Source organism: Gossypium hirsutum, chromosome A02, assembly GCF_007990345.1.
Source record: "Gossypium hirsutum isolate 1008001.06 chromosome A02, Gossypium_hirsutum_v2.1, whole genome shotgun sequence".
NCBI classification, from domain to species: domain Eukaryota; kingdom Viridiplantae; phylum Streptophyta; class Magnoliopsida; order Malvales; family Malvaceae; genus Gossypium; species Gossypium hirsutum.
In genome coordinates, this window is record NC_053425.1 from 20,808,612 (window position 1) to 20,880,700 (window position 72,089).

Here is a 72,089-nt window from a genome sequence, read left to right on the forward strand (position 1 = left end):
AAGGAGAGGAATCCGTCAAAGGTGCCCTCTTTCCCCGTATTTGTTTGTTCTTTTCATGAAGAGATTGAGCCAACTTATCCATAATAAATTAAAGGATAAATTTTGGAGGCATATTTTGATTATAAAAATGGCCCGCCTTTGTTGCATCTATTCTTTGATGATGACCTTTTCTTATTTGCGGAAGCATATGTGAATCAGGCTCGGATGGTGAGAAAAGTTCTTAATGTGTTTGGGGCTTCTTCGGGGCGCAAAATTAAGGCTAGTAAGTTAAACGTTTTCTTCTCTAGTAATATTCAACCTCTTGTAAAAGATGAAATTTGCAGAACTCTTGGTTTTGCTGAGAAGAATGACTTGGGATCTTACTTGGGCATGCCATTATTACATCAAAGGGTTACAACCAGCACTTTTAAGTTTATAGTTGATAAAATCAAGAGAAAGATAGTTGGAATTCGACAATGTTGTCCATGACAAGGAAAGTCACTCTGGAAATGTCGGTTGTAACACCCCTAACCTATATTCGTTGCCGGAACAAGGTTACTGAGCATTACCAGACATTTCGGATCAAATATGAACATTACATAATTATCTAACAAACATATTATTTTTCATATAATATCTCAATCAATTCAATTACTTCATTCAAATCAAATCTAATTTTCATACCAAAACATACTATTTATAATATTAATATAGTACATAAGCTTATATATATATATATGTATCTAATAACATTTTATAGCATATTTTGCAACACTTTTCAAAATGACAAACACAAATTTCCTAGGTACGTGCCATTATCAAAAAGTTATGTACTTTACCACAATGAGTTTGGGATTGGCCTTGGATGCTGATTTGATAATTTGACTTTAATCTAACCTGCGCACGGAAAACAAACCGTACGTTGAGTATAAACTCAGTGGTATTTCTATAATCCAAATATTTATTAAACAACAAGAATTTATAATATTTATTTATATAATCACACATAAATAAAATCATTCAACAAATAATCAATTTCATAAATGCATCATTCATAACACTTTCAATTCTCATATCATACTATTTCAATTTCATAATTGCTATTCAATAGCTTTTCTCAAAAAGATACCCCACTCAATTTCAAACCAATATCCATTTCATGAATCCCTAATTCATGCAATTCCATGCATTTCAATTGCATATTTCATTTCATTTCCATTCCAATCCATATTCAATATTATTCATTGTCAACCAATTTGCCAAATCATTTGTTTACCCCTATTAACAAAACTCGGACTTTGGCGGATACATGGATCCAACCAAAACACACCAATATGGCACTTAGTGCCTCATCGAATAGTTCGAAGCAATAGTTGACACACAGTGTCTCATCGACAAAGCCGAAGAAAATTGGTATCTAGTACCTCATTGAATCTATTCGAAGAAATATAGTGGCACCTAGTGTCTCATCGACTCGTGGTCGAAGTAATCCCTGAACGCTTCCAATCCTATGGCATGCCAACTATATCCGACCCAGTCCGATATAGTTAATAGGGCTTCACATCACTTTTCAATTTCCAATCGATACACATTTCAAATAATCATATATATTCGTAATTCAATTCATTTCAATTCATTTTTTTTCAAATATAATAATAAATATCAAATGTTCAAATTCTACAATAATCAATATTCACATCAATTTCATCACATTCCAAATCAATCCATTTCATTAGTATAACACAATACAAATAATTCTCACCTTATTCACTTACCATAATATTTAATCAAAATTCAAGAGTTAATAACTAAATTCACTTTTCAATTCCAAACAATAATCATTCCAATTCAAATATTCACATATGTACATGAAATCAATCCCATTTAATTCAATTCAATATCACAAAATCAATATCAATACTCACTTCAATGCACTTACCATACATATTAAGTAATAATTCAACAATTAATTATTAAATTCGGATTATAGAAATACAAACCGTATTTTCCGAGCTAATCTTCGTTGAATATTTTCTTTCCTTTCTTTGCCGATGTCTCCAGCTCAATGTTAGCTACGGAATTAAAACAATTAAAATTTATCAATACACTACAATTTCATATTGAACATTTCAATTTATACACAATTTTTGCCTAAATTCCAATTAAATCCCTATTCAAACCTAACATTATTTTATTCATAATTTTACTCTTTATTTTTCATTCAACTATCACTTAAAACTAATTTCAATTCTCTAATTTTAAATTTCTTTCAATTTAGTCCTTACTACATAAAACTTATGATTTAACTTACAATTCAATCCTTTTCTCAATTCTAACTTAAAATTCTATCAATTTTAACCCAAATTCTTCAATTAATTCAACATAAACCACATCTAAAAATCAACTAACTTTCAAATTTTCCACTTATATCAAGTAGTATTTTGTTCTAGGATTTCAAAAACATTAAAAATTACAAGAAAATAGATTAAATTAACTTACCACTTGAACTTGGAACCTTTAAAACCCTAATTTTCCTTTTCTTTCTTTTCTTTCTTTCTTTTCCTCCTTTCTTTCCCCTGTTTTCGTTTTGCTATACTGTTTCCTTTTTCATTCTTTTATTTCTTTATTTTAATTATAATAATAATTTAATATTTTCTTAAATAATAAGTAATATATACATGAATTATAAATGTATGTATATAAAATTTAGCACATTTACATTATTATTACCACACAATTGTCATAATTTAATTTAATTTATTTACTTTATTTAATTAATATAATATAATAATATAATATATACTTAAATTATAAGTAAATATATAATAATTATTAATATATGTATATTATTTATACACATGGAAATTATTTTTACCACACATGTCAATTTATGGTTTAATTGCTTATTTAGTCCCTTGAATTTTCTCTATTCTATAATTCAACTTTTACCTTATATTCAATCTAGTCTTTATACCTAATTACTTTTAATTCAAGTAAATTCACTTAATTGAAACCTAATTAGCTACACAACTAGCTTCCTAAATATTTTTAATATATATTTACGAATTTGATTTACGAGAACTGAGTCTCAGGAATGCATTTTTTTATCTTTTTTAATTAATTAACTATCAAAACGTTAAAATTTCCACACTCCGTAAATATTTATAAAAATATTTACGGCTCTGCTTATGAAATCGAGGTCTCGATACCTCAGTTTCAAAACTAATTAATTTGATAAATATTTCTAAAGCACAAATCATTAATTCATAAGCCTTTCTAAATTCACGATTGGCTCATAAATACTAAATAATAGTTTATAAGCTCACTTGTCAAATTTTAGTGGTCTCAAACCACTTTTTCTAACATCACTAAAAATTGAGTTGCCGGTCCTCATGACGACTCCCAAATATTTTATGCAAACTATTAGAATCCCTATTAGTATTTGTGCTGAGATTGAAAGAATTGCAAGGGGTTTTATTTAGGGAAAAGATCCAGGAAGGCATGGGATGTCTTTAGTTAAATGGTTAGATTGTTGTCAACCCCACAATAATGGAGGCCTCAAACTTCGGAATCTTAAGGAGAAAAAAGAATCATTTTTGCTTAAGTTGGGTTTTAATCTGCTCACTAATAAGCAAGCAGTGTGGGTTAAGATCCTTAGAGCCAAATATATGGTTACAGAGGTTTGTCTTGATGATATATCGAGAAGATCATGTTCCTTTGTTTGGAGATCCTTATCCAAAGTCTGGCAAATCCTTCACCAGAACCTTACTTGGTTAGTGGGAGATGGTAGTCTTATAAAGGCTTGGACCGATAATTGGGTTCCAGATATAGGTCCTTTAATTAATTTCTGTCACAACATTGAAAACATGGATTTGAATACAAAGTTAAAAGAGATCTCTTTAATTGATTGTAGCTGGGATTGGAATTTTCTAAGCCTATTTATGGATAATAGCATCTTGTTTTATATTACGGCTATTCCACTACCAAATCTTTTAGTTGGTAATGGTGAGTTGATATCTACATTGTCTGACCATGGTAAGCTCACTGTTAAATCTGCTTATAGTTTTCTCACTCAGAATTCTCTCAATTCAGAAGATAGCAAATGGAAGCTCACTTGATCTTTTAATTGACCTTAAAGAGTAAGACATTTTCTATGGTTGATTCTTAAGGAGCGGCTGATGACCAATGTCAAACGATACAGGAGAGGGCTTGCAGGTGATCCTTCATGTACAAGTTGTAGTAATGTTGAAAAATCTAGTACTCATGTTTTACAGGATTGTGACATTGCACAAGAAGTGTGGAAGCAGGTAGTCCCTCAAGATTTTAAGGGCAATTTTTTTCTGCTCCTTTGGTGGAATGGATTTCAATGAACTTGAAAAAATGATTTGGGATCGGTGTTTACGAAAGCTAACTGGCAGTCCTTTTATGGAATTATTTGCTAGAATCTTCGGAAGCAGAGGAATCTATGGGTTTTTCAAGGGGAAAGTTTTAATAACATTCATATTCTTCATGCGACTTGGCATTGGGCAAGCTCTATCAAACATAACTCTGTAACCTTCGTGAGTGGTTCTAAAACACAGAGACGAGATCAAGGTTGGAACCCCCTCCAAGGGACTTCATAAAGTTAAACACAGATGGAGCAAGGGATCTTGGTTCGAGGGATGGTTCGGCAGCTACCGTGGCTAGAGATAATCAGGGTTCATGGCGTGGAGGTGTTGGGAGGAATATTAGTAAATGTAGTGTTGTGCAGGCTGAACTTTGGGCAACCTATGGTGGATTAGGTATGGCATGGGAGAATAATTGGGTGAATATTAAGGTCAAAACTGGTTGTGCACAAGCTGTGGAAGCCATTTTAGATAGGTCGTGTGGGCAATTGTAGGGATCTCACTTCAAGAACTCCTGAACTTTGTAGAAGGTAGTGGAGGGTGATCATTGAGAAGATTCCAAGAGAAGTCAATATAGCTGCATATATGTTGACAGGGAGGATGAAGGCATACCCTTACAGCCCGATAGTTTTTTAAGAACTCTCGGAAGAGATTCTTGATCAATTAAGGATAGATAATCGTTTTATACATGATGATTCTGAAATAATGCTGTAATAATTTTAAAAGTTCTCATAAAAAAAACTTTAAAATATCACTTATTTTTTACTCAACTTCAATTATTTTTATTCCAATTTTATCTTCACCCAACAACCGCATAGTATAAATAGAATTGTTCATTGATTGGGTGGCCTTATTATAAGATATATATAAATATTAATATAAAAATATATTATTAGTTAAAAAACAATATTTTAAAAAATATTAATATAAAAAATATATAATTTGTTATTTTTAAACAAATTTTTTTATTATTTTATATATTTTAATATTAGATTATAAAATATATAAAATATAAATAGTAAAATAATATTTTATTAACTTATAAAAAGAAAACCAAAGATATTAAGGATGGGACAATCACAAGTTATACCAAATACATCGTAAGTTGAATAGTATATATCACTAATCAAAGACCTTGATATAGTTGATTGTTAAATAACACATTGTTGGAAGACAGGAAGGTGATTGTTTTAATTTGAATAAGAATTTGGATATTACCATAAAAACAAATGAAATCTACAAATTAGGAATTACTGTACATTTTAATAGAACATCAATGTTGAATTATAGGAATGACTGGAAGATTGACTTTTATAGATAGATAAATGGAGGGATTATATAAAATAAAAAAGGTTATTTCTAGATAAATGCCTACAAAGTGCCTAGTTAATCAAATCCCACCATCATTTAAACGCTTCAACAGGAGCTGACATCTTCAACTCATAGGCTGCTTGAAAAAAGTCTGCTGCTTGTTGTAATGACCCTTCCAATTTGGCAATCAACCCAAGGTTCATCCAAGCTTCGTGATTCGTCGGATCTAACCGAAGTGCATTCATTAGAAAGCTTCTTGCAATCGGAAGCGACGATTGACTGCCGAGATGTAGAAGCACTGCTGCGGTTGAAACAATACTTGGCACGTAATCCGGTTCTATTGACAACGCAATCGAGAAGGATACCAGTGCCTCCTTATGAAGTGATTGAGCTTCAAACAACAAGCCTGTAAAAGAACCTAGGAAATTAGAAGGGAAGTGCAAGCATTGTTGGCTTTTATAACTTAATAACAAGCAATGTTGTGATTGATGGGATTTGTAGTACCACTTGTATGCCAACTTTTGGGTGAATAAAGTTCAATTGACTTGGCCTTGTTTACACAAATTTCTGCATCAAGCCATGAACCAAATTTCGTATAAATAGTAGCTAGATCCTGCCAGGCAGCCAATTCAAGAACTCTTTCCGTGACACCCTGCAAAAGACAAAAAGATATGAACTGAAGCAGATTCATGCTACTGTTCAAGGCCAAAGAACTCGTACCTCAGAATCAGAACTCTTTGCACTCTCGAAGTTATTTGACCGAGATTCTCTTTGTGTTTTAATCAGAGATAGCAAGATTCGGTAAGTTTCAATTGCTTGCTTGGGTCTTTCCTCAGCAATCTGAAGCACAGCTCTTAATCTCAGAAGTTCTAACTGATCTAAACTACCAGCTTCATCCAAAGCAACTTCAAGTATGGTTTCGGCGTCTTTGAACCGCCGGTCTGCAGAAAGTATTAGTGCCAATAGCCTCCAGCCCCTACCTGAATCTTCAGTCACCATGTTAGAGTACACCATTGCATTTTCAAAGGCCACATCCAAATTCCTCTGAACTGCATTTTCCAAACTGAGGTTAAAGATCAATTCAGGATCTTCCTTCATGTTGAGAGCAGCGGAGTTAAGTGAGGCCAAAGATTCTTTCTGAAAGACAGATCTTTCAGCATCTGATATGGAAATTCTAGCAGCATTCCCGTAGCAAACACCAAGGAACTTATGAGCTTGACTCTTAAAATGTTCATTCACTTGATCATCTGCTGCTGAATCGATCACGTTACAAGCAAAAGTAATTCCATAATGAGCATGCTTTGGATCTTGAGAAGATAACTTTGCACCAAATAGTAAAGCTGGGATATGAGGTTTGTGTTTTGCTTCTGATTGGCCAGAAACCTTCTTCAATAAGTTCAATGCTACCTCATTCTGACCAGCAGCAGCATAACAAAGAGCAAGAAGATACCACCTATTCGCTCTTTCATATATACCGGGAAGGGCCTGCTCCACATAACTTCCCAACAATTCAAACTGCCCAGTGACGGTAAGAGCAAAAGTCAGATGATCCATAATATCTGAATCCCACTTTATTTCTCCATAAGCCACTTTCTGCATAAGTACTAGGAGGAGAAGAATTGCTTCCTCCATGTTACCATTAGGGGTGGCTGAACCCCATACCTGTAAGTGAGGGGGGAGGCTTGTTTCGACGCCACCATAAAGTAAATTGGCAGCTAAGTCTTTCTGTAAACTAGCTACCCTTAGGGGATCCAAATTCCATGGCTTGACTAACACCCGACGATACACAGTTATGGCTTCACCAAGAAAGCCCGCCTTTTTCCATAGTCTAGGGAGCAACTCCAATGCCTTGTGAAACATCTCCTGTAACTTGCAGTCTTCAGCAATTCCCTCATGCATTCCATTAGGGAATGCTGCCTCAACTACATCCAAAATTATATTGCACTCCTTCGCTGCGTCTGATAAATGAGAAAGCATCAGAACCATTCAAACCTTACACTCTTTAACAACAGAATTTATAGCAATCTAAGCAAACAACAAGTATGATGACATTCAATGCTTAAAAGTTTCATCATTACAAACGATACTAAAAGGTTCCCTCATCTGGATCAATACATATCATCCCCAAGAAACCATAGATTTATTATAAGACCAGTTACCTCTAAAATGTCCAAGTTCATCCAATGATTTTGCTTTCAACAAAATTGCTTCCAGAAGTAGGCTGACCGAATGCAGTGACATCACACTAGGAGGGATAATGTCACCTTTGGACCGCAGTTTTCGTTGCCGGGTCCTCTCAACAATAGCCCTAGTCATGCTTGGTTTCAAACCTTTGATGTCAATGCCCTGAAAAACCTGAAGCGCCGCATCGAAGTTTCCTCTTTGATACTCTAACCTCCCCAACAATGCCCTTGCTTCCTGCAAACTCATTTAAAAAAAAAAAACTAATTAACTTGTAAATGATCAATAAATGAATATAGATTGGTTTAGCAAACAACCCACTTCATAGTTTAAGGAAAGAGCTTCTTTGACAGTTGATTCAGCTTCGTCCACTTGAACATCGTCAAGTTTCGATTCCCAGTCTCCGGTACGAGATGAGAGTCCACTGGCCGAGAAATCTCTGGTCGCCAGTGATTCCGGCGACTGCGGTGCGTCTTCGAACTTGAATTGTTCACCTGAGCAAGCACACAACATCTTCTCCAAAGAAATAACAGCCTAGAATTTGAATGTCGAAACATGGAAAATATGAAATTGAAACATCACAATTTTATTGTTTGCAAGTTAATAAAACAGAAACGGAAATCTACAAACAAGTAACGATTACACCAACAATCCCTCATAAATATGAACGACCTCAAAAGGATAAAAAATTATAAAGAGAAAATCTTGTTTTGGGGGGGGGGGACAAAGAGTAAGTTACAGAAAACACCAATAACAAGAAGACAAAGCCATATTTAAAGAGAGAGCAAGAACAAAGTTCACATTAAATGAAAATGGCGAGACAAACAAAGAGAACAGAGCTTTGGACTTACCAAAAAAAAAACCAGAAAAAAACAGTGACCCTGGCAGAAATCGTTTACACCATGAAAGCTACTTATCAGAAAATAAAACAAAATCCTCTTTCACCGTTTTTGGGGTTTGCTTCATTTCATCACATTTTCTCTTAAAAAAAATGGTGAGTTGGTGACAACTAAAACCAAATACTTCAAAAGAAAAAATGGCTTTAGAGATCTAATTAAGATATGGGTATTTATGTTTTACTTAATTCAAATAATAATTTTTCTTTCTTTAATGCGTGTGTGAAGTGGGAGTGGGGGGCTGGGTGCTTACCAGATATGTACACAGAGATTCTCTGAGTGGCAGTTTTTGGCCATTTTCGGTTCTTATAAAGCTCTGGTTAGTTAATTCAAGAACCAACCGGTTGTGGGAATTTTATATCAATGCTTTTTTTATGAAATTGAATCCCTATATTTGATGCTAACATTTAGGAATAAACAAACATAGATTCTAGGTCAAAAGAATAATTGATTGAATCAATCCAGCTGGGAGTTTTTAGAAATTAAAAAAAAAAAACGTTGTTTGTTTTGATCTTCAATTTTCCTTCACTATATATCCAATTTATTATAGCAATGAAAAAGTTTGAGAGAAAAATTTTCCTACTAAATTCAAAAGATAAAGTATTGAGTCCCCATTTGGATTAAAATTTTAGTAACAAAAACAAAGAATTGGATTAAAACTATTTCACAAAAAGAAATATTAAAACAATTATGGTCATTTAAGATAGATATTTGCTTAGAGAGATAACAACGTTTGAGAGATAAAAACTACCCAAATTCATATTCATCACTTCCCATCCATACACGTACTAATACAAGGAATTTTGTAGAAGAATTTATTTTAATTTTCTTGGCAAGATATATTCAAATTCTAATATTTTAACATTTCCTCCTCAAATTACACCTATCATAAATTGAGCCAATGTAAAATTTGAGATTTATTTTTAAGACTTAGGTTGGATCTAAAAAATGAGTTTAAAATTTTATTTAAATTTGATTTAAATTAAAATGTTAGTTTGAGTTCGACTTGACTCGCTTATATATTTTTTTATAAATACATTAAAAATATTAGAATAAATCTTTTCCAACAAGTTAAAAATATATTAAAAAAATTTTTATACTTAAATAATATTAAGATAATTGTAACGTAACAATCAAATGTTTTTAAAATAATAGCAAAATTAACAATAAAATAAGAGTTATATAATATCTAGATAATAACAACAAAATAGTAGTAATATAATAATGAAATGATAGTGAAACAACAACAAAACAATTTATTCGAACCAGCTTGAGTAAAAAAAATCCTACTCGAGACCGTCCCGTTTAAAAACCGGTCCTTATTTTTTATTCAAGCTTATGTTTTTTTGTCCAAACTCTCTCACTTTTTGAACGGGCTTTTAGACCTGAACAGATAATTTGACCCATAATTAGGTTTAGTTGTTTTATAATATTTAAGAAATAGTAAAATATAGAAGGTTAAAAATGGAAAAGAAAAATGAAGGGTGTATAGCATGATGAAATGAGGAAAGGTGTTTGAGAAAAGAAAGAAAAGGAAAAGTGCATATTTTAAAAATAGGAAAAGGCAACTTTAAAAATTCAAAATAAATGCAAATCAGAGTTTGCATTTCACATTTTAAAAGGAAATTGCCATCACACTTTTTCACTTTAATTTCATATTTATTGCAACATTAATTGAGTGTTTGGTTATGGATGAAGAAGAAATAGCATTTTCATATATAATTATATCCCTGCCATACATAAATGTCTATTAATTTAATCTTTGTGTTTTGATTATTTCAAATTGGTATAAATGTTGATTTACTGAAATTTAATTTCATAAGGATATAAATCAATTATACTGCAAAATGAAATATTTAAGATTTAATAAAATATTGACCAGTTACAATATATGATATTAATTTGATGATTTTAATGTGAAATATGTATTAAATTTGATTTATTATTATTAATGGTAAAAAAAACACTTTAAATATAATTAAAAAAATATATTTTGGAACTCAAAAAGCTATATTAAAATTCAAATTTTTGACATATACTCTTGTAACTTTTTTATTTTTCCAACTTGGTGCTTTAGATCTTTCTAAAGTGGTTTTTGATTACATTGCTTTGGTCAAATCTTCTATTTTCTTTGATATGACTATGAGAATTTCATGTCTTGTAAGTCGAATCAGAGATTTAAGTGTTTGAAGCACTAATTGTTTAGTGTCAAATTTAAAATATCTAATATATGAAATAAATGTTTATGTATCTTTTGAGTTAGTCATGTATTGAAATTGAGGGAGTAATAATATTATAAATGACCAAATAAATTATGTGAGTTATACTGACCTTATTAATGATAATTTTTTATTCATTTATGCTCCCCAATGGACTTGACAAATTATAATCATAAAATAGAAAAAGGAAACGTGAGATTATGGGCAACATCATTAAAGAGAAGCTTTTGTTGACTTGTTCAAAGACATTTTTGTGAAGGTGAGAACGTGCACAGTGCCCAACAAGAATCCAACCGCACCCGAAACATCCATACATTATGCTACATAATTATCGGATTTATATGCTCACTTCAGCTTTTTCATTCTTCAGTGCCACCACAATTTCACCCTCCAATGTCTCCTCCAACTCAATGATTTCCCCTTCTCTTCTCTATACTTCTAACTAATTAAACTCCATTTAACTTCCCAATCAAACTCTATTATTATTCAACCAATGTGAGGTTTATGCTTCTTCTTTTTTTTTTTTTTTTGTCTAGCTTACTTTTAAGAGGATTAATTGTCTTCAACGACAAATTATAAGTACCTCCATAGCCTCGTTTGATATTGAATAAAACCATTTATATCTAGTAAAGAATTAAATCTCATCTTTTTAAAAAAATTTAAAACCCTTGTTTATAATTATCGTGAGGTGTATCTTATATTTATCGAGCAGTTTATAGACATTTAACAAAAACAAAGGCAAAATAGGCACGACGTCACGACGAGATACATCAGAACAACGCGACAAGTTTTTCAATTGACAGAGAAGGCGACTTCGTGGCAAGTATGCATGGATCATTACGACGATGCGACATATTCCTCAAGTAATATAGTCGCTTTTTGATAGCCAAGCATAACTTCTTCTCTCAGTCAAACTCTGATTACTTCAGGGATATTTTAGTCGTTTTAGTCCTTTAAACTTAACCTATTTAACAAGGTCTTGTATCCCTGTTTAGATAAGGCAGTTAAAGATGTAGTACTACAGGGGTTTTCTTTTAAGGGCGACAAAATGTAGTCGCAAATGAGTTTTGGTGAGAGTTTTCGTAGTAACTATAGAGATAAATTGGGTTTTTTACTACTATAGTTTAAAAAAAATACTGAAATGGTATAGGGCAAAAAGTAATGATGAAAATGGTATGGACCAGGGTGGTGCCGCCTATGGCAGTGGCGTGACCACCCTGGGTCCTACACATTCTACCATTTTCTGTTAAAAAGAAAAAAAAAAGCTTAAAAACGAAAAAAAATGAAGTAGAAAAAAAAAAGCTGAGCGGCACTACTAGTGGTGCCAGTGCTAGAGACGGCACCGTGAAAAGGCCTGTCATACACGGGCGTTTTGGTTTTTCTGTGAAAAGACCTCATTTTGGGAAGAAAGAAGGAGAAGAAGAAAAGAAAGAAGAGAAGGAGAAGCAGGGGGCATTGGTGAGGGAAGAAAAAGAAAAAGAGAATGAGAAGAAGAGGGAGGGAAGGAAAAAGAAGGAAAAAAAGGGTAATTTTTTTTAAGTAAGTGTTATTATTATTATTATTGTTGATTGATTTTGATTTAATTTAGATTTAATTTATAAATTTATTTTTTTGCAATGTGTTATTTGGTTAAAAAGAGATATTAAGGTATGTTTGTATTTATTTTATATATGTTTGTATTTATTTTATATTTTCATTCATTCCTAATTTATTTTTAATTTTTATTGAAGTAAAAAAGCCTATGTATGTTATGTGTAAAGAACATTTTATTATTTTATTTAATTTATTTGTTAAGTGTATTTTAGGTTGATTATTTTAATTATTTTTATTTTTTATGTGATGAAGTTTTATACTATTTTACGAAAATAGTATAAAAATAAAATATTAAAAAATATCTTACTAAAAAAATAAAATATGAAAAAAATAAATTTTGGGGGCAAAATGGTGCTGGTTGGTTTTTTTAAAAAAAATATATAAAAATAAAGCACGAAAATAGTATATTTTAAAAAATAAAATCCAAAAATTTTAAAAATATAAAAAAGAGACAAAATTAGGGTTATTTACTAAATTAATATAAAAACACTAAAATAATACATTTGAAACATTATATACTAAAATAATATAAAAAATAAAATACGAAAATAGTATATTTTAAAAAATAAAATCCAAAAATTTTAAAAATACAAACAAAGGGCCAAAATCAAGGTTATTTACTAAATTAATATAAAAACACTAAAATAATACATTTGAACCATTATGTACTAAAATAATATAAAAAAATGAAATACGAAAATAGTATATTTTAAAAAATAAAATCTGAAAATTTTAAAAATACAAACAAAGGGCTAAAATCAGGGTTATTTACTAAATTAATATAAAAAACACTAAAATAATACATTTGAAACATTATGTACTAAAATAATATAAAAAATAAAATACAAAAATAGTATATTTTAAAAAATAAAATTCGAAAATTTTAAAAATACAAACAAAGGGACAAAATTAGGGTTATTTACTAAATTAATATAAAAAACTAAAATAATACATTTGAAACATTATGTACTAAAATAATATAAAAAATAAAATACGAAAATAGTATATTTTAAAAAATAGAATCCGAAAATTTTAAAAATTTTAAAAATATGAATTTTTTTTATTTCCTAATGAATTTAATTAATTACATATTATAATATATTTTAAAATAATATTGAACAACTTATCATGTGTTTTTTAATTATTATTGCATCACTGAAATTATTATTAAATAAAAATTAAATTAAATTAAAATATATTGAACTACATGCCGGGTGTATTAAATATATTATATTTTAACCTAAAATATTTTACTTATTACATATTTTAAATTATAATAAAAATATTTGTATTTGAGTTGGATATATTTATTTTTTTAATATAGTATAGCAAAAAATATGTTGTCGAAAAAATTGTTTGCTATTTTTTTGTAATTAAAAGTAATATATAAAATTTAGTTATTCTAATAAATATTTAACATCTATCAAACATTAAAATTAATAACCGAAATTTATTTTGAAATTACAGGCATCGCAATGGCTTCATTGATCAATAAGGATCTTGCTCACATATGTGACACAGTTAATAATATGGTAAAGTATTGTTATTTGTTAATCAAGGGTTCCATTAAAAAAAGATCTACGTAATTTAAGGAAATAAATTATGTTATTATAACTATTTTTTGTAATTTAATACTGTCAGGACTCGTACCACGTATTAAAAGGTTGGGTGAATGGTTTAGGATATTCCCCGGATGCACGACTGATGCCCTACTTAGAGCTAGCTGGATTCGGGTCAGCAGCATTGACCCGGACGTTTGATTTGCGGTACGATTTAATATCCGTATTGGTCGAGCATTCGCACCCCGAGACCTACACTTTTCATTTGTCGTGTGGGGAGTGCACTGTCACTCTGGAGGATGTTGCATTGCAGTTTGGGCTCCCAATCGACGGGAATACCATCACGGGTGTAAGTGCAATAGCTGAGCCGGCTGCACTTTGTTATAGCCTACTAGGAGCCTCGCCCGGTGATGATGAGTCCAATCTTTTAGAGTTGAAATTTACATGGCTGAAAGCAAATTTTGAGCATTTATCATTAATGCCACTGAAGAAGAGTTGATGTACGCAGCTCGAGCGTACATTATGCACATTATAGAGGGTGTACTAATGCCTAATTTGAACAACAACAAGGTTCATCTTCAGTATTTACCTCTATTAGCTAATTTGCGTAATGTTCATTCGTATAGTTGGGGTTCTACAGTTCTGGCTATGTTGTATTGTGAGCTTTGTTGGACGACAAAGCCTGATGCAGCAGACATAGGCGAATGCCTTGTATTGTTGCAGTCATGAGCTCTTTATCGGATGCCATTCTTAGCATCGGTTAGTCACCAATCATACGTATTTCCACTAGTTAACAGGTGATAAAATTTAACTTGTTATTAATTGAAATTTCTTTATAATGATACTATTCTAACGATACTATATTTACTTGAAAATTGTTTTCGTAGATGGAGTATTTATCCGGGTATCGGGAGGTCGTACACTGTCCCGATATATCGTCTGGTGATTGAACAACATACCGGGGAAGGGGTAAGCTATTCAAATATTTGTGATATGTAATTACTTTGTATATCTTACGCAAACCGTGTTAAAATTTTAGCCATAGTATTAATTCTGCAATTTATATGGATGTCATATTGTAGACCAGAAATTGCGGCTATTATACCCTCGCTTGCCTACGTTCATTCTCAATTGTTGTGCACTAACGCACCAATTATCAGTTTCAATATAGTCGAGTGGTACCACGGGGATCGAGTACTACGACAGTTTGGCTGCATCCAGTATATCCCGGATCCACCAATGCAGGTGGGGAAGGTTCACGGCATCAACAAGAGAGGGAAACATGGAATGCATTGGGGGTTGTGTATCGAAAATTTGTTGCGGTGTGAGATAATCGGATGGGTCGAAGACTTCAGATGGATATATCTTCCGATTCGCAACCATCGTTAGAGTACATACAATGGTACTCTAGTATGGGGAAGCCATATTTACTTAGTGGGTAGTCGACTATAGTCCTCCCGCACGTGTAGCGACATGAGGCACAGCAGCCAGTGGCCGATATAGAGCCCGATTCACAGCCAGATCCCAAGTCCGAGTTCGAGCGATCTCATTCACATTCGGTTGATACTTCTTATCATCCGAATTTTCGGCTCATGACTATTTCCCGGGCTCGTCAAGGGGCAGATATCATTACGGGTTTAATATCTTTGGGTCGTATCCACCATAGCACAGCACTTCTCTCGGTCTATATCTACTGCAGTATAGTACTACCCCCGGCCCGTATCCACCGCAGTATTCCACTCCCCTTGGGTTGTATCCACCGCAGGATGACACTCCTCCCGACTCAAGTTCATCGATGTCGTTCGAGCCATATGATTTTTCTTCCATGTATCAGACACCCTCACCCGCGACTAAAGAAGAAGTTGGTGGTCACAATCACCCACAACGTGAACGTCGACCTCTGCAGAAATATACTCCGAGGACCACACCATCGAACCGTCAATTTTAGCGGTTTGTTGGGTTTTGATATTAAAAAGTTTGTATTTTTTAGTATATATTTAATTAGATTAATTGGAACTTTGAAAAGTGGATCAAAATTTGACCATAACGTAAATTAGATTAATTTGGACATTTTGAGCATTAAAACACTAAAATTTGTAACAAACTTAGTCTTGTAATATAAATTAAATACATTACAACATTAATCTAATTGGAACAAACTTTGCAATATAATTTCTTTATATAAATTAAATACATTACAGCATAAGTTCAATTCCTACCCGATCGTGACGATTGGCCAACATGATAGTTTCATTGCGGGCATTTACTCCGATTATGACCAGTTAACCTGCATAATCCATAACGCAACCTCTCGAATTTCTCCCTAATGTCCATTTTATTACGGATTCTAGATGATTGCAGACGACCTTTCTGATTCTTGCGTAGCCCTTTGTCTGGGACAAGCCCGAAAGTCATTGGAGGCACCTCCCATGTAGACAGGTCAGGTAGGACGGGGAACTCATTTTCCTACACACGTAACGTGCGCTCGAGTGTGTACACATCATCAAATATTTGTTCAACATTAAGGTTCACTTTAGCACACGCTGCCATGACATGCGCACAAGGATAATGAAGTGTTTAGAACCTCCTGCAATCGCACTGTCTATTCCGAAGATTAACTCCATAGGACTTAGGTGGTATGCCGGGTCGACGACCAATGCTCTCTGTAACACAAAACATTTCAAGACATCGTGAATATATTTCTACATTTATCGACCTCGCTATCCGACGATTTACAACCATTGCATCCCTGAAATCTTCGACAAACATGTGTCCTGCCTCCGTCTGGTTGACTTGTTGCTGACCCATTCTTGGCATCAAGGTAGCCAACCTGTAGAATGTATCCGAGAAGACAGATGAAATCGGAAGATGTCTTGTTTTCAACAACACAACGTTGACCCCCTTTACTAAGTTTGTGGTCATCTGACCATAACGAAAGCCCTCGTCAAAACTTTGAGCCCATTGCCACGGCTCCATACTACCCAACCACTATCCGAAAGATGTATTTGTTTGACCCTCCATGTCACTATCAAGTCGAGCCATTCTTTGACGAAAAATATGTGGCTCTAGCTCATGCGCTGTATATATATTAGGAAAATATAGGTTACAATACTGCCCTAAAACATTAAAACTTATATTTAGAAGATAAGGTAATCATTTACCTATTTTCACAACTTGTCTCTTCCAGTCCGCATTCTTATAATCTCGATGGAAGTTAGCTGCGATATATCGGATGCAGTAAACGGATCTCCATGATACACCGGAACACCTAATGACAGTAATTAATCCTTTCCCTTTATCGAAAATGATGCAAATATTATCGTTACTAACAACACACCTTCGCAGATTGGTAATGAAGAATTCCCACGATTCCATGTTCTCCTTCTCTACGATGGCAAATGCTATCGGGAGCATGTTCTTGTTGCCGTCTTGAGCAACAGCAAGAAGTAAGATCTGTGTATATTTTCTATATAGCCAAGTCCCATCCACTTTCACAAACGGCTTGCAATGGGGAAATGCGCGCACACATGGATCAAACGTCCAGAACATTCGATGGAAAATTATTTTTCCCGGTTGTAGTTGGTCATTTGGGCTGTAATAAGGTCTTGTCTGTAACTCAATAATAGTCCCCGGTACGTACTCCCACATAGCGGCTATCCATCGCTGTAGCTCGTTATATGCCGCATCGAAATCCCCATAAAATTGCCCCATTGCCATCTGTTTAGCTATCCGCTCCTTTCAATATGATACTCGATACTGAAATCGTGCTTGCATTTCAGCTATCAGTACCGAAACTTTAATGGTCGGCATATCCTTCACCATTGGCATTATATACGTACAGATAGTTTTGGAATCAAGTTTTCGATGATCATCTGTCATACGTATTGATGTGATGTGTGATGCCCAACAAATTTGTGTATCTCCCACATCTGTGAATTTTGAATAAATGCAGCTCATACCCGCCAATTATAGCCTTCCGCCGACTTCCAACATTCCCCAATATATAATGTCAGTTTAGACACTGCAACTTTGTAATCTACTGGTATATTCATGCTATATCGCTTAATAGCAAATACACATTTTTGTTTACTTTCGAATCTCTGGCTTACGAACAACTCTTCAGGATAGGAATTTATGACCAGCCGATAAGCAAGAAGTATTTCAGGGTACTCGGAGAACTCAGCTGCATGCGCCGCATCGGGGTCTATGAGCGACATGTGTGGCCAAAGATTATTGTGTATCACAATCGTCGCATCTGGTTCCTGACCAAAGACACATTAATGTTTCCATCGTCATTCACGTCTTCATCGTTAATATCATCAGGGACATCGTCCATATCGGGATCACTATCACTATCGACCTCTTGATAACAAGGATCACTACTATCGTAACCATCATTACCAACCACATCCATATCGGGTGTAACATTAAGATTGATATCGATCCCACGTATAGTCGATTCACTATCAACGCACGATATTGGAGCCATCATGCACGGTAATTGAGCTTTGTGTTCTTCACCATATGCAGTGAGATCTTCATTTTCCTCTATACCGGCTAACTCAGCAAATAAGTGAATCGGTGCATTTTTGTCACTCCCATTCCCACAGTAAAGAGCGATCATCGTCTCCACGTCTTCGTCGTCTACAAGTTCCATTTCGGTGAATTTGATGGGATCTGTCGAAACTAGAAACTTGTAGAAAAGTTTCGAGATCCTTCTCCTACAACGTCTAACAATTTTTGCGTTAATCATTCCCTTCATATCATCCAACGAGACATTTCTATTAAATATCATTGCTATTTGTTGCCGACATTCAAATATGCATCCAAAGGTTGTTGTCAAGATGATTCCATCGAAATAAATGCATACGAAAAATTGATTATCCATCTTCAATGCTCAATCTGTTAAAAAATAAACAAAATTTCTCAATATAATTTCAAACAGCAAATAAATTACTTAAATAAAAAAAATTAATTAATCAATATGAAATTTTTTTCATTCATAAGCTCATACTTTTTTAGTTCTCATTTTTTACATGAACAAGATTTATGTTTACATTTAACCATTTAAATTCAATTCTACGTTTTCTTCTATCTCCGACCTTGTATCTTCCTCTGGGAAATACTATACAATCCAATTTAAATATTCTTGATTCTCTTCATATTCATCTTCTACAATCCAATTTGATAATTCCTCGGGATTTTCTTCTTCTTCTTCAATCTTTATAACGGGTATTGAAATTAGAAATTTTCTTGGTAATTTTCTAACATCTAATTTATCCATCCATGGTATGTCAATCACATTTTGCTTCCTAGTCAACTTTCGTGATCCTATACTTTGTCTCGCTATTTTCCTTGCTCATAAGAGATTATAAACTTTACGAAGCATATAACTAGATTCCAATAGGTTCGCGGTACAAATGTCTTCCAAAGTTGGTCTAAAATAATTTGATGGTCCCGTTCTATTAATGTCCCGTTCTATTAATGCCCCTCTAAGGGTTAAGTATTACACTTTATTCTTCCTAATCATTTCATGACCTTTCCACAACACTTCTTGCATCTTTTTATTTATTTTGATAACGTGTTGAACAATATCTTCTTCTGGTTTCATTCTGTAATCTTGCACTTCTCTCATCATCTTATCAACTTTCTCCCTTTGTGCTGAACTTATTACCTTATCAGGCAATACCAAATATGTTGCCATTTCTAACAATATCTATAACATGTCAAATAAATTTTACAAATATTATCTAATCAACCTAAAACGGGTTTTTTACCCTAATAATATAAAAAATAGAATAAAATATCAAAATAGGTTGTTTGAAAGATTAAGTACCAATAAAAAACCCACCTAAAACACATATAACAAATAAATTACATAAAAAAATAAAACATTTTTTACATAACATAAATAAGCTTTTTTAGGGTTTTTTTATTACAAAATTAATATAAATCAACAATAATAATAACTAACAATAATTAAGGTTTTTTACTAACAATAATAACCAACAATCCTAATAATAGTTTTTTTACTAACAATAATAATAACTAACAATAATAATAAGGGTTTTTTTACTAACAATAATAATATCTAACAAAAAAAAATCAACAACAATAATGACAGCAAAAATGCAATAACAATATAAAAATTCATTATTTAAAAAAAATATACTTTCTCTTTTCTATTTTTTTTCCTTCTCCTTTCTTTCTTTTTCTTTTCTTCTCCTTGCTGCTGCTTCTTGCTTCCCGAGTTGCTGCTTCTTCTTGCTTCCAGAAGTTGTTTTTATAATGGGGCGGTGCCGCCTCTGCCAGAGGCACAACCGTTGCCACCTCTGGCACCCACACAACCCTTTTTTTTTCAACTTTTTGTTTTTTTTTCTGCTTCAGTTTTGTTTTTTTTTTCGTTTTTAAGCTTTTTTTTTCTTTTTAACAGAAAATGGCAGAATGTGTGGGACCCAGGGTGGTCACGCCACTACCATAGGTGGTACCACTCTGGTCCATATCATTTTCGTCATTACTTTTTGCCCTATACCGTTTTAGTATTTTTTTAAAAAAACTATATTAGTAAAAAATCCAGATAAATTTGTATCCCTTTTGAGAGAACTCTATAAGAGTTAGGGCTTTGTTTTTGGGGTTTCAGTTTGTACGTTTAGTACATTTAAGTTTATTTTCTTCATATTGTACTCTCGTTTGTTTACTCATTTAGTAAAAAGTTGAAACTTCCTTTTCTCGTGGTTTTTATTCTCTTCGGAAAAATTTTCCAAGTAAAATTTGTGTTCGATCTTCTCTACCTTTTCTAGTTCGTTGTTTATACGAATCGATCCCTAACAATTTCATTTTTACGGTAAAGTATGATAGCTGCCCTTATATTAAGAGACAAATTACATTTTATTCTCTCTACTCAAAAAATAGGTAAATTAGTCTATGTATGTTAGTTCAAAGAGCATATTGGTCATTTTTATTAAAAATTTTGTCTATTTGTATTATTGAAAATTGGCGTAGCTAACAGAATAATCAGACAAGTGATATGTTGCATTCCATGTGTACATCATGCCGGTGTATAAAGACTAACTTTTAACCGTAGAAATATATAAAATTTTTAATAAAAGGATTAATTTATCTTTTGATTTGACATACATGAACTAATTTACTTATTTTTTAGTAAAATGACAAAATACAATCCAACTTACGGTATAAGAACCTGCATTATTTTTTTAGTCAGTTTTTCTCAACTTCTATCCTTCTCTTGCTTGTCCTTTCCATCATTGTTAATTTTTGTCCCATTTTATAAGGGAAAATTATGTACTTTATCTCGAATTAATCCAAAAGAACATAAATTGAAAATAATATGAGCAGTTATATCTCCTATTAGACTCTTACCTACACAAATAATTGAGAATTTAATGCTCTTTTATAAACTTGTCCCTAAGAACCTGTTTCTCGTCAATTTCGTAAGACTAGGTGATCCTAATTATTGCTGTCATCTTTGAAATTTGATGTAAAGTAGTTGCATGTGATTATCAATTAAATAGATAAGAGTTTAGCAGTTGAAAAACAAGTTTCAAAACCAGGAAAAGGGACTTACACCACATTTTAAACCTACTTAAAATTTCATCTATCTCGAAATATTACATTATATTAATTTTTACAAAATTAAATAAAAAATAAAAATCTTTAATTTAAATATATAAAAATTGTCACAAGTGTTATAAATTCTTTTAAGAGTTTAAGAAAATTAATTATGGTTAAATTTTAACTTGTCAACACAGGAGAATGTAAATTCGAACATATTTATCCTCTTATTAAGGTTCAAGAAAAATTATAAATAATTAGATCTAATCAAAACCAATTCGAGTAATTTGAGTTATTTTACATACTTTGTGAAAAAGGCAAAGTGATAAAAAGGAATAATTTGAATTTTAAACAAAACCCATGAACTGGAAGTGCATCTTTTACTGCGCATGTGAAAGTTAAGGCTAATAAGGCAAATGGTCTAAAGGCCATCTATAGCCATACCATCTCTTCACTCATTCATATATTCTCCCATTTATAATGGTTGCTGCTACAAAGTTAATTTCCACTGAAATATTATATCAACTTAAGGTGCGCTTAGCTCCATTTCCAATATTGAATCATTACCAATCAATATAATTAAAAGCATGACCTATTTTTATTTTCCTCCATATCTTTCATAATTTATGTAAAGGATCTGATTAAATGTAGTACCAGTAGTAGTAGTCGTCATTTGATGAATAATGCTCTAAATTTCAGTTTCATTGATACACCAAATACCTTGGCATGGAAGGTATTATCGATGGTGAATAATGTTATTTTTCCGTATCCTTCTCGTTGACATTCTGTCAAAACTTTTGCTTGACTCGAGCAGTTGCCGGTCGCCATATGGACGACTTTAAGGCTTTGGGAAGATGAAACATAAGGAAGCTATAATAGTTACAAATTAGGGGAATGGACATGGGATGCAGAAAGAAAGGGCCAAAGGGAGCATTACTATTTTAATGTAGAAAAGAGAAAAAGACATAACTTGGTAAGCAGGACCCTTTTTTTGTTTCTCAGTGTCATTGGGTTCTGTAATAAAAATGTTGAGAATCAGAGGAAAGGGAAAGCATGCAGTGGCTGGTGTGATTGTGTCTTGCTTTGCTTCCTTTATTGTCGTTTATACATAGGCATGTGCTTGTTTATGTGTTATGTTGATTCTTTTTGATGAAAGGCGAAAGCCAAAATTTAAAACTATGGGTCCATAGACCCACCCAATAAGCCCATCAAACAATGAATGTTGGCTAGTTCTTTCAACTCATTCAAACGAGACAAATATGCTCCAAGTCTAATGTATAGTTGCTGACGAATAAACTTATAAATGCACATGTAAGCTATACCAGTTAACATCTGATAATACAATAACAAGAACAAACATTAATATTTCATGTACCTGGAACGATACTTGCACCTTATGATATATCAGTCTATCACAACTCAGTTTTCAAGGGTTTTTGGCACATTATGCTTCCCTGAAAGTCTAGTAAAGCATATTGCAGAAGCTTCGATCTCTCGTCGCCTGTCATGTGAGAAAACCCGAAACCGTTAACCCATGTGTCGACTGCAGCAGGCACGGCGGGTAAAATTAGCTTCTGCACCCCCAGTTTGGCTAGATTCTTTTCAAGTTCATCCACCAAAGCTCGACACATGCCGCGGCGGCGGTGGCTGAACCTGGTAGCAACAAGGGACATTTCGGCCACAATGTCACCATGTACCCTTACGGTAGCCACGGAAACCAGATCATTGTTTTCCTCCAGAACCGCAATATAGAATCCTTTGAAATTCAATCGTTTCAGCTTCGACCCTTGGCTGAAAATCACAGCTTCAACCAGATCTCTCCCTGTGTAAGAATCTTTACTAGGCTCAAAGCATTCATGCATCACATCGAGTGCAATATTCAACTTACTGTGATTCTCTGCACAAGAATCCAGGCCATCGGGGCAATCAGTATAGCCGTCGCCATTAGAGCTTGCCTTCGACTTCAGCAATGTCCAGGTCAGATTGTTCCCCACTGGAATTGGTTTTCCAGTAAGATTTTGCAGGCTGGAAAAGATGTTTTCACAGCTATGGCTGCAAAACCAGTTGTTTTTCCTAGCCAGTTCATTTGATTCCTTCAACTTGAGGCATCCAATGTGAAATTTACACTCACATTGTTGACAAGCAAGAAAATTATCATCATCACTTACAGTTCCAATACAACAAATGCCACAACAGCAGGAGGGGCAAAACCAGTCACCATCTGGAACTTCCTTGAGGCCCACGCAATTGACATGGAAAGCAGAAGGGCAACGATCACAGCAAATTAACTCCCCCCCATCGCAACAAGCAGAGCAAACATCATCACTCCCACGTGGATTTGAATCGCCCTTCTTCGCAGATGTGGGGATCGTCATCATTGAATCATGCACTTGCCTTTGACAATCAGAAAGAGACCTGCCACTGCCATCGTCCAAGATTATATTAGCAGCCGGCCTATGGTTGGTACTACCCGCATGAGCCTCAAAGGCGGTGAGAGCAAATACCCTGAAACAACAGTCACATTGAATCCCAGTACGAGTTATCCTTCCTCTCATCAATGGATTCCCTGCCTTATTCCGGTAATACACTTTCCCCAAAATCGAAACCACATTGTTGTCTATCAACCAAGAGAGAACAGTTCTTGGGTTACGATGAGATGAATTCGGAACAAGATGCTCTCGTATTCTAATCCTCTCTCGTTTGATCACCCGAGGCTCGGCTTGATTTTCTTGTTTTCTCACCTTCTTCCCTCTTTTGGGTGGCGGCAGGGATTTAAATGGAAGAGATTTAGGGAAAGCTGGATTTTCTTGAGTTAAACTCTTTCTTTTCAAGGGTTTCTTGGGCTCCAAGTCAGCAGCCACGGCCACGGCCATTCCTCCTCCTCCCTCGGCCCCGGATGTTTCATCGATGTAACCTTTGCAGGCAGCTTTGAGTGTATAGTAAACCTTGCCTTGCGGTGACTGATATCGTAACTCTTGTCTTCCGTTCTTCTGAGCATACCAAAAAACCCAACCCATGGAAGAAAGATGTTTTTTGGCTTGCAGGGTAGTTTCACTTCTCTTAGTACCAGGTTCTGCTGTACCCCCATTCTTGTACCAATTGAACACCGCATCTGCCATGCTTGACTTTTTAGGATAAACAAATTAGATATGATATAACATTAGTTTAAATAAGTCGACTTCTACTTCGATTAGAAGTCTTGAAGGATAAACAAAGCAAAACTGAGAATTTTATACTCTTGGGTTTATTATTTATAGTAAAATTTTGGTGATGTCGAAATTAGTTTTTTTATGGCGAAGTGGGCAACGATTGAGCTTAAGATAATTATGAAAATTTGCTGTTATTGGGTTGGGTCGCAGCTCAGGAAGTCCAGTTGAAGTTAGATTCATATAAAAACTCGTATTTAACCAAATTAATACTTTAAATCAAAATCAAAAGTTCTGTTTTTACTTTTTCCATGAGAAATTATTTTCAAACTTTTAAAAACAGATAATCAACAGTTCAATCTTTAGCCACCCTTTTCACTTTTTTTTTTAAATTTAAGAATCTACAAATTTAATACTTCTTTTTTCTTTAAAAACAATTCTACAAACTTCTCCCAGAGTCCGGGAACTCTAAACCCCCAAACTCGCCTCCTAAAAAGTAAAATTACTTTAATCACGTGTCTAACCCTAATTCCACGTGCTCCATCCCTACACTCGCCTCGTGTCCCAACCTGCCAATTCCCGAATCCCCGTTCGCTTTTCTTTTTACATATAAATTAGGGTTTGTGTAATTTTCTAAATCCATTCCCTTCCCTTGGCTTTATATTCTAATAGGGATTTTCTGTATCACTTTAATGGCTGCATCCTCCTCCCATTCGCTTCTGATATCGTCTTCCTTGTTCTGTTTGGATTCTTTTTGGGTTTTTCGTTCTGTCTATCGTTGTTTAATTTCAAACCTATCTCATTCTCAGATTCTTAGTCAACCTTGTAGTTTCTAACATATAAAAACCGACGGCCGAGAAGTAGTCACCAACATGGGAAAACGTGAGAATTTTTTTCCTCTATTCTTTTTTTGGGTAATTTTTGCTAATTAATTTGATTAAATTTCTGCCTTTTTGACTTTCCAAATTGCTATGGATGTTAGATGATTGATTGTTTGGTGAAGTCGCGTTTGAACAATTTTCTATTATTTGTCTTGGGGTGTGTTTGGCGTCGGTTTTATATTTGTTTTGTTTTAGGTTTTATTTAAGGCTGAATAAAAATAATTATATGAATTTGGCAGGTAAAACTCAGCGCAAAAATGCGACGATGTTAGATAGTGACGATGATAATAGTAGTGTAAGTTCATCGTCGACCATGCATTCCGATCGAATGTCGGTTTCCGGAACTGAAGAAGTAGAGCTTAATAAGGATAGTTTACTTGATGAAGCTGTGGATAATTTATACGAAAAGAGGTTAGATATAGTTGGATGAAAATTTGATGCATGGTTTTCTTGTTACTGTGGTTAAGGAAGAATAGTTTGGTTAGTTGAAATTAGTTACTTTGTCAAGTTCTCGAGATTTCTCAAAAGTTTTTAGAATAATTATGCTTTTGACTTGGATGTGGCTCAATTGGGCGTTTTTCTCCATTTGTTGAAGGGGTTCAACGCGAGAGAAGGCTTTGGCCTCGATTATCGAAGCTTTCAACAGCAACTTGCAGCATGAGTTCGTGGAGAAGAAGTAAGTTGCTCTCAAGTGGTCTTTAATCTTGGGTTTGATTTATTTTATTGCAAGAATAGCCCAAGGATTTAGGATCATGGTTCTTGAAACGCTAAGAATTAGGAATAGCACACATTCGGTGGGATTCATTAGTTAGTCAGACTTGAGATTACATAGTATTAGATTGTCATTTTCTATTTGCCAAGTATATTTGCAGGTGTGGGTGGAAGTGTTTCTTATGATTCAAATTCATGGTACTTGGATCCATATGCTTCTAACAGTCATATTTTTGTCTTTGGCTGTTGTTCAGGTTTGCTACATTACTGCACCGGTGCCTGAATTCCCTCAAAAAGGGGTCCAGCAAAGAGATATCTTTAGCTTCCCGTACCGTTGGTTAGTTTTGAAAACTTTTGCAAATTGTAATGCATGCATGGATGGAAGAATTCAAGCTGATAATTTGTTTTGGTAGGTTTGCTGGCTTTAACTATTGGTCCTGGAGACAAAGCACGGGAAATATTGGAGGAATCAATCACTCCTGTTTCACAGGCTTTTAAGTCTGGTTACGAATCTTCTAAGATAGCTTCGGTATGCTAGAAGTTAAATTGGATTTTGTCCCCCTAATATTTTGTTGGTATTTAGATTCTCAGCCATTTGTTGTTTCACATTACCTGGTTTCTTATTGTAGTTACTGGAGTGTTTGGCTATCATCACTTTTGTTGGGGGAATCGAACCAGAGGAAACAGAAAAATCAATGCAAATTATGTGGCAGTTGGTTCACCCTAAACTAGGCTCTAATGTAAGTATGTATGCCTGATTTTCAGTAATTAAAAATCATCTGATAGTGTATTGAGGTTCATTGAATCAGTTATTGCTTGTATCTTGCTAATGGAAAAGCTCGATGATATGTTTTTGCATAGTTATTTGCTTTATTTGAGAATTAATTTATTCTGTTTAACTTGTAGGTTATTACCGTCAAAGCTTCTGCTGTTGTAATAACAGCGGTTGTGTCTGCCTGGTCATTTCTTTTGACAACTATGGATAGATGGAGTCTCAGTCCCAAACTTTGGCTAGAGTGAGTGAACTCTATGTATTATACATTTTTTCTTAGTAGTTTAGTATTGAAATCCCTCCATATGTATCTCAGCAAACCTTGTGAGATTTTGATGCTCCCACGATATAATGATCTAAGAGACCCGTCAATCTTGAGAAATTATGCAGATCCATCACATATTTGTCTAGTTTGCTAGATAAGGATGACCGATCTGTTCGCATTGCTGCTGGGGAAGCACTGGAAGTAATTTTTGAGATGGGAAGCTTAGAGAAGTTTGCCACTGAAGCTGAAGGTTCAAATAATGGTTCAGTTTCTGAAGGGAATAAATCTAAAGAAGGATTATTACATATACAAGGATTGAGGGCAAAAATTCTAAATCAAGTCAGAGACCTCTCTGTGGAAGCTGGTGGTAAAGGTTCTGCGAAGAAAGATCTTAATTACCAAAGGAGTTTGTTTAAGGATGTTTTGGAGTTCCTTCAGGTACTCGTATCATTGTTATTCATTTTCATGACTTACAATTGTAGGACAGCTCATGTTAATGTTTATCTTGGTGATGCTAGGATGGTTATTGTCCCGAGACATCAATGAAGATCGGTGGGGAGTCACTTCAGACATCAACATGGTCTCAGTTGATTCAGGTTTCTCTTCCCTCTAGTTTAGTTTCCTACACTAGTTTCGTGCCTTGAATTCTTACACATAGTGTTTAAAATTGCAATGCGACAGTCGAACTTTTTGAGGCGCTTTCTTGGTGGAGGTTTCGCTAAACACATGCAGGTTCGTTGACACCTGTGGATGCAAATTGTTGATATTTATTTGCTGGTTGACTAAGATCAGCATATGTAATGTTTCACTTTTCACTTGTGCAGGAAAACGAGTTCCTTCAAGATGTTTTTGGTTTCACGCCAAAAAGGAATCTTGTAGGCGGTGAACATGTATCCAACAATTTAAAGGTTGGTTTCTAATTTGATTAAAGCGCTTATCTTTCAGTTTCTAATCGATTTAGATCTAATTTTTAACCTGTTAAATGTAATTTTTTATTCGAAGTTGATATATAGATTCATGTGTCTGGATTTGCCCAAAATATGAAATTAATAATGATTCTTTTGGTGCAGAGAATGTACAAATCACCAAATTCAGTCATCAACAAAGCAAGAACCCAGCACTTGAACAAGCAGCGGATGCTATCCGAGGTAAGTGTCATCTGTCGATACGCTGTTTCACAACCTAAGCTAACCAACCATTAGGGGTTGCCTGGTTACTCTTTGTTTTTCTGACTCTGTTCAGGGTAAAAAAATTGGGCACTTTGCTGTCAATGTTGGTGATGAAGATTCATAAGCTTCTACGGGACAGAAACCGGGCATTGTGGTGCTGGATTAGCTTGTCATTTGTTATTAAGTTTTGGTTAATATCGGCGATGGCTCTACATACAGATAAAATTGTAATTGTGGCGTCGAGTGCACTCATCTAAGGCACCAATAATGAGTTTGCTCTGTCCATGGGATTGAGATGCTGCATTTAATGAATAACAAGAAGCGGCCATTTCAGATTAGTGTCCATCTTTCCTGTAATGAACCAATGATGTTTCTCTCAAGCTATATTATGATATTACTTATATTCAGTATGTATGATTACTTATATTCAAATATGAGCATTCATCTTTGTATGAAAGAATATGTTCGTGTAGAATAAATATATGGTGTCCAAACATTTTATTGTTGAGAACGAGAGGTTATATCGAAATCGAGTAGGATGCTCCTACATATTTGTAAATGACATTAGAGATGTTTATGGTTTTGCTGGGTGTATGTACTGCATCTATGTTCAGTATCAAAGTAACTTAGAACGTCCAATTTTATTTTATTACAAATGAAGCAGGGGATGTCTATAATATAGTTTCCAATTTTGATTTTCAGACGCGTTAGTCAATTTTTATTTAAATTCATCTACAACTAGTTTAAATTAGTATATATCTGTTTATATTGTTTTCATATTTTAAGTATATTATTTTATTTAAAATTTAGTAATTATATATTTATTAAAATTTTAAATAGAAATAATCGACGTTTCGGAATAATATTTATATTATATTATTTATCATATAAATAAAAAAAAATATCATAAAATAAATAATAGAGTTGGATTTTTTTAATAATATTTATATTATATTATTTATCATATAAATAAAAATAAAAAATATATCATAAAATAAATAATAGAGTTGGATTTTTTTTTGGTGAACAAGAAAACATAACGAAATTAATTTACAAGAAAAAACCGAGAGGTGTAAAGAGCCTCTCTTTATCTGACTTTAGAAAATTTAGTACTTCATCTGGAGGAGACTCATAAAGGTGTAGGTCCTCCTCGTTTACAAAAGCCAATTTAGCAATGTAGTCGGCACAGTAATTATTCTCTCTCGGAATATGTCTTAAAAACTATTGGTTTTCTTGGAATAGAATCTACAACAACAATATTGAGTTACGTAAATTAAGGAAATTTAAGATTCCTAATTATAATTAAAATAAATTACATAATTTTTAGGATATTTTTATTTTTAAACTTTTAAAAACTCAATAAAAGTAAATTTATGTATATGATAAGTTTTGAATTTATATCAATTATTGGATTGATAAAAAATTCTTTATTTTAATATGTATAATTTATTATTTTCATCAGCTGTAAATTTACCCTCTTATAGTAATACTCTTGAATGAGTGTGTCACGAGTCAATCGACATCAACTCGATAAGAAAAGTTACAAAAATGATTTAAAATAAGTTATATTATTCAAGGGTTTAGCTTTTTATTTTAAAAAAATTAATAAAAATATGTAAAATTTGAACCAATGTAAATTTCATTACTAACATTTTTAATTTAGCAGTCAATCAAAGCTTCACTTTTTTTTTTAAATTTTTTATACTTTTTTAATTACATGTGTAGAATTTATACCTTTATCAGTTGCATATTTATACTATTATTTAAGTTTCAAATTGAGTTAGTGTCATGAGTCAACCAGATATCAACTCGATTTAAAAAATTAAAAATATTGTTTTGTAATTAAAATAAGTTACACCCATTCGAGGCTATTTTAGTCTGTATTCTAAATATACAGTTTCCGCACACGTGTGTAATAGTTTCTTGTATTAATAATGTTGTTGATTGAGATTGTGTCACAAGATAGCAACATCACGGTAGATAATTGTGTTCATTTAATAATCTTAATTTGATGTATTCAAGTGTTTGAATTTCGTTTTGCTTACATTTTAATCTATTGTTTACTTTAATATCGTACATATTTCATGACTTATTTTTAATTAGTTTCATGTTACACCCGGTTTCTTTTAAACCCCAAAATTAGGAACATTTAGGGGTTAAATTGAACCGTAAGTCGACAGTCTCTAATGAAAAATCAGGAAAAATAAACTAGAAACGGAATTGGACATGGTTGAAATCTAATTTTGGGTTAGCTGGATTAAAATTAGCTTGTTCCTTAGTGGGAGACAAAATGATTATTGATAGATGGTCTCTATAAGGTTTATAACCGAGTAGGAAAGACTATAAATAATTGGGAAATTACTTCCAGAGAAGAGAATTCTTCTCATGTTTCATTTTCTTTTCTTCATTCAACTTCTTGGCTGCTCTGAAGGCGAGATAATTACAGGAAGCTCTTCCTGAAGCAGAAATCGAGATGTTTGAGTTGGAAAAGTAGAGAATCCATAAGGCTGGTAAGGTTCTAAGTCTTTTGGTGTACGTAAGATTTAGAAAACAAATTAAGGGTTTTTAGAACCATTTTAAGGTTCTGCATGTTTCTGGAAAACTGAGTTCTAAGTTGAGAATATTGAGTTTAATTCATGAATTTGGTTGTCATGCTTAGCTGCTACAAAAATAAAAGCTCTGGCGTTTGGAAATATTAAGTTAATAAAGCAAAGAAATATCATGTGAGTTTTTGCACTCTATTCCTTGAATGCTAAGTATGTTTTAGATTGTATAGGCATATAGGTATCTGCTACTTTAGTCTAGTATGCATGAACTAACTATGACTTCATGGAATATCATCTATGAAATGTATGCAACGCATGTTTAGAAGGTAGAATGTGAAAGGGAATTATTGATAGGTTAGACAAAGTTAAGAATGAAAAAGAGGGTGATTTCGTTAGATACCGTCATGCAGTGATGTTGAGTGCACCTGTGATGTGCGAAGCTCCAGACCTTACAGAGGGGACACTGTGTAACACCCCGAACCCGAGACCGACACCGGAGTCGGACACGAGATGTTAACAAACTTTGAAAAATTTTTCCAGACACAGCCCAGTCTGAGTACTAGTCGCTTCAAAAATCATATCTTGAGTTTCAGAACTCGAAAATCAGTTTTGTGATTTTTCCCTGAAACTAGACTCATGTCCCCACCTATGTATTTTTTTCTAGAATTTTTGGTCAGGCCAATTAGTACAGTTTATTAGTCAAAGTCTCCCATGTTACAGGGGTCGACTACACTGACCTTTTCCCATTACGACTTGGATATCTCTCTGCACAGAGCTTCAATACTGATGCCGTTTGTTTCTTTGGAAACTAGACTCAGAGAGGAATCCATAAATATATGGTATGACCCCTAATTATCTCTGGTCAATTTATAGTGAATTTCCAAAGTCGGAACAGGGAATCCAGAAACTGTTCTGGCCCTGTTCCACAAGAACCTGAATATCTCTTACTTTACTGTTCATATGATTGTTTTGTTACTTTCATATGAAAGTAGATTCATCAAGGTTCGATTACATAATTTATTCACTATTTAATTCCACTCCTACGAATTCTTGTGATTTTTCCAATCCACACCACTGCTGCTGTCAGCCTCTGTTTTCAAAGTAAACCTTACCTATTTTCGGGGTTTCATGGACCAACTAGGGCCTTGTCATACATATGCCCACATATGATCATACTTAGCCATTCCAATGGCTGATCATTTGCTCAACACTTCCATTCCAACTATAGTTACATCATGAAACCATCTATACATTCATAAACACGAATGGTCTAATGCCATACTCCACTTCTACAAGCCATTTTCGCATGGCTGTACACTTATACATTTCATAAAGTACTCGAAAACAACAATGGGTAGTCCTATACATGCCATATCAAAATTCAACCAAAATAGTACCCAAAAGAGCCTTTGATAGTGTGGGCGACTTCGACTTCAAGATCCCGAGTCCGATAGCTGGAGAACCAAAAATCTATAAAACAGAGGAGCAGTGTAACGAGTAAGCAATTTATGCTTAGTAAGTTTTGAGCAAGGAATTCCAGCATAAACAAAGAATAACACACATTTAGCTAAACGGAATATTTCATAATAAGCAATTTACCGATATCAAACTTGCTTCACAACATTAACAACCCTTATGTACATACACAATAGACTAACTTAGCCGAAGGCCGGTAGCTCGTTTATCAACTGAGCGAACATTTATTTGTAAGGGCTCGATTAAATTCAACACATACGTAACATATCCCCATATTGGGATGTTTTTCGAGTATTCGCTGGAATTTTACAGCAAGCTCATTCATTACCAAATCACGTACCTTCGGGATTTAACCGGATATAGCTCCTCGTTCAAATGCCTTCGGGACATAGCCCGGTTTTAGTAACTCACACAATGCCTTCGGGACATAACCCGGATTTAATAACTCGCACGAATGCCTTCGGGACTTAACCCGGATTTAGTATCTCGCACAAAGGCCTTCGGGGCTTAACCCGGAATTTGTATCTCGCACAAATGCCTTCGGATCTTAGTCCGGATATATTCACTTAGCACAAAGCCTTCGGGACTTAGCCTGGACAGCATTCAATTAATCATGCACATCTAACAATAATTCATGGCACATTCATATTTCATTTTCATTTGCGAAACTCAAACACAAGGCACATATCGTCCTTGCACATTCGGCTCAATAGCCACACATAGAGCATGATTTAATCACATCGTAATTTAAGCTCTCTTACTCAAGAACTTACCTCGGGTGTTGTCGAACGATTCCGCTAGCTATTCAACCACTTTTTCCTTCCCTTTATCGGATTTATTTCCCCTTTGCTCTTGAGCTTAATTAAACAAATAAATTGATTTCATCATTTAGGCATCAAAAAGATGAACACAAGGCACTTAGCCCATATTTATACATTAGACATTAAAGTCTCATACATGCAAAAATCATGCATCAACACAACATATTAGCTAATTTCTTTCCCCTTGGCCGAATATGCATGTCTATTTTTGGGGTCGATTTCAACACTTAATACACACATATACACACTAGTAAAGCATCCTCCCCCTTTTCATCAATTTAACACATGCATTGCTCATTAACATGCAAAGTTACATTCGGCCTTAGCACACATCTTGCTAGCCGATTCTTCTCCATTTAGCAACCAATGCACATATGTGCTCACACAAAAATGCTAAAAAGGAGGTTCAAGAATCATCAAGCCATCATCACATGCATCATTAACAAGCTTCATATTTTGCATGCAATGGCATTAACACAACCTCCACCTAGGCCGAATCTTAACTCATCCTCATGCCTCATCACCACAACATCAAACACCAACCAAGAATGATGCATCCATGGTCAAGTGCCAATTCCATCACATAGCAAGATTTAGACCATGGGCTAGGTAGAACTCAAGCTAACAACTAAAACATGCATGCATCTCATGGAACATCATCAAACATACCTTAGCCTAGCTACATGCATGGCCGAATCTCTTCACCTTTCTTCTTCTTTCCTCCTTAAAATTTTTGGCCAAGGATGAACCAAAGGATGAGAAATTTTTTTCTTTGTTTTTCTTTCTAATTTAGGCTAAATGAAGGTGAGAAAAGGATGAACAAAGATCTTCTCCTCTCTTTTCTTTAGCTCACGGCAATGGGGGGGGAAAAGAATCAACTACACACTTTTTTTTTTGTGTATTCATCATACTCCTTTTCATTATTTAATTTCCATGCCTATTAATTTATTTTTTTCCACCCATGATGCACCAACAAAACATGTCTATGACATGTCTTGGCCATCAAACTTGGTCTACCATGCTTGTCATGGCCGGCCACTACTAGTAGGGGGGAATTTGACATGCAAGTCCCCCCTTTGTCCACATGCACTAATAGGTCCTCACACATTGACCTATCACATTTTAGAATTTTCTCACATAAGTCCTATTGACTAAATTCACATGAAATCAACCAAATTGAAGCTTGAAATTTTCACACATTCATAATTACATATTCTAGACAATAAGTATCACATTCAAACATTTCGGTGACTCGGTTTAGCGGTCCCGAAACCACTTCCCGACTAGGGTCAACTTTGGGCTGTCACAACTCTCCCCCACTTAAGAAATTTTCGTCCCCGAAAATCTTACCGGTAAATAGGTTTGGGTATCGTTCTTTCATCGAGCTCTCGGTCTCCCAAGTAGCTTCCTCGATCCCGTGTTTGAGCCATAACACCTTTACTAGCGGAACTCTTTTGTTTCGCAACTCCTTCACTTCACGAGCTAGGATACGCATCGGTTCTTCTTCATAGCTCATGTCGACTTGAATTTCAACCTCTTATGGGCTAATTATATGCGATGGATCAGATCGATAGCGTCGAAGCATCGAAACATGAAAGACGTCATGAATCTTTTCAAGCTCCGGGGGCAAAATCAATCTATACGCAATCGGACCAACTCGTTCGGAGATTTCGTACGGCCCAATGAATCTTGGGCTCAACTTGCCCTTACGGCCGAACCTGAGTATCTTTTTCCAAGGTGAAACCTTAAGGAACACTTTGTCTCCCACCTGATACTCGATGTCTTTTCGTTTCAAATCTGCGTACGACTTCTGACGATCCGTGGCTACCTTTAGACTTTCACGGATTACCTTTACTTTCTGTTCAGCATCTTTAATCAAATCAACTCCGAAAATTTTACTTTCACCGAGCTCGGTCCAAAACAATGGTGTACGGCATTTACGACCGTACAAAGCCTCGTAAGGTGCCATCTTAATACTTGATTGAAAACTATTGTTGTAAGCGAATTCAATCAAAGGTAAATACCGTTCCCATGAACTACTGAACTCGAGGATGCAACATCTCAACATATCCTCAAGTATCTGAATTATCCGCTCGGATTGACCATCGGTTTGGGGGTGAAAAGCAGTGCTAAAATGCAGCTTGGTACCCAGAGCTTCTTGCACTTTCTTCCAAAATCGTGAGGTGAATCTCGGATCTCTATCCGACACGATAGAAACAGGTACCCCGTGTAATCTCACAATTTGATAAACGTACAATTCAGCTAGTTTATCCAATGAAAAATCCGTACGTACGGGGATGAAATGAGCCGACTTAGTCAGTCTATCAACAACAACCCATATAGCATCCTTCTTACTTGCTGACAAGGGCAGTCCGGACACAAAGTCCATTGTGACTCGATCCCATTTCCACTCGGGTATCATGATCGGCTGGAGTAATCCTGAAGGCACTTGATGTTCCGCTTTCACTTGTTGACATATTAAACATCTCGAAACAAAGTCGGCGATGTCCCGTTTCATACCATGCCACCAAAATTGACGTTTCAAATCGTTGTACATTTTCGTACTCCCCGGGTGAATTGACATTCGGCTACAATGGGCTTCGTTTAGAATCATCGAAATGAGTTCTGAATTCCTTGGAACACACAAACGATTTCTGAACCTCACACAATCATCATCATCAATTTGAAACTCCGATTCCTCGTTCGGAAAACACTTAGCCCGTTTTGCAACCAATTCATCATCGACTTTCTGAGCTTCACGAATTTGGTGAGTCAATAATGGTTTAGCTTTTAATTCAGCTACTAACACATTGTCTGGTAGAACAGACAAATGCACGTTCATCGCTCGTAAAGCAAACAATGACTTCCGGCTTAAGGCGTCCGCAACCACGTTAGCCTTTCCCGGGTGGTAATCAATGACAAGCTCGTAATCTTTCAACAACTCAAGCCAACGTCTTTGTCGCAGATTCAAGTCTCGTTGAGTCATCAAATATTTGAGACTTTTGTGATCTGAAAATACATGGCACTTCTCACCAAACAGATAATGTCGCCATATTTTTAAAGCAAACACGATGGCAGCTAGTTCGAGATCATGGGTCGGATAATTCCTCTCGTGTGGCTTCAATTGTCTCGACGCATAGGCCACGACTCGACCTTCTTGCATCAATACGCAACCCAACCCAAGTAGGGATGCGTCACTATAAATGACAAACTCTTTACCTGATTCGGGTTGCACCAAAATTGGAGCTTCAGTCAAATGAGTTTTCAGTTGGTCGAAACTTTTCTGACATTTCTCCGTCCACTCGAACTTAACATCCTTTTGAAGTAGCTTCGTCATTGGTGTGGCTATCATCGAGAAACCTTTCACAAATCGTCGGTAATAACCGGCGAGCCCCAAAAAGCTCTGAACTTCAGTAATATTTCTCGGAGGTTTCCAGTCAAGTATGGCTGAAATTTTGTTCGGGTCAACTCGAATACCCGACGCGGATACCACATGACCCAAGAAGCTAACTTCTCTTAACCAGAACTCACACTTACTGAACTTAGCATATAACTGCTTATCCCGCAAAATTTGCAGCACTAGCCTCAGATGCTCAGCAGGTTCGGTCTCATCTCTTGAATAGACCAAAATGTCATCAATGAACGCAACTACGAACCGATCCAAATACGGTCTGAAGATCCGATTCATCAAATCCATAAATACTGCAGGGGCATTAGTGAGCCCAAATGGCATCACTAAGAATTCGTAGTGACCATATCTCGTTCTGAAGGCAGTTTTAGGAATATCTGAATCTCGAATTCGCAACTGATAATAGCCCGATCTCAAATCTATTTTTGAGAACACTGAGGCTCCCTTCAGTTGGTCGAACAAATCATCGATGCGCGGCAACGGATATTTGTTCTTTATCGTCACTTTATTCAGCTGACGATAGTCAATGCACAACCTCATGGTTCCGTCCTTCTTTTTCACGAACAATACTGGTGCACCCCAAGGTGAGAAACTTGGTCGAGCGAAACCTCTATCCGTCAGTTCTTGCAACTGAGCTTTCAACTCCTTTAACTCGGTTGGTGCCATACGATACGGAGCTATCGAAATCGGCGTAGTCCCAAGTACAAGCTCAATACCAAACTCTACCTCCCGAACAGGTGGTAAACCCGGTAATTCTTCCGGAAAAACATCCGGGTATTCACAAACCACCGGCACAGATTCGGGTTTCTTTTCTAATTCTTTGTCATCAAGTACATACGCAAGGTATGCTTCACACCCTTTTCTTACATATTTCTGTGCCAACATTGCTGATATTACAGCTGGCATCCCCTCCAAGTCCGCAGACTCAATTCGGACTACTTCGTTATTTGCGCACCTCAAATCAATAGTCTTGCTCTTGCAATTCACAATCGCATCATGCGCGGTCAACCAATCCAAACCAAGGATAACATCAAATTCATCAAACGGCAAAAGCATCAAGTCCGCCGGAAAACAGGAACCTCGAATTTCCAGGGGACATTTCTCACACACTTTGTCGACAAGCACGTAATGACCCAAGGGATTTGACACCCGGATTACAAACTCAGTAGACTCAATAGGTAAAGTCTTACTGGATGCTAAGGTTTCACATATGTAAGAATGAGTAGAACCGGGGTCAATCAAAGCAATTACATTAGTATCAAAGAGAGTGAATGTACCGGTAATAACATCAGGCAAAGAAGCATCCTCGCGGGCACGTATAGCATAAGCTCTAGCAGGCGCACGAGCTTCGGATCTGGTTATATCATCTTTAGATCCTCTCTGACCACCACTAGCATTGCCCGTATTTCCAGATGGTCTACCTCGAGCAGTGGTAGCACCCGGTTTCCCACCCTGATTTTCATTCTGTTCAAACAACCTCGGGCAATCTTTAATGAAGTGGTCAACTGATCCGCACTTGTAACAGGAGCGGTCAGGGAATCTACAACTCCCCGAATGCCATTTACCGCAATATCGACATTTCGTTCTATCTCGACGTTCATTCCCAACACTGGCGAACGAAGTGCCTCGTGTACCCACAGGGGGTCGATCACGATCTCGTCTAAAAAGGCCCGAAGTGCCTCTAAACTGGCCCGCATCATCTCGAAATCTCTTCGATGTCTGTTGAAGAGACCTTCCCGAGGATCTTTTACAAAACTCTCCAGTTCCCTCATCAACTCTTTGCTTTTCTTTTCTAAGCTCTTCGGCTTTACAAGCTCGTTCAACAAGTACCACGAACTCTCGTATTTCAAGAACGCCAACGAACATTTTTATATCTTCATTCAGCCCATCCTCGAAGCGTTTACACATAATAGCTTCGGACGAAACACATTCCCGAGCGTATTTGCTAAGTCTAACAAATTTTCGCTCGTAATCAGTAACCGACATGGAGCCTTGCTTAAGCTCAAGAAATTCCTTCCGTTTTTGATCAACAAATCTCTGACTGATATACTTTTTCCGAAACTCAGTTTGGAAAAACTCCCAAGTTACTTGCTCTCGGGGCACAACAGAAGTCAGAGTACTCCACCAATAGTAGGCAGAATCACGTAGCAAGGAGATAGCACACTTTAGGCATTCATCGGGTGTACAAGATAGCTCATCGAGTACCCGGATAGTGTTGTCCAGCCAAAATTTAGCTTGCTCGGCATCATCGCTATCCATAGCCTTAAATTCAGTAGCCCCATGTTTTCGGATTCTGTCAACTGGGGGCTTATTTGACCTTATTTGGTCCGTTACCGGTGGTATTGTAGGTGCGGGGGTAGTATTTGTCGGGAATGGAGGTTGTGGAACAGCCATATTAGTTCGAATGTATTGGTTGAACCAATCATTCATCACGCTATAGAATGCTTGTCTAGCTTCATCATTCGGATTACTAGCATTAGGTTGAGAGTCTGCCGGCACTGTCCCTTGTGCGGGAGCAGGCGCTACACTCTCAAGATCATCAGCTACCTCTCGGTCACGATCGGGATCCATTACTATAAACACATTTACAATTGTCAGAAATCACCACACTATCAAGTAATCACATAAAATGGCATGTATAGCTAGACCCAACACATTACGGTAGTCCTAGAATCGACTAAACCGTAGCTCTGATACCAATTTAATGTAACACCCCGAACCCGAGACCGACACCGGAGTCGGACACGAGATGTTAACAAACTTTGAAAAATTTTTCCAGACACTGCCCAGTCTGAGTACTAGTCGCTTCAAAAATCATATCTTGAGTTTCACAACTTGAAAATCAGTTTTGTGATTTTTCCCTGAAACTAGACTCATGTCCCCACCTATGTATTTTTTCTAGAATTTTTGGTCAGGCCAATTAGTACAGTTTATTAGTCAAAGTCTCCCATGTTACAGGGGTCGACTACACTGACCTTTTCCCATTACGACTTGGATATCTCTCTGCACAGAGCTTCAATACTGATGCCGTTTGTTTCTTTGGAAACTAGACTCAGAGAGGAATCCATACATATATGGTATGACCCCTAATTATCTCTGGTCAATTTATAGTGAATTTCCAAAGTCGGAACAGGAATCCAGAAACTGTTCTGGCCCTGTTCCACAAGAACCTGAATATCTCTTACTTTACTGTTCATATGATTGTTTCGTTACTTTCATATGAAAGTAGATTCATCAAGGTTCGATTACATAATTTATTCACTATTTAATTCCACTCCTACGAATTCTTGTGATTTTTCCAATCCACACCACTGCTGCTGTCAGCCTCTGTTTTCAAAGTAAACCTTACCTATTTTCGGGGTTTCATGGACCAACTAGGGCCTTGTCATACATATGCCCACATATGATCATACTTAGCCATTCCAATGGCTGATCATTTGCTCAACACTTCCATTCCAACTATAGTTACATCATGAAACCATCTATACATTCATAAACACGAATGGTCTAATGCCATACTCCACTTCTACAAGCCATTTTCGCATGGCTGTACACTTATACATTTCATAAAGTACTCGAAAACAACAATGGGTAGTCCTATACATGCCATATCAAAATTCAACCAAAATAGTACCCAAAAGAGCCTTTGATAGTGTGGGCGACTTCGACTTCAAGATCCCGAGTCCGATAGCTGGAGAACCAAAAATCTATAAAACAGAGGAGCAGTGTAACGAGTAAGCAATTTATGCTTAGTAAGTTTTGAGCAAGGAATTCCAGCATAAACAAAGAATAACACACATTTAGCTAAACGGAATATTTCATAATACGCAATTTACCGATATCAAACTTGCTTCACAACATTAGCAACCCTTATGTACATACACAATAGACTAACTTAGCCGAAGGCCGGTAGCTCGTTTATCAACTGAGCGGACATTTATTTGTAAGGGCTCGATTAAATTCAACACATACGTAACATATCCCCATATTGGGATGTTTTTCGAGTATTCGCTGGAATTTTACAGCAAGCTCATTCATTACCAAATCACGTACCTTCGGGATTTAACCGGATATAGCTCCTCGTTCAAATGCCTTCGGGACATAGCCCGGTTTTAGTAACTCACACAATGCCTTCGGGACATAACCCGGATTTAATAACTCGCACGAATGCCTTCGAGACTTAACCCGGATTTAGTATCTCGCACAAAGGCCTTCGGGGCTTAACCCGGAATTTGTATCTCGCACAAATGCCTTCGGATCTTAGTCCGGATATATTCACTTAGCACAAAGCCTTCGGGACTTAGCCCGGACAGCATTCAATTAATCATGCACATCTAACAATAATTCATGGCACATTCATATTTCATTTTCATTTGCGAAACTCAAACACAAGGCACATATCGTCCTTGCACATTCGGCTCAATAGCCACACATAGAGCATGATTTAATCACATCGTAATTTAAGCTCTCTTACTCAAGAACTTACCTCGGGTGTTGTCGAACGATTCCGCTAGCTATTCAACCACTTTTTCCTTCCCTTTATCGGATTTATTTCCCCTTTGCTCTTGAGCTTAATTAAACAAATAAATTGATTTCATCATTTAGGCATCAAAAAGATGAACACAAGGCACTTAGCCCATATTTATACATTAGACATTAAAGTCTCATACATGCAAAAATCATGCATCAACACAACATATTAGCTAATTTCTTTCCCCTTGGCCGAATATGCATGTCTATTTTTGGGGTCGATTTCAACACTTAATACACACATATACACACTAGTAAAGCATCCTCCCCCTTTTCATCAATTTAACACATGCATTGCTCATTAACATGCAAAGTTACATTCGGCCTTAGCACACATCTTGCTAGCCGATTCTTCTCCATTTAGCAACCAATGCACATATGTGCTCACACAAAAATGCTAAAAAGGAGGTTCAAGAATCATCAAGCCATCATCACATGCATCATTAACAAGCTTCATATTTTGCATGCAATGGCATTAACACAACCTCCACCTAGGCCGAATCTTAACTCATCCTCATGCCTCATCACCACAACATCAAACACCAACCAAGAATGATGCATCCATGGTCAAGTGCCAATTCCATCACGTAGCAAGATTTAGACCATGGGCTAGGTAGAACTCAAGCTAACAACTAAAACATGCATGCATCTCATGGAACATCATCAAACATACCTTAGCCTAGCTACATGCATGGCCGAATCTCTTCACCGTTCTTCTTCTTTCCTCCTTAAAATTTTTGGCCAAGGATGAACCAAAGGATGAGAAATTTTTTTCTTTGTTTTTCTTTCTAATTTAGGCTAAATGAAGGTGAGAAAAGGATGAACAAAGATCTTCTCCTCTCTTTTCTTTAGCTCACGGCAATGGGAGGGGGAAAGAATCAACTACACACTTTTTTTTTTGTGTATTCATCATACTCCTTTTCATTATTTAATTTCCATGCCTATTATTTTATTTTTTTCCACCCATGATGCACCAACAAAACATGTCTATGACATGTCTTGGCCATCAAACTTGGTCTACCATGCTTGTCATGGCCGGCCACTACTAGTAGGGGGGGGAATTTGACATGCAAGTCCCCCCTTTGTCCACATGCACTAATAGGTCCTTACACATTGACCTATCACATTTTAGAATTTTCTCACATAAGTCCTATTGACTAAATTCACATGAAATCAACCAAATTGAAGCTTGAAATTTTCACACATTCATAATTACATATTCTAGACAATAAGTATCACATTCAAACATTTCGGTGACTCGGTTTAGCGGTCCCGAAACCACTTCCCGACTAGGGTCAACTTTGGGCTGTCACACACTGCGGTGTTCGAGTATCAATGTTAGGAATGGAAAAATGGAGGGGATTGCTGGGAGCAAACCGTGATGTACAAAGTTTTGAACCTTGTAGAGGGGACACTTCGGTGTTGGAGCATTAAGGTAAAATGTGGAAAGAAATGATGCGGATTGGTCCTTTAAGGCAACATTGTGAAGACAGTATTTAGGTTCTATAGAGCATCACAGCGACGGCTGTCAGCAGGCTCTATGGGGCGACATTGCGACTGCGGTAAAGTCCTTCGGGGTGACACCTCTAAGATGTTTAAGGTGTAAGACAATAGTTCAGTAATGGTGACTAATGTAGTCCGTCGGGACAATAAACACGAGGTAGTCTACTGAGATAGTAAACACGATGATTACCGGGTGTAAGACTATAACTTGACTAAGGCAACAAATGAAGTCTGCTTGGCATTAAACATGAAATCGGAAGAGTGAAACCATAGCTCAACCATGGTAGCTTGTGGAGTCCGCTAGGACACTAAACACTAGGTAACCCACTAGGACTATAAACACGGGTGGTCAATTGGGATAAAAATCGTAAAAAGTCATGCAATTGAGGAAAAAAAGGTTAGAAAGATAATGAAAGTATGAGACACAATAGTTAGCCAGCGGGTTGAAGGAATCCGCAAATGGATGGAAAAAAATGCTAGAATAATAATTGTGAAAGCCAATAGAGCATATGGGTGGTAACCTAGCAAGAAGTAGTCATAGGAAATGACGCACCAGTAGTGTCTAGTGTACAATCGAATGAAAGGTGGTTTAACCGAGGATTGTAGATAAGAATCACCATTAAGAACCGCCAGAGGATGCCCGAAAAACCCTATAAGCTAAATATTAAATATAAAATACGCCGGTTAGTCTTCAAGGAAAAGAAGGTTAGTTAGAACCCATTGACAAAGAAGGATATATCGGGTGACAGATATGTCCGTCAAAGAATATTCCTCTTCAAGGGGAGAACCCTTGAAAAAGTATCAGCCAAATGGCTAGTTCCCTAGAGAACCAACATAAGGGAGAAATCATGAACAAAAATGATTACACCAACAATAGCATGCTGGGTATTGAAGGCCAAAATAGTCCACAGCAGATGGAAGTGTCATACTTACAAGCATGGCATCTCAAATAAGGTGGATTACAAGGAAATAATCCTGCTGCTATTTGTCCCAAGTGGGACTTAATCTGCCAAAGTGGCAAGGGGACCTCAATAGCTATCTCAACAGATGGGATGCCAGCAAGTCCTTCAAGACTATGATGAGATAAGGAGTTTTTCATAGACTAAACAAATTTGGAATGATTGCCAAGGGGGAACATACCCAAGAACCTTTAAGAGGGTTAGCGTAAGGGATTACCTAATAAGTACATGGTAGAAAGAAGAACCCACATTGGGGGTGAAGAATTTAAGTAAAGGAAAAGACAGAATGCATAGAGATGCCGAGACATTTGAAGAACCATCAAGACTGATCGAAGGTTGATAAGATTGTCTAGAAGAAAAATTGTTCAATGATCTATTCGCCAATGGATAGGATTGAGAACAAGTTAGAGTCTGCTACGTCGGGTTAAGAAGAATTTTCCCGCATAAGCAGTGAATTATTTACATTCAGTTTCTTTTCTTTTAATATCCTTGGGAGGCGGGGCTTAAGTATAAGTAATCTAGTTAGAAGACTCACTAAGTTCTTTTGGGACTTACAGAGGTTTGACCTATGGTTGCAGGATTTGTGGAAAAAGGAACTCGAGGAGGGACCAAGCCAGACTGTGTTGGATCCAGGAGTTCTATTAATAAAGTATCATGCACATAGGAAGGGCCTGCCTTTAGAAACTTTGCCATGGGAACGACTATATTGTATCTATATAGTTCCTTTAGAGTCTGGAGTTCGGACAGTGAACTTTTATTTAAAATTTTGTCTCTATTGTAAGTTTTTATAAATAAGTAATACAGTCTGATTTTAAAATAATGAATTCTAATCTTGTACACAAACCCAATTCAGTTGTGACGCTCCATACTCGGATTCGGCGAATGAGTTGGGTAAGGGTGTTACACTTCAAATAATACACTTCATTATTTATGTAGGCCTAATTCACGATTTAGCCCCTAAAGTATGCTTGTTCTCACTTTGGTATCTATTTTTTTGTCCAAATTGCCACCTAAAGTACACTCACTTCCCTATTTAAAGTATGCCTCAATTATATTTTTTATTCCATTTTTTACAGGCATTAAAAGTTTTTTTAAGCCAATCACAAAGCGCCACATGGTGTCTTTATATAAAAGAACACATTTTATTTTATTAAGTATATATACACATTAAAAATGGAAATAAATAAATAAAAATTTAGAAAAATATATATAATCTAAAAAACATATAAATTATAAAAAATAATAAAAATAAATTTTACAAAAAAATACGGTAATTGCAAAAAAAATAAATTTAAATTAATAATATTATTACAAAATATGTAAAAAATTATAAAAAAATATAAAACTTTCTTTTAAAAATATATTTTATAAAAATTTAAAATATATAATTATAAAATTCTAAAAAGGTATACATTTCAAGTTTTTTTATAAAGTTAAATACCTTTTTTAATTTTTATAAAATTTTCAATCTTTATATATTATTTTGACTTTTTAAAATTTATAATTATATATTTGATAATTTTATAAAAGATTTTATGTTTAATTTAAAAAATATTATATATGATTTTTTTTACATTTTTAATTAATATATATAACTAGTTTTCTCACCTGGCGATGCATAAGGGTTTAATTGTATGTATTAATTAAAATATATTAAAATTATTTTATAATTTTGTGTAAATTTATTTTTATGATTAAAATTATAAAAATAAATAAATCATTTTATAATTTTTATACATTTCGTAAATTAATATTTTATATGATAAAAATATTATCATCATCATATGTTTTATACAATTTCCTAGATTAAACATAAATGAAAATGTGTGTATGGAATCTATTAAAATTTTATTTATGAAATCTATTTACACTAAATTTTTAAAATTTGTTTTATTTTGTTTAACTCAATCTCGTAAATATTAATATAAAATTCATATAATAAAATCTATTATAATGAAATCCATATAATAAATGAATAAAAAATTCATTTAGCATGAATTATAATAAAAGCAACTTTTTATTTATTATTCAAAAACACTTTTTTTAATAAATTAAATTTAAAAAGAAATTCAAAAATTAAGATTAATACTAAAATCTATTACTTTATTTAACACAATCATATACAATTAAGAAAGTTATCTTCATTAAAAAGAAAAATGTAGAATATATATTTTTATTCCTTTTAAATTTGCACAATAACCATGCATGCGTGATTGTATTAGTATTTAAAAAATTTAAAATATTTGTAACTCTAATCACAATAAAGCTTCAAAAAATTCATGCATCACTCTAATTGATTGTGCGTATTTATTAAAATATGTTATATTTATTTGTTAAATTTTTTGTATAAAATTTTCAACATTTCATAAATAAAATGATTTTGAAAAGTGAAAAAGAACTCTAATAAGAAGTTTATTATTATTTTTTAAAAAAAGTAATTTATTTTGTAAACATTTGATAAATAGACCTGTCCATGAACGAGGCTGAAACCTAGCCTGAATTTAAAAAAAACCCCAAGCCCAGGCTTGGGCTCGACCTGACCTAACCTATCCAAATAATACGTCATTATTTAAAATGGGATAAATCTTAATATTATACATAAAATTTGGTCTAATGTGTTTATACATGAACTTTAATTTAGTACAATTTTATACATGAAAACTTGATTTGATCTATTTTTCACAAATTACTAACATAATTATTAATATAACATCATTTTATGTTTTTATATTACATACAAAAATAATTGCACTTATCCAATATAAAAATAAATAGATGTATTTATTTGTTTAAATGTGTATGATTGAACCAAAAAGTTCGTATACATTTGAACCACAATCAAAGTTTTATGTATATAATTGCACAAAATTAAAGTTAATGTATTAAAATGTACATTAAATCAAAGTTTGACCGCGTTCTCACGTGCACATAAAACAAACGGTTTTATAAAACAAATTTATAAGCTTGACTATACTACAAGGGTATAGGTCAGTTGTAATATTTATAGTGTTACAATGGAACAATGAAGTATTCTAAGGATCGAACCCAAAGGAGATGGCGATTGAGTGATAAATAGTATGCACGATAGACTCTAAGTAGCTACTGATATAATTTTATAGTATGGCAAATCATGAAAAGAAAAATATTACAAGAAAGTTGAAGATGCTAATCTAAGGACTAAATTGCAAAGAATATACAACTAAGAATTTAACCAAATGAATGATGAACGGTGGTTGGTTGATTTCAATGTGGTTCACCAATTTTCGGACAAGAGACTTAAATCGCTCAAATTACTAAGTGGCTCAATTATATCTTCCAATCTCAATTTTACCAACTTAGATAAATTAGTTCCGATTTATCTTCCAATCTCATCGGTTAATCCGGGACTAATGAACGAGTGCACAACAAGATTACCTTCTAGTCTCACTTGCCTAGATATTCCCTTAAGGGCGTCACTTCCTAAGTTTTTCGATTTATTCAATTTAGTCTAATTTATTACGATTTGGACTTTTGTCCAAAAATTTCAGCTTACCCACATCTCCATCAACCGACCCCTTTTTAGTTTAGCTACTAATGCTGAAAGTTAAGAGAATGAACTTGTACATACATTAATGTAAAGCTTAAGAACAATATAAAAGTTGAGATTTTTATGCAATAAAACTTAAAAGAATATGGAATAAAAACATTTAACAAATAAAATCTAAAGCAATAAACATGAAAGGCACTAACTTTAATAGATATAAAGTACAAGAAACTAAAATACATTAAACTAAAGCTAAAAGTGTTTTACAACCAAGGTACAGGGATTGAAAGTGTAAATAAAAATAAGCTCCAATGATAACTAACTTAACTAACACTAATAACATCAAGAAAAATAAGTAAATGAAGAAAAATAAACTCTAAACTAAGGAAGAATAAGAGAAAATGAAAAATCCTAGAAAAAGTGTAACAACCAGATTTTGGGCCTAGTCGAAACAGTGATTTTGGAACCACTATTTTGAGGTTGAAAAAATTATTTTTAATGTTATTTTATGTGTCATAGCATGATTATGTGAGTGCATGAAAATTTTGGTGAAATAATTTTAGCGATTGCTTGCTTAATTTTGAAAAAGGGCCAAATCGCATAAAGTACGAAAGTTTTGTTCTACTGGCTAAAGGTGTCAAATAGCTGTAGAACATTAAATTAGGGTCTTTATTGAGTAAATAGACCATAAATATGTTAGTGGCTGATCAAGGAGACAAAAATATTGTAGGGTTAAAGTTAGGTGAAATGTTGGTGACTAATTTGACTAGTAATATAATAAAATAAAGAAAAAAAGATATCATCTTTCATCTTCCTTCTTCTACACTGGAAATACCAGCAAAGAGGGGGTTTTGAAAGCTAAAAATACCAGCAACTTATATTCCTTACAAGTAAGTGATTTTGATGGTCTTTCTTGATAATTTTTATACTTTTGGGAACCTTGTAGCATAATCTAGCTAGTGAGGCGACTATTTTGCAAAATGCTCGAAAGTCTAGGGTTTTGCCATGAGATTATTAATGTTGTTTGCTGAATTTTTATGGAAGAAAATGAATCTTGGTTGTTAAATAAACAACTTTTGTGAAAGAATTTTAATGAAAACACCTAATATGGATCATTTTGTAAAGTTTGTTAAATGGATGGGAATTGTGTGAAATAATTGGAATTTTGAGTTTCTACAAGAGTAATAAAGGTTGGGCTAACCTTGACTAATGAGGAAATTTGATAAAAATTGTTTTACGAGCCTAGAGGCAAGATCATAATTTTTGTGAAAGTCTAAGGGCAAAATGGTCATTTTGTTAAAGTATGAATTGTGGCATGCTTAATTTAATGTGATGATTAAATGAGTAAATTTTATTATTTTAGATCAAGAAAATTGAGACCTCTATGTTATAAATTGAGTCGTAAATATTTTTATAAATATTTACGGAGTGTCAATAAGGTAGTATTAAAATTTTGTCAGAAAATTTTGACGTTTGGGTGGTTAATTAAATAAAAAAGACTAAATTGAAAAAGGTGTAAAAGTTGCTAAAAGGATTAAATAGCTCAATTGTCAAATGAGAAAGGACCTAAAGTGCAAATAAGCCCAAAGGAGATATTTTGGGTAGCAATAGTTGAGAAAAATCAGGAAATGGGTGAAAAAAGGGCAAAATTGAAAAATTGCCAAAATTAGTTAAATAAAAATGGACCGAATTGGACTATCTAGAATTTTCTTCATTTCTATTCATTTTCATCAGCTGAAAAATAGCCATGGAAGAGGGTTCAAGCTGGTTTTCATACTCTAGCTTCATGTAAGTTTAATTTTTGCTTTCTCCTTGAAATTTCTAAGATTTTGGACTTTTACTATTGGGTCCAACTTACTATGTCATTAGTTTTTGATTCCATGGCTAATTTTTAAAGTTTCTATGGATGAGTGCTGGAAGCATATGATGAATAAACATAGAATTGAAGCTTTAATTTTGATATATGATGATTTTATCAAGTAAAATTGATGGAAATTGATTTTAGGACCTAATTGTGAAAGAGTTTGGAATTAAGGTCTAGTGCTAAAGTTCTGATTTTCAAGGGTTATGAAGTAGTTTAAAATGATAGAATAAAGTATTAAATGAGAAAAATTAGCTCAATTGAGAGGTTAATTGAGCAGGGATGAAATTGTCACTTATTAAAAGCTTAGAGGTAAAATGGTAGTTAACATCTTGCATAAAACAATTTTGGATAAGAGTAGCAGTCCAACTTTGAAAATCCACCAAAAATGGTGGAAATTGAATTAGAGGCTGAATAAAATATGAAATTAAATATTATTGAGTCTAGTTTTATATAGAAGAAACGATGTAAGCAAAAGAAGTTCATATTATGAGATATTTGAATTGTTGTGAGACAAAGTCAGAATGATTTTGAAATTTCCTATTCCGATTTGGGAAAATCATTAAAAATTGTAAAAAAAATAATTATTGGTTATAATTTATATTCTTAGGATCCTTAATGAGTATATTTTCAAAAGAAACAAAAAGTAACATGATCTGAATCCCGTACGAGAAGATAATTAATTTTTAGTGAGGAGGGGTTGGAACTATTAGAGAGCGAAATAGGGGTGATTTTAAAGAATAAACTGTACTTATTGGCTAGACCAAAAGTTTTGAAAATTTATTGGTAAGAATATATGTAAGTTTAATTTTATAGAAAATTAGAAGATCTTAATTTGGAGTTCCGTAGCTCCAGATATAAATAATTTAGTGACTATAGCTCGAGAAAACAGCTTGACTTGAACATAAGGAAAAGTGCAAATATTGTGGTATTACCTTGAGAAGCAAGTTGATAATTTGCTTATTAATTTCATACGGTCTTACTAAGCTATAAAGCTTACTCCCTTCCTTTCATTTTCTTTAACGTTGACAGGTTAGCTCGGGGTTGGAGGTCGTCGGAGGTATCACTACACTATCAAACCATCACCTTTGGAATATTGATATATATATGCTAAGCGCCTTCAGGTGAGTGGCATGTATAGGGACTTTTTTTTTTATGATATGTGTTAACATGACTAGCAAAATGTATTGGCCTATATTGAGTTATTTGTATATGGCCATGAAAGGTGGCTCATATTGATTATGGTTTGTGAACCTATCTATCTATGCTATGTTCTAATGCTTGTGATGTGATTATGCTTGTTGGACATATATGGTTGGTGTTATGAAATATGTGCACGATGAATGTTTTATGACCAATCTAAATGGTCATGGCCATGAATTAAATGTGTAATATGGAAATAAAGATGTGCAGGATTAAGGGTAACTTAAAGGCTTGGAAAATAGCCTAAGTGTTGGCCACACGGGCTGAGACAAGGCCGTGTGGGGGACACGGCCTTAGCAGACGGACATGTGGCTTGGCTTTGTGGTCCAAATTATTCGCTGACATCATAGTCAGAGAGTTACATGGCTTAAGGAAACGGGTGTGTCGAAGGCACACGGGCGTGTCCCTCTGTCCACACGAGCTTGTGACCTTGTGTCATGGAAAATTTTCTAAGTTTTCCAAAACTTTCTATGGTTCTCGGTTTAGTCCCTAACTACTTTCAATGCATGTTTAGGGCCTCGTAGGCCCGTGTATGGGACATTATGCATGTGTATGAAAAGTCTTGATATGAATGAAATTTTGTAGCTTGATTTTTGCATGTTTGTGAACGATTAAGTCCGGTAATGCCTCGTACCCTGTTTCGGCATTGGACATGGATAAGGGGTGTTACAAAAAGTACAGAAAACTAAGAGAAAACCTAGAGAAAGCTAAATCTAAAACTAATCTAATGTGTGTGTCTCTCCTCTTCAACCAAATTTAGCTATTTTAAGCTGTCCTCTTATGAGTTTTCGTTGCCAAAAATGTCCCTACACGGGCCTTGGGTGATTGGTGGACCGAGTGAACAAAGATTACCCTTTTTGTCCAAGGTTTCCCTCTAACGATGTCGGTGTTGCAATACTCAGAAGAGGATATTGCGATATATCAGGAAGTGTCGAGCCTTAGGTCTTCTTTGAAGGGTGGATATCGCGATACCTAAAAAGGATATCATGATACCACTGAAGGGTGTCTCCATTCTTCAATACTGTTGGAGGTATCACGATATCCACATATTCTAAGGTTTAGATATCACGATACCCTTTTCCTTGGTGTCATTCTCACTCATTTTCAACCTCTAACACGTCCCTACACCACGCAATTACATGTTAGGCCCCCTAATGACACTAGTGGCCAAATTGGATTACAAAATGAGCAAAAACGAGACATTTTCACTGATTAACTTACAATCTAAAAATAATGAAAAATTATGCTAAATACGTTATTTTGCACCAGTAAGCTCCTTAAGTACACTGGGAAAGCCTAATTTACCACATTAATGCGTGGCAGATCAAAGTTCATGTATAATTTTGAGATTTATCCCTTTTAAAAACAATAAAGTAATATAAATATATTAATTAATAGTAATATTTATATAAATTATAATTAAATTTCAAATAAAAACATTTAAAATTTTGTTTAATTCTAGCCCGATGGTAAAAAATGAATCTTTGCTCAAGCCCAACTCAAGAGCAAAAATTTTATTTATTTTTGTCATCCATTATTTTGGATGAAAATAGGTAATGTCTATTATTAGTTTAAACATTTAAATTTGTTAAAATTAACTTTAAAATTTATTTCCCTGTAAATTTTAGCATACTTTAATTTTAAAATTATATTAGTGTAAAAAAGGTTTGTATACCGGAGCTAGAGAGAGATTTAGATGTGGCTGTAACACCCCATACCCGTATCCTACGCCGGGATAGAGTATAAGGCGTTACGTAACTTAAACGCGTGCTTACGACCAATTCTGAGTCTCCGAGACTTGGATAAATTTAAAACTTTCTCAAGCTTATCAACACGTCCTTAATATGGGCCTACGAGGCTCAAAACACACATCGGAAATCATTTGAAAACAACTCGGGTTCTTTAGTCAACTTTAGAAAATGACTCTTGAAACGGGGGCACACGCCCGTGTGACCAATTTGACATGGTCGTGCTGTTGGCCCGTGTGGCTCACACGACCTAGGAAATACAAGGACACGCCCGTGTCTGACACCTGTGTGGAATTAATTCCAATTTCATACCTATAGGGGCTTTCACATGGCCTAGTACACGCTGCTGTCCCTGGCCCGTGTCCTTCACACAGCCATGACACGCCCGTGTCATAGCCTCTGTACAAAAACCTTGACATTCTATGTCTAACGTCAGCATTTCCTAAGGGTCACACGGCCAAGGCACATGCCAGTGTGCTAGGCTGTGCCCTTCACACAGCTGAGACACATGGCCGTGTCTCTGCCTGTGTGTTTACTATCATTGCTACTGACTTGGAAAATTACGTGCAGGGGACACACGGCTGAACAACATGCCCATGGGGCTGGCCATGTGTCACACACGACCTAGACACACACCCGTGTGTCTACCCGTGTGGACAATATAAGGCTATTTACCAAGCCTATTTGCCACCCTTACTTACACAACCTACATAATAGCAACCATAATCAAGATAAGACTATCCCATGCAACCAAATATGCCACAATAAACAACATCTTTACATGTAAATCAAAATGAATATTAGCCATCATTCAACTCTTAATACAAAATAAAGGGTTCCCAACCCAAGCCAACACATTTGTCTAGTTTTCAATGACACAAAAATAGCAAAGTTTAAGCCCTATACAAGCCATATTCAAAAATATACATCAAACTATACCGAAAGCTTCGATTGATAGTGTGATCGATATATCTGAATTTCGTTGATCCTTGAGCTAGATAGGCAGCACTATAAGAAAAAGTAAAGGAGAGGGAGTAAGCATAAAGCTTAGTAAGTTGCATATAAATAAATATACAAAAACAATTTTACCATTCATTAACATACTCATAACACAAAATTAGGCGCAAGCATAACTTACTCATCACTATCCATATAAATCTCATTGCATATATCGAACTTATATCTCATACATTTCAAATAGGTACCTATACCACTCACAACACGATTATACCATGCTCACTAACTTAAATTCATAATATTCACCGTTGAATCATTCAAAACACTACCAGATATTCATTAAGCCTCAAACGTGGGTAAGGTGCCGATGCCATGTCCTAGACACGATCTTACAATAACTCATATCTCATGTTGATGCATGTCCTAGACATGGTCTTACACTGACTATCATTTCGTAGTCGATGCTTGTCCCAAACATGTCTTACACAGGCTTACGTCTCGAGGCCGATGCATGTCCCAGACATGTCTTACATTAGCACTTGTCTCGATGCCGATGCCATGTCCCAGACATGTTCTTATACTGGCTCTCATAATGTGGCTGATGCACGTCCCAGACATGTCTTACACTAGCCCACCATAACCTATGTGTCATGGCATGAATATCCGATGTATTTCCTAGGTTAGAACAGGAACTCTACTATCTCTATTATCATCATACTTTCTCAATTTCAAAATCAAGTAATTCATGCTCTATTAATTCAAATGCAATTCAACACATATATAATCAATGTAGTTGTATTATTTACATACAACTTACATCGGATTACAAAATATGGCGACTAGTCGATTTAGTCTATTTGCTTGGCTTTCCCCTTGTTTAGGTTCAGATTCGGTATTTCTTGATCTACAATAGCAAAATACACTTATTTAATCACTACATAAAATTAGGCAACCTAAAATTCACTTCTTTAGTAAAATGGCCATTTTGCCTATTTTACCCCTAGGCTCGAAAATTGATTCTTATCAAATTTCTTTGCATATTAAGCCTAGAAGAACCCTTTTTACTCTTATAGCAACTCCAAAACCCTACTATTTCACACATTTTCATCTATTTTACAACTTATGCAAAGTGGTCCCTTTAGGTGTTTTCATGCTAACACCTTTCACAAAAGTTGTTTATATCACACCCAAGACTCATATTATTCCAAAAAATTTTAGAAAATACCCTAGATTCTCTCATGGTAAAACCCTATACTTTCAATCATTTTGCAAAATGGTACCCTCATTTGAAAGCTCATGCTTCAAGGGGTCCAAAAATGTAAAAATCTTCAAGAAACTCATTAAAATCACTTACTTGTGAGTGCTTTAAGTTGCTAAAAAATTTAAAGCTTTCAAAACCCTAATTTTTTCTAAAAATTTGATGGAGAAGAATATGGAAAAAAAGATGATATCTTTTCCCTTTATTTTATTTTTAATTTAGTCAAAATTGGTCACCAACTCACCTAATTTTGACAAATTTGTCTCCTCTTTGACTCTATGGTCAGCTATTCCTTCTTCCAGGGGCCAATTTGCCTTTTAAAGACCCTTAATTTTGGTTCTCTAACTATTTTACACCTTTAGCTATCAATATAAGACTTTTGCACTTTATGCAATTTAGTCCTTTTTCACAAACAATTGGGCTCATAAACGCTAAAATTAACCCATCAAATTTTTCATGCACTCTTATGAACATGCTATAACATCAATTTAATAATAAAATAATTTTCCTGACATCGAATTTGTGGTCCCCAGACCACTATTTTGACTAGGCCCAAATTCAGGCTATTACAGTGGCCATGGACACAATCTTGATTACAGATAAAAATTTGTCATGGAAAAATTGTCTGCTAGGGAATAGACCTCGGGTGGGTGAACGAACAGAAATAATAAACAATGTAGAGGGTGAGGAGGTCTTTGAGCTACTGGAATTTGACATTGTTCAGTCATCAATTAACGGGATCCCATCAATCCACTTTTCAGAGCGGGTGAATTAACTCTTTATCAAGGACATGGCTCGCACAGTGTAACATCTCGAATTAGGGTCTAGTCAGAATAATGGTTTTGAGATCACAAATTTGAAATAGAAATAATTATTTTATGATCCATGATATGATTGCATGTTTGTGTGAAAATTTCATGAAGAAATTCTATGCCTAAAGTGTCCAATTTGACTTTAGGGACTAAATTGAATAAGTTGTAAAACTTTTGTTCTAGAAGCTTCAAGTATGAAATTGCATTAGATTATTAATTATAGGTCCTTAAATAGAAATTTGAAAAAATTCTAAAATTTTAGACAAAAATGGGCATGAATAGGAAAAAATTGAAAGAAAGGCCTTAAAGGCATTTTGGTCATTTGGTTAATAAAAGAATAAAAAGGGAAAATCAAGCAAAAATCATGTCCACCTTCTCCCACCTCAGCCAAAATCTGCAAGGCTCCATAGCTAGGGTTTTCAACATTTTCAAGCTTGATTGTAAGTGCTCCCAAGTCCCGTTTTTAATGTTCTTTACATTTTTGAAGTTGTCATCAACCGATCTAGCTATTTCTACCATTATTTTGAGCAAGGGTTCATGTATAAAATTTGACCCATGTGTGACATACTTGTATTTTGAGGTTTAATGGAGGAATATGAATGTTTGATGTGTGATAAACATCTTTTGCTAAGTGATTTTTAGTGAAAACACCTAAAAAGGACTTATTTGTAAAATGTGTAAAGATAAGTAATAGAAATGTGAAATAAAGGAAAATATGGGCTGATATGAGTTAGAATATGAATCGGTTAGGCTTGGGTAACAAACAAATTGCATGCATTTCATTTTACGAGCCTATAGACTAAAGTGTAAATAAGTGAAAAGTTAGGGGTAAAAAGGTAATTTTACCAAAGTATGTGTTATGGGTCGGTATGAGAAATGTAAGTATTGAACAAGTTGAATTTGGCATTTTAGATCAAGAAAAACATGATTCGGGTCTTGACTGGGGGAAAAACAAGGTTTACAAGGATTAACCTCGTTTCTATCATTTTGTACTGAGGTAAGTTCATTTGCAAATTTTGCAACATGTACCATACTTTAAATGCTTTAATATTGCATGTATGGTAAGTATATATATAATAAATGTGATGTTGTACCATGTGTTAATGCTTAAATTTTATTATGTATTATACTTTGATTATTCCATGAGTATTTGACTGGTACTATGAGCATTGAAATCGATGTTACAAGCAAGTTTGACAAAAATGTGGTATCGAAGAATCCCATTTGAACCTTAGAAATAGTTTAGGATACAAGTGACATGTCACTAGGAACTATGTGATCTGAACTAATTGAGTTATGGTCTGAGTACGTGATATATGTGGCATCTGAACTCATTGAGTTATGGTCTGAGTTCATGATGTATGTGACACATGTTTTGGCATCCGAGTACTGGTCTCGCATATTCAACCGGTGGTTGGGTAGTCTGGCATGTGTTGTGGATACCTGAAAGCCTATGTGAGCAGACCCGTGTGTAGCTCGAAAGCGAGCAACATGTGATATGTGATCTGAGGTAGCGTTTGCTACATATGAGGCACTTAGGTGAGAGATTTTGATGTATCCAACAGTATTCCGAGTGTTCAACGGGTAGTTTTAAAGGAAGTTTAATGAGTAATCTTGACGAATTCATCGAAGACGAGAAAATAAGTTATTGTGTGCAAGTGGCACAGGTATGTATATCGAACTCATGAGAATGACATGAGATATGATGAACTTGTGGTCAGAATATATATATACATATGAAGAATGAGTTAAGAGATGTGATAAATATGCAAGATCATGTTCATTATGTTAAATGTATGATTAATACCTATTTAAGTTGCATTTTATTTACATGTGAACTTACTAAGCTTTAATGCTTACCCCTTCCTTTCCTTTTCTTATAGCGTCGCCAAGCTAGCTGGGGGATCAGAAGACGTCAAAGACTCAATCACACTATCAATTGAATATTTGGGTATAGCTAGTCTTATCATTTTGAGTATGGCATGTAAAGGGACTTGGTCTTTTTGTTATGTGTCATATTGATTAGCCAAATGAGTTGGCGCATGAATGTATTATGATTGTTTTGTATATAGCCATGAGAGGTGGCTCATATTGATTATTTGGGTTGTAACCCTAATTATCGGTGCATTCATGCAAATGTGCTTATGCTTTAATGTGGTTATAGTTACTTATGGTTAATGGGTGTGAAGGACGGCATGTATGTTTGGTGTATGAAATATGATTAATATGTAAAACAATAAATGTGATGCAAGTGGGTAACTTGAAAGTAGATTAGTATAAATGATAGACAAATATGAAATTGGTGTGGAATGCCATATGAAAGCATGATAGTTTCAATAAGTGATATGTTGGTATTACCAAGTCATAATTTAACCATGAATGTGAATGCTTGAGTAGCCAAATGTGCCATGTTGCATGCCATGAAGTGCGTGTAACTATGTGAGTGTTTAAGGGTGGCAATTGGCTTGGAAAATAGCTTCAAAATTGTTCACATGGTTAGACACATGGGTATGTGTCTTGGCCGTGTGTGACACACGGTCTGTCCCATGGGCGTAGGATCCGGCCTGCTGTCCCCTACACCCTAATAATGCAAAACAGATTGCCCAGTAGTAAACACATGGGCAGAGACACAACCGTGTGTCTCAGCCTTGTGAAGGACACGACCTTAGGACATGGGCGTGTGCCCAAGCCGTGTGAAGTTTGCACTTAATTTTTAGAATGTAATTCGCCACACGGCCCAAGAACACGGGTGTTTGACTTGGCCGTGTGACCTTATTTGATTGATGATGTCATAGTCAGAGAGTTACACGGGCTGATGACATAGGCGTGTCCCAAGCCACACAGATGTGTGAGACCACACGGCCTACCCATACGGGTGTGTGACTCTCCAAAGTATGAAAATTTTCTAAGTTATCCTAAAGTTTTCTAAAATTCTCGGTTTAGTCCTGAACTAACTTCGATGTATGTTTGGGCCCTCGTGGCCCATATAAGGGACAATTTGCATATGTATGAATAAAATTGATTTGAACGAAAATTTTATGGCCAGATTTTATATGTGTGCTTGTGTTAAAAGTCCGGTAACGCCTCAAACACTATCCTGGCATTGGTTACGAGTAAGGGGTGCTACATTTAGTGGTATCAGAGCTACGATTTAGTCGGGTCTTGGACTATGTAGCATGTGTTTGAGTCTAGCTATAAATGCCATACATAAATTGTGATAGTGTAACAACTCTTGATAATTTTAAACTGTGTTTTTCATATAGTAATGGATCTCAACAGAGCCGTGGCGGATGATGTTGAAAGTAACACGCCTGCTCCCGCTGAAGGAGTAGTGCTGTAATAGTAGACCCACAACTGTTAGTAGAGGAGAAGGAGGCAGAGAAGCCTTTTTTCACATGATGGATGCTTGGTACACGGAGTTCGTTCGAACAAACTCAAACACTCAACCTCCTCCATCCCCTTTAAATCCCCAACCTGTACCCTAAGTACCTCAAGGTATGGATTTTATGAGATTTCATAGAACCCAGTTGGTAAAATTCGAAAGCGATGAACCGAGAAATTTAGGGCCAATACTGATGATGACCCTAGGAAAGCGGGATTTTGGCTCGAGAATTCTATTCGAGTATTCGATGAGCTATTGTACACACCTGAAGAATGTTTGAAATTTTCTATTCCTTGTTGAGAGACACGACATATCACTGGTGGAAGACGCTAGTTTCAGTGGTTCCGAAGGAAAAGGTCACATGAGAATTCTTTCAAGAGGAGTTCCGAAAGAAATACATAAGTGAGCGATTCATTGACCAAAAACGTAAGGAATTTCTTGATTTGAAGCAAGGCCGCATGTCAGTTGCTAAGTACGAAAGAGAGTTTGTTTGGCTCAGTAAATATGCTCGAGAGTGTATATCCTCCGAGGCTAAAATGTGTAGAAGGTTTGAAGATGGACTTAATGTGGAAACTAGTGTGTTGGTGGGTATTCTTGAGCTGAAGGAATTTGTTGTGCTCGTTGATCGGGCTTGTAAAGTTGAGGAATTGACTAAGGAAAAGTGAAAAGCCGAGGTTGAGGCTAGAGATATGAGGAAGAGGCCGATGAGCAAGTCACTTCCATCCCAGTCCAAGTAATCCAGAGATATGTATTCCCGTTCTTATGTTTCAGCTGGGCATTCTTACAGAAACCGTAAGAAGAAAAATTCAGATTTTAAATCTCAGGCTACATCTGTGGCTACTGTGGGTAATGATAGAGCTTCCTGACCGAAGTGCCAGCAATGTGGTAGAGGTCATTTTGGTAAGTGTAGGGTAAGCGATGGATCTTTTTTCCAATGTGGTTCTCAAAACCACTATATCAAGGATTGTCCTGAGATGGTTGAGGAAAAAAAATTCAGAATACAAGGCTGGGTAGTACAGCTACAAAGGGGAGACCCTCGAGAAATACCAGTAATAGGGCTAGTAGTAGAAATGTAACAAGGGATACAACAGTGAGATCTAAAGCTAGAGCTCTAGCTAGGGCTTATGCCTTATGTGCGCGTAAGGACGCATATGCTCTCGACGTAATTACGGGTACTTTTTCTCTCTATGACACTTCTGTTATTGCCTTGAACGACCCTGGTTCTACTCATTCATATGTGTGCATGAAATCAGTATCTAGTATGAATATGCCTGTTGAGTCTACAAAATTTATGATTAAAGTGTCAAACCTGTTAGGCAAGCATGTTTTAGTTGATAAGGTATGTAAGAAATGTCCTTTGATGATTAGAAATCATTGTTTTTTGGCTGACTTGATGTTTTTACCATTCGATGAATTTGATATTATATTAGGCATGGATTGGTTGACATTTCATGATGCTATAGTAAATTATAGACAAAAAGTTATTGAATTGAAATGTGAAAATTGTGAAATTCTCCGGGTTGAATCAGATGAATCAGATAGGTTTCCAATTGTGATTTCTTCAATGTCTGCTAAAAAATGTATTAGAAAATGATGTAAAGCTTGTTTGGCTGATGTGTTGAATACAAAAGAGTCTGAGTTGAAAATTAGTGCCTATTGTTTGTGAGTGTCCAGATGTGTTCCCGGAAGAGTTGCCTGAAATACCTCCTATTAGAGAAGTAGAGTTTGGTATTGAGTTAGTTCCTGGTACAACACCTATTTCAATTGCTCCATATAGAATGACCCCGACTGAATTGAAAGAACTGAAGTCACAGTTGCAAGAATTGACTGACAAGGGTTTTGTGAGACTGAGTTTTTCACCGTGGGGTGCTCCGGTATTATTCGTGAAAAAGAAAGACGGATCTATGAGGTTATATATAGATTACCGACAGCTCAATAAGGTAACAATTAAGAATAAGTATCATTTTCCAAAGATTGATGACCTGTTTAACCAGTTGAAATGAGCGGCATGGTTTCCTAAAATAGACTTGAGGTCTAGTTACTACCAGTTAAGAGTGAAGGACTCGGATGTGCTGAAAACTGCTTTTTGGACGAGGTATGGTCACTATGAATTTCTTGTCATGCCTTTTTGTTTAAAAAATGCTCCTGCCGCATTTATAGACTTAATGAATCGTTTTTTCCAACCGTACTTGGATAAATTTGTTGTTGTTTTTATTGATGACATATTAATTTATTCTTGTGATGAATTCGAGCATGTTGAACACTTCAGAACTATTTTGCAAACCTTGAGAGACAAGTAGTTGTATGCTAAGTTTAGTAAAAGCCAGTTTTGGCTTCGAGAAGTTGGATTCTTCGGTCACATTGTTTCGGGTGATGGTATTAGAGTTGACTCGAGTAAGATTTCGGTTATTGTTGAATGGAAACTGCCGAAGAATGTAACTGAGGTTAGAAGCTTTGTAGGCTTGGCCGGTTATTACAAACATTTTGTTAAAGGATTCTCCATGATTGCTACTTCAATGATGAAGTTGTTACAATAAGATGTCAAGTTTGAATGGACAGAAAAGTGCCAACAGAGTTTTGAGAAATTAAAGGCATTATTAACTGAGACTCCAGTTTTGGTACAACCCGAGTCGGGTAAAGAATTTGTGTTTTATAGTGATGCTTCCTTAAATGGTTTGGGATGTGTGCTTATACAAGAGGGAAAAGTTGTAGCTTACGCTTCGAGATAGTTGAAGCCTCACGAAAAGAACTACCCGACATATGACTTGGAGTTGGCTGCCTAGTGTTTGCTTTGAAGATTTGGCAACATTATTTATTTGGTGAAAAATGCCATGTCTTTACGGATAAAAAATCCTTAAGTACTTGATGACTCAAAATGATTTGAACTTACAACAACGAAGATGGTTGGAACTATTAAAAGATTACGAGCTTGTGATTGATTACCATCCGGGTAAGGCGAATGTGGTCGTCGACGCTTTGAGTAGGAAGTCGTTGTTTGCCTTGAGGGTTATGAATATATGGCTGACTTGGTCCGATGATGGTTCGATTCTAGCTGAGTTGAGAGCTAGACCGACTTTTTTTCAACAGATTTGTGATGCTCAGAAAGTTGATAAAGAGTTGCAAGTTAAGAAGATTCAGTGTGAGTCTAGCAGCGAACCGGATTTTTGGAGTGACTCCGATGGTTGTTTGAAATTCCATGGTAGGATTTGCGTTCCGAAGGATTTTGAGTTGATTCAGAATATTTTACATGAGGTACACAACAGGTTTTTGTCAGTTCGCCCGGGTAGTACGAAAATGTATAATGACTTGAAGAAAATGTATTGGTGGAATGGTATGAGAAGGAATATCTCAGAATTTTTATCGAAATGCTTAGTTTGTCAGCAAGTAAAAGCTGAATAACAAGTACCTTCAGGTTTACTTCAGCCCATCATGGTTCCCGAGTGGAAATGGAACCGGATTATTATGGATTTTGTGACAGGTTTGCCTTTAACTCTGAGAAAGAAAGATGCCATATGGGTTACTATCGATAGATTGACTAACTCAGCTCATTTTATTCCACTGCATACCGATTACTCACTTGATAAGTTAGATGAATTGTATATTGGTGAAATTTTTAGACTTCATGAAGTACCTATATCGATTGTATCGGATAGAGATTCGAGGTTCACTTTACGATTTTGGAAAAAGTTACAAGAAGCTTTGGGTGCAAAGCTGAAATTTAGCACTGCTTTTCATCCTCAGGTTGATAGTCAGTCTGAGCGAGTAATTCAGATCTTGGAAGACATGCTCTGATGTTGTGTTTTGGAATTCCAAGGTAGTTGGGAAAAGTACTTACAGTTGATCAAGTTCACCTACAACAACAGTTATCAGTCGAGTTTAAAAATGGCGCCTTATGAGGCATTATATGGGCGTAAGTGCCGAATGCCGTTTTATTAGACTAAGCTTAGAGAAAATCAAATTCATGGAGTTGATTTAGTAAAAGAAACGAAAGAAAAAGTGAAGGAAATTCCTGATTGTCTGAAAGCAGCTTCGGATAGACAAAAATCCTACGCAGATTTGAAACGGAAAGAAATTGAGTATATTTTTGAAAGTATCTCCATGGAAAAAGGTTTTGAGATTTGGCAAGAAGGGCAAGTTGAGTCCTCGTTTTATAGGACTGTATGAGATCACTGAGAGAATAGGGCCAGTTGCCTATTGGTTGGCTTTACCATCAGGGTTGGAGAAGATTCATGATGTATTTCATGTGTCTACATTGCACCGATAGAGATCAGATTCTTCACATGTGATTTCACTGATAGAAGTTGAGATTTGACCGGATATGACATATGGGGAGAAACCGATTAAAATTCTGGCCCGAGAAGTTAAACAATTGAGAAACAAAAACATTGCCTTGGTGAAAGTGTTATGGAAAAGACATGGGGTTGAAGAGGACACATGGGAGCTTGAGGAGGCCATGAGAAAACAATACCCAAACTTTTTTACCGATAAGATTTTCGGGGACGAAAATCCCTAAAGAGGGGAGAGTTGTAATGTAACAGTCCAATTTTGACCCTAATTGGAATAGTGGTTTTGGGACCATGAATCCGAGTCAAAATGATATTTAAATATTATTTTCTATGCTTGAAATGTGTGAAGTTGCTTTTTTGAAAGTTTCATTTAAAATTTTATTGTTCAGATGCCCCATTTAATAAAAGGACTTAATCACGTAAATTGAAAATTTGCTAGTTTTAATTGGAAGGACTTAATTGTTGATGGATTTTTAAATAGAAGCCTTAAAGTGGTTAATAAGCCATTTTGAAGGATGGTGGACGACATTAGACATAGATTATATAGTTTATAAATTTTATTAGTAAGGGCAAACTAGTAAATTATCAAATAAGTTATATTATCATAAAAAATAAAACATGAAAAACATTAGTTCATCTTTATTTCTCCACCACCAAAACTAAAACAAAGAAGAAAAAGAAAAGAAACTTAGGGTTCGTGACTTTCAAGCTTAATCCAAGGTAAGTTCTAGCTCGATTTTTGATAATTTTTACGTTTTTGAAATCGTTGCTTCGAGTACTACAAGACCCATGCTTGAATTTTTGAATTTGATGATGATTTCATGAATTGCAATTGTTGATAATTTGATGAATTTTATGTTTGATGATAGAAAATAAAATATATGTGTTAGATTAACATGTTTGGTATTGGGATTTTTGGTAATTTTGAGCATTTAGGGCCAAATTGCAAAAATATTAAATTAAGGGACTAGATTGTGAAATTTATGAAATATGGAGACTTATATAAGCTTAGGGAGTATTCGGCCTAAGCATACTATGTTGAGATTTGGTGTATCTTTTTTATGTTTAATGTGTTTTGGATTAAAATATAAATGTGTGAAATATGAGGGGCAAAATGGTAATTTACTCATTTATGTGTTTGGGATTAAATTGAATGAAATTGTATTCTAATAAGATTAATTTGGAACTTTATAAATCAAGAAACAAAAAGATCGGAAGTGGATTGGGGGAAAACGAAAATAGTTGAATGGTCAAACTTTATTGTCCGTCGATATCCGAGGTAAGTCATTAAGCAAATATTTATTGTTGGTTTAAATAAATATAATTTATATATATGTGGGAGCCGAGTTGAAATGTATAAAATCTTGATGTTGCCGAATGCAAATAGAAATAATAAATATGAATTGATATGCATTGAGTAATTAAATTTAGGCACTGAGTGTGTGAATATAAATAGTTATGGACATGAAAATTTCACTAAGCGTGCGAGTTTGGTTAACGTTCACTAAGCGTGCGAGTTTGGTTAACGAGCACTAAGTGTGCGAGTTTGATTATCAAACACTAAGTGTGCGAAGGAAAATATTAAGCACTAAGTGTGCGATTTTATGGAATTTCTAGTTAAACAATAGCACTAAGTGTGCGAATACATTAGGTGAATGAAAATGATCAGACGATCTAATTATCAATTGCAAGAGTAGTAGTGTAATATTTATGTTCGTAATAACGCAGGTAGGTAATCAAACCTTTGTGGTTGATATTATTGAACTTGAAATTATGTGGTTGGTAGTAGTAAATATAATATGTACGATAGATTTGGAAAAATGAAAGATGGATGAGTTGAAAAGGAAAAAAACTAAAAAAAATAAAATGATATGTTATATATATGTTATAATGTTTGATTATTTATTTTATATGTGAGTGAACATTTGGCTAGGTATTAAATGGTAAGATGGGAAGTGATAAGTAATTATTTTTAAATAGTTTATGTATATTAGAACATGTTGGGGATTAAACTTGATTGATTGATAGATATATGGGTAGTCAAGTTTGGTTGAATATGTGATTATAGTAGCATGACTTGGTTACTCAAATTGAGCTATTAATGTCTTTTAAATTGTTTAAATTGCTTATAACTTACTAAGCTAAGATAACTTATTTTGAGAGTGTGTTTACTTGTCTTAATTTTATAGATTTTGGAGATTGTTACGTGCTCGGGATCATCATTGAAGCTCATCACACTATCGTCTATATTTTTCTACTTTTGAAAGTTTAAGTTTAAACTTATGGCATGTATAAGCTATTCTATCTTTTGAATCCATTATGAATGAGAAGTGTATTTAAGCCATGCGAAAATGGCTTAGATATTATATGTTATGCTTGGTTTAAAATCTTCTTGGTTAGATGTTTTGATATGTTTGATTTGATGGTTTAGTTGTGATTTAAATCCATTTGATAAGTATAGATTATAATTTGCATAATTGATATATATATTAATTATCCGTATTAATTGGTTTTGTCATGAATAACTTATGAATATTTCATATTAGTAGGTTTAAAGCCTATTATATATTCGACCAAGGTCTAAAATTATTTAAAGTTTGTTCGTGCTATAAATTGAATGAGGAATAGGTTTTGACGGTGGATTAATATTGGTTAAATTAAGATGAATGTCTGGTAGTAGGAGTTGGTATGAAAATGATAGATGATATATATATATGTTCGGCTATAGGGTGTTAATTAACAGAACATATATACTTTTAAATTTGCGCATATGTCATTGTTGTTATATGAATTGATTGAGTTATATCAAGTTATTATGATATTTGGATGTATTAATATGCTATTATAGGATGTGAATTATTTTTAAAGTATAATTGGTGTTTTAATTATGCGGTTATACTCTAAAAATGATAGATGATATGGGAATTGAATACACTAGTGGTTGATATGTGTTCTTAAAATTGGTTATATTAAAATGGTCAAATGCGCATGGCTTTGTAATTAGCAAATAGGCATGTTTGGTTTTTAAATGAATTGCCAAGTATGTTTTATTTTTTTTTAATAGCCAATTTTAATGCTGCACATGATTTGAATAGGAAGCTATGCGAAATGTTTTATTTGGTTAAATAGTACTTGTAAATAATTATGAAGTCAAAGGTTTAATATTTGATTTGAATTCGTTTGAACTTGGGAATTATAATTCGTGCATATAGTGTGATTAATAATTTAATATATTTATTTTATGAATAAAATCTATGGAATTATGTGATTGTACGAATACTATGTTTTTCTTCGGTAATACCTCGTAACCCCGCCGGCAACGAACGCGACTTAGGGGTGTTACATGTAACATCCCGAATTACGGTCTAGTTGGAACAGTGGTTTTGAGACCAAAAATCCAAAATAGAAATAATTATTTTATGATTATTTGATGATTCATGATATGAGTGTATGTTTGTGTGAAATTTTCATGAAGAAATTCTATGCCTAAAGTGTCCAATTTGACTTTAGGGACTAAATAGAATAAGTTGTAAAACTTGTGATCTAGAAGCTTCAAGTATGAAATTGCATTATATTATTAATTGGAGGTCCTTAAATAGCAATTTGACCAAATTCTAAAATTTTAGACAAAAATGGGCATGAATAGGAAAAATTTGAAAGAAGAGCCTTAAGGGAATTTTGTTCATTTGGTTAATAAAATAATAAAAAAGGGAAAAATCAAGCAAAAATCTTGTCCATCTTCTCCCACCTTAGCCAAAATTTGCAAGGGCTCCATAGCTAGGGTTTTCAACATTTTCAAGCTTGATTGTAAGTGCTCCCAAGTCTCATTTTTAATGTTCTTTACATTTTTGAAGTTATCATCAACTGATCTAGCTATTTCTACCATTATTTTGAGCTAGGGTTCATGTATAAAATTTGATCCATGTGTGACATGCTTGTGTTTTGAGGTTTAATGGAGGAATATGAATATTTGATGTGTGATAAACATCTTTTGCTAAGTGATTTTTAGTGAAAACACCTAAAAAGGACTTATTTGTAAAAGGTGTAAAAATAAGTAGTAGAAATGTGAAATAAAGGAAAATGTGGGCTGATTTGAGTTAGAATATGAATCAGCGAGGCTTGGGTAACCATGAAATTGCATGCATTTCATTTTACAAGCCTAGGGACTAAAGTGTAAATAAGTGAAAAGTTAGGGGTAAAAAGGTAATTTTACCAAAGTATGTATTATGGGCCGAGATGAGAAATGTAAGTATTGAACAAGTTGAATTTGGCATTTTAGATCAAGAAAAACATGATTTGTGTCTTGACTGGGGGAAAAACAAGGTTTACGAGGATTAAGCTTGTTTCTATCATTTTGTACTGAGGTAAGTTCATTTGCAAATTATGTAACATGTACCATACTTTAAATGCTTTGATATTGAATGTATGGAAAGTATATATATAAAATAAATGTGATGTTGTACCATGTGTTAATGCTTAAATTTTATTATGTATTATACTTTGATTATTCCATGAGTATTTGACTGGTGCTATGAGCATTGAAATCGACGTTACGATCAAGTTTGACAAAAATGTGGTATCCAAGAATCCTGTTTGAACCTCAGGAATAGTCTAGGATACAAGTGGCATGTCATTAGGAACTATATGATCTGAACTCATTGAGTTGTGGTCTAAGTTTATGATATATATGGCATCTGAACTCATTGAGTTATGGTCTGAGTTCATGATGTATGTGACACATGTTTTGGCGTCTGGGTACTGGTCTCGCATATTCAATTGGTGGCTGAGTAGTCTGGCATGTGTTGCGAATACCTGACAGCCTATGTGAGCAAACCCATAAGTAGCTCAAAAGTGAGCAACATGTGATATGTGATATGAGATAACGTTGGCTACATATGAGGCATTTAGGTGTGAGATTCTGATTTATTTGATAGTATTCTGAGTGTTCAACGGGTAGTTCTAAAGGAAGTTCAATGAGTAATCTTGATGAATATGTTGAAGATGAGAAAATAAGTTATTGTGTGCAAGTGGCATAAGTATGTACATCAAACTTATGAGAATGACATGAGATATGATGAACTTGAGGTAAGAATATATATATATATATATATAAAGAATGAGTTAAGAGATGTGATAAATATGCAAGATCATGTTCATTATGTTAAATGTATGATTAATACCTGTTTAAGTTAAATTTTATTTGCATTTGAACTTACTAAGCTTTAATGCTTACCCCTTCCTTTCCTTCTCTTATAGCGTCGCCAAGCTAGCTCGGGGATCGAAAGACGTCCGAGACTTGATCACACTATCAATTGAATATTTAGGTATAACTAGTCTTATCATTTTGAGTATGGCATGTATAAGGACTGGGTCTTTTTGTTATGTGTCATATTGATTAGCCAAATGAGTTGGCGCATAAAAGTATTATGGTTATTTTGTATATGGCCATGAGAGGTGGCTCATATTGATTATTTAGGTTGTAACCCTAATTATCGGTGCATGAATGCAAATGTGCTTATGCTCTAATATGGTTATAGTTACTTATGGTTAATGGGTGTGATGGATGGCATGTATGTTTGGTGTATGAAATATGATTAATGTGTAAAATAATAAATGTGATGCAAGTGGGTAACTTGAATGTAGATTAGTATAAATGATAGACAAATTTGAATAAATGATATGTTGGTATTACCAAGTCATAATTTAACCATGAATGTGAATGCTTGAGTTGCCAAATCTGCCATGTTGCATGCCATGAAGTGAGTGTAAGTATGTGAGTGTAAGTATGTGAGTGTTTAAGGGTGGAAATTGGCTTGGAAAATAGCCTAGAAATTGTCCACAAGGCTAGACACACGGGTATGTGTCTTGGCCGTGTGTGACACACTGTTTTTCCCATGGGCGTGTGATCCAGCTGTGTGTCCCTTACTCCTTAATCATGCAAAACAGATTACCCAGTAGTAAACGTACAAACAGAGACACGGCCGTGTGTCTCAGCCGTGTGAAGGCCACTGCCTTAGGACATGGAAGTGTGCCCAGGCCGTGTGAAGTCTGCACTTAGCTTTTGGAATTTAATTTGCCACACGGCCCAAGCACGCGGCGTGTGACTCGGCCGTGTAACCTTATTTGATTGATGACGTCCTACTCAAAGAGTTACATGGGCTGAGGACACAGGCATGTGAGACCACACGGCCTACCCACACGGGCGTGTGATTCTCCAAAGTATGAAAATTTTCTAAGTTATCCTAAAGTTTTCTAAAGTTCTTGGTTTAGTCCCAAACCACCTTTGATGTATGTTTGGGCCCTCGTAGGCCTATATAAGGGAAAATTTGTATATGTATGAATGAAATTGATTTGAACGAAACTTTTATGGTCCGATTTTATATGTGTGCTTATGTTAAAGTCCGGTAACGCCTAGAACCCTATTTCGACTTTGGTTACGGCTAAGGGATGCTACACACGGTGGTGATCAAGCTTCTTGGAAGGAACATTTGATACTTAGCGCTTTACAATAAGGTGCGTTCTCTCTAGAAACTATCTCGGCCATTTCGCTTAATGACACTACAAATGGTTATTTTCTGGAAAAAATTCAAAGTACGGAAGATTTTGAGAGGGGCCTATGCCAAAGACTGTGGATTGTGTATGGGTAGTATCTTATGGTCTAACTTTGGATTGTGGATTTCAACACTTCACAACCTTATCCATGTATGGTTATGGCTTGGATTTAGATCTCGGGTCTGCTTGGGCATATGTATAAGCAAAAAATTCTATGGAAATAAGGGGGGACAATAGGGAAAGTCGCTAAGTTAGATGTCAACACAGATGCTGGGGTATGGAAAAGGTTCACAAGAATGGCTGTGTGCATGAATTTAGAGAAGCCCCTGGCATCGTAGGTTCTAATCAACAGGGTTATTCAACAGTTATAATACAAATATCTACCCACTATCTACTTCTCATGCGGGCATTACAACCACACAAAGGAGTTTTGTCCCACTTATGCTAAAGGGTAAAAGGAATCGGGGGAGGATGAAGTAGTTGGCAAAGGTGAACAGAGACCAAATTGGGATTTATCTATGGCTAAGTCAACAAAAAGTTGGAGCGTTTATGGCCCTTGGATGTTAGTGGAAAGATAAGGGTGACACTCGTCTAGGCTGGTGAAGGCAGACAGTGGTGAAGGAATAAGGGCTTTAGGCAACTCGCATTTCTATGTTCTAGAAACCCTAGTTGTAGGAGAAGACAACTAGGAAGAGCATTATAGGTTACGGTCAGAAGCGGGCCATAAAGGAAGCGACCCACTAGCAAGGGTCCGTTCAAAAGGAGTGGGCTTATCCTCCAAAGGTCCAAATAAAAAACAAAAAGCCAGATGTAGGCCAGTAGCTCATGGGCAAGGGCCTCATAGGCCAACAAAAGGGAGCAAGCCTAAGGCTATCACGGATCAACAGAACTTAGGCCTGACTGAGCTGTTTAATATAGATGGTATATCAAATTTGGGGCCCAAGTATTAGTGGCCTACTGAAAGCAGCACTTCAATTTCAGGAATAAGGCCTACCAAGCCTGCTGAAAGGATGAGGCCCAGTAGAGGGAAGAGTGAGGGGTCTACGAAAGGTGGGCTTGAAATGAACCTGAAGGATGGGGAAGGCCCAAATGGAATCCTTGCTAGGGTTAGGGATTTGGAGCTTTCTCACCTAGAGGGAAATGCCATAACTTCAAGAGAGGCATAGTTCACCTTAAAAGTGATGGAATTTGGGGTCAGGGAAAATAAGGAACCCCATGCAACAGGCCACGCACAATGATTGGCGTTAGTGGAGAATCAAAAGGCAGAGGGGCTGATCAAAGGAAATCTAGATGGTTCCACCTCAGGGAACAGCTTGCAAACCCTTTCTCGTTCGGGGTTTGGTGGTGTGGAGGCTATTGCAATAACACTGACGGAGGGCATCTTTGACCTAAGTAGACATTCAGTTATGGTCTTGATCGACCTAGGTTCTTGTTGGATTAGGGTCCTGAACATTTCTAATGAATCAAACAATTAATTCAATCATAATCAACATACAAACTATCCAACAACATTATAATATTCAGGGGCAAATCACGACAATCTAATACTTTTATGCTAGGTTCTTATACATTCGAATAATAAATTATGCTATGCAATTCTAAACTTGGCCTTCCACTGTCTACACTTATCACTATTTATCCATTTTAGAATGTCAGAATTCAGATACATACAAGACTAATCCAATTATTAGCATCAGAGTATTAGTCCATACTTCGTCTACGATTATCTTTTTAATATCTTCGATGATGTTAGTGGAATGCACTTAATTCAGGTTTACTAATCCACCCCAATTCAGAGTAAAAGTTACTCTTACAGCCCTATTACCAGTCTACGGGATCTGGAAGTTTAGGAAATAATTAAAAAAAATTTTGATTTCAGGGGTCACACATCCGTCTGGCCAGGCCTTGTGCCTCACACGGTCGAGACACACACCCGTGTGACCAGGCCGTGTAACTCTCTGACTTGATTCACACGCCAAGTGTGTTGCCCATGTGTGACACATGCTTGTGTGGCCAGGCCGTGTGCACCCAAAAATACCTTAAAACTCAAGTTTGCCATTCCCTCTTACTTGGGAACTAAGCAACTCAATTACAAATCATTTAACCTATTCGAAATACGATCAAACATATACCAAACATGCCGAAACAATCATCTCAGGTGCCTAGCCAATGTACACTCATTGGTACCACAAGTTATATCATTAAAACATGTCATAAAAGCATCATTCAAATCAAATGTTAAAATGCCAAAATCACTCAATTTAGTTTAGCTTATAACTATCTCAATATCAAGCTTAAGTTCACATACACCTAACAAACATTGGTTCAAAACAATATGCCAAGTTATGGCTTCAAACACAAACATATATTTGTATACTCAAACCAACCTTATGCTTATAACCTCATTTACAATCCATCCACAAAATAACTATTAACTAAGACACCCTAGGTACATGCCATCACAAAAGGTAAAACATCACCACATTTGAGGTCGGGATCGTTGTTGGATGCTGAGTCGATGATCAAAAGAGAAGTACCTAACATGCGCACGGAAAATAAAACCAAGTAAAACTCAGTGATATTTTTATAATCTGAACAATTAAAGCATAATGATACAAGAATGC

At 35.1% G+C, this 72,089-nt stretch overlaps 3 protein-coding genes and 1 long non-coding RNA gene across 7 annotated transcripts; 2 read left to right on the forward strand and 2 right to left on the reverse strand.

The window, feature by feature from the left end:
* Positions 1-5,607: 5,607 nt before the first annotated feature.
* On the reverse strand, positions 5,608-9,251 carry LOC107951417 (protein NPGR1). Of its 4 annotated transcripts, XM_041087234.1 has the most exons (7): positions 9,006-9,238; positions 8,708-8,837; positions 8,178-8,390; positions 7,835-8,093; positions 6,396-7,633; positions 6,180-6,351; positions 5,608-6,081 (listed from the first exon to the last, which is right to left on the reverse strand). In XM_041087234.1, the coding sequence occupies exons 3-7, from the start codon at positions 8,367-8,369 to the stop codon at positions 5,768-5,770; spliced, it is 2,175 nt and encodes a 724-aa protein (XP_040943168.1). In that variant the 5' UTR covers positions 8,370-8,390; positions 8,708-8,837; positions 9,006-9,238; the 3' UTR covers positions 5,608-5,767. The 4 variants fall into 4 exon arrangements, with proteins under 4 accessions (XP_040943168.1, XP_016741957.2, XP_040943174.1 ...); XM_016886468.2 differs by lacking the exon at positions 8,708-8,837; XM_041087240.1 differs by lacking the exon at positions 8,708-8,837 and having other exon boundaries at positions 5,658-6,081; positions 6,180-6,327; positions 9,006-9,251.
* Positions 9,252-23,107: 13,856 nt separating this feature from the next.
* On the reverse strand, positions 23,108-24,814 carry LOC107952270 (increased DNA methylation 1). The gene has a single exon (XM_016887537.2). The coding sequence runs from the start codon at positions 24,812-24,814 to the stop codon at positions 23,108-23,110; it is 1,707 nt and encodes a 568-aa protein (XP_016743026.2).
* A 461-nt stretch (positions 24,815-25,275) lies between these two features.
* Positions 25,276-29,198, forward strand: LOC107951416 (interferon-related developmental regulator 1). Its single transcript, XM_016886467.2, has 13 exons — positions 25,276-25,723; positions 25,962-26,133; positions 26,318-26,398; positions 26,688-26,770; positions 26,847-26,962; positions 27,063-27,173; positions 27,340-27,449; positions 27,596-27,908; positions 27,989-28,066; positions 28,152-28,202; positions 28,295-28,378; positions 28,541-28,618; positions 28,713-29,198. The coding sequence occupies exons 1-13, from the start codon at positions 25,714-25,716 to the stop codon at positions 28,761-28,763; spliced, it is 1,338 nt and encodes a 445-aa protein (XP_016741956.1). The 5' UTR covers positions 25,276-25,713; the 3' UTR covers positions 28,764-29,198.
* Positions 29,199-48,244: 19,046 nt separating this feature from the next.
* Positions 48,245-50,480, forward strand: LOC121212216 (uncharacterized). The gene is made up of 3 exons (XR_005907394.1): positions 48,245-48,296; positions 49,141-49,194; positions 50,300-50,480. It is a non-coding gene; the product is annotated as an uncharacterized lncRNA (long non-coding RNA).
* Positions 50,481-72,089: the final 21,609 nt, after the last annotated feature.

What these genes read in the sequence shown, in the direction of transcription:
- LOC107951416 (XM_016886467.2), top strand. An exon ending in CATGAGTTCGTGGAGAAGAA is followed by an intron (nt 26,399 to 26,687) that starts GTAAGTTGCTCT and finishes GCTGTTGTTCAG; the next exon opens with GTTTGCTACATTACTGCACC. An exon ending in ACCCTAAACTAGGCTCTAAT is followed by an intron (nt 27,174 to 27,339) that starts GTAAGTATGTAT and finishes TTTAACTTGTAG; the next exon opens with GTTATTACCGTCAAAGCTTC.
- LOC107952270 (XM_016887537.2), bottom strand. Translation starts at nt 24,814, where the DNA reads ATGGCAGATGCGGTGTTCAATTGGTACAAGAATGGGGGTACAGCAGAA.
- LOC107951417 (XM_016886468.2), bottom strand. Translation starts at nt 8,369, where the DNA reads ATGTTGTGTGCTTGCTCAGGTGAACAATTCAAGTTCGAAGACGCACCG. An exon ending in TGAACTTGGACATTTTAGAG is followed by an intron (nt 7,634 to 7,834) that starts GTAACTGGTCTT and finishes CTCATTTATCAG; the next exon opens with ACGCAGCGAAGGAGTGCAAT. An exon ending in CAAAAGTTGGCATACAAGTG is followed by an intron (nt 6,082 to 6,179) that starts GTACTACAAATC and finishes GTTCTTTTACAG; the next exon opens with GCTTGTTGTTTGAAGCTCAA.